The 67266-nt window shown below is 37.9% G+C and overlaps 2 protein-coding genes and 1 long non-coding RNA gene across 5 annotated transcripts; all 3 read right to left on the bottom strand.

Annotated features, from left to right (window-relative positions):
• Nucleotides 1–6611: 6611 nt before the first annotated feature.
• Nucleotides 6612–11642, bottom strand: LOC126594510 (uncharacterized). Its single transcript, XR_007613310.1, has 3 exons — nucleotides 11304–11642; nucleotides 10604–11081; nucleotides 6612–7119 (listed from the first exon to the last, which is right to left on the bottom strand). It is a non-coding gene; the product is annotated as an uncharacterized LOC126594510 (long non-coding RNA).
• Nucleotides 11643–33613: 21971 nt separating this feature from the next.
• Nucleotides 33614–40476, bottom strand: LOC126593387 (uncharacterized). Of its 3 annotated transcripts, XM_050259439.1 has the most exons (8): nucleotides 40163–40475; nucleotides 39600–39960; nucleotides 38406–38925; nucleotides 37862–37954; nucleotides 37335–37568; nucleotides 36073–36175; nucleotides 34876–35105; nucleotides 33614–34173 (listed from the first exon to the last, which is right to left on the bottom strand). In XM_050259439.1, the coding sequence occupies exons 3-8, from the start codon at nucleotides 38729–38731 to the stop codon at nucleotides 33951–33953; spliced, it is 1209 nt and encodes a 402-aa protein (XP_050115396.1). In that variant the 5' UTR covers nucleotides 38732–38925; nucleotides 39600–39960; nucleotides 40163–40475; the 3' UTR covers nucleotides 33614–33950. The 3 variants fall into 3 exon arrangements, with proteins under 3 accessions (XP_050115396.1, XP_050115395.1, XP_050115397.1); XM_050259438.1 differs by lacking the exon at nucleotides 39600–39960; XM_050259440.1 differs by lacking the exons at nucleotides 37862–37954; nucleotides 39600–39960 and having other exon boundaries at nucleotides 40163–40476.
• Nucleotides 40477–46678: 6202 nt separating this feature from the next.
• LOC126593749 (CDPK-related kinase 7-like) lies at nucleotides 46679–53110 on the bottom strand. Its single transcript, XM_050259864.1, has 11 exons — nucleotides 52082–53110; nucleotides 51182–51309; nucleotides 50133–50174; nucleotides 49903–50011; nucleotides 49326–49404; nucleotides 48943–49239; nucleotides 48387–48499; nucleotides 47780–47887; nucleotides 47637–47699; nucleotides 47353–47520; nucleotides 46679–47262 (listed from the first exon to the last, which is right to left on the bottom strand). The coding sequence occupies exons 1-11, from the start codon at nucleotides 52568–52570 to the stop codon at nucleotides 47125–47127; spliced, it is 1734 nt and encodes a 577-aa protein (XP_050115821.1). The 5' UTR covers nucleotides 52571–53110; the 3' UTR covers nucleotides 46679–47124.
• Between the last annotated feature and the right edge of the window lie 14156 nt (nucleotides 53111–67266).

Here is a 67266-nt window from a genome sequence, read left to right as displayed (position 1 = left end):
AAATAATGTTTAATTATGATGTTCGTTTTTTTTTTTTTTTAGAAATAGCAACGAAATTCAAGCTTGAAATGGTTAGGTGTTGAAGTGTTGAGACTGGAACCTGAAGTGTGGAAGCCTTGAATTGTTGAAGTTTGAACTTTTTTTGGAATGTTTATTTTACGATTTTAATGGGTAATTGTGGATGTGGATTGTTGAAGTTTATTTTAGACTTGAAGTTTGAACTTTTTTAAAATTTGGAATGTTTATTTTAGACTTGAAATTTGAAATTTTATGTAGTGTAGCTTTGAAGTTTGAAGTTTTACAAAATCTCTATAGTAAAAATAAAAATAAGTTCAGGTTTGTTAAAAGACAACTTTTAGTTAATAATAATAATAATAATAATAATAATAGAACCGAATCCAAACCGAACAGAAATTAAACCAAACCCAAAAAATCAAATCGAACCGATTGAAACCAAGCCCACCCCTACTCTGAGTCTTGACTTCGACACGATGCCTTCTCTCTCTCTCTCTCTCTCTCTCTCTCTCATTCTATTTTTTTTTTCCTATAACTTCTATTTTACAAAATTTGTTTCATATTTTGTATAAATTCCATTTTTTTCTATAACTTCCTAAACTATTATACAACATTAAAAAGCCTCATTGCCGTCCGGTGGGACAATTTTTCCAATCCCAATGCATGCAGTCTAATGACCCTATCATGCCTGGAAACGCATGATCTTCAACTTTGCGAATGAGCTGATTCAGATATTCTTGATTTGGCTCACGGAGGTACTCGTCTTTGTAAACCTGAACAATTGTGTCACAAAATTGTTTAAGAGTATCAAGGCATGTAGACTCAGACATACCATGGGTTTCATCTATCAAATCAACTAGGGAGCCATAGGCCATCATTCGGAGTACAACAATAACCTTCTGATGAGGTGAGAAACTAGGACGGCCTGCTCTATCCCGCTTCTGTCGAAAGTATGGATGTTGGACATCATGAAGTAAACGCTCGAAGACATGACGCCTCATTCGAAAGCGACGTCTAAAATCCTCTTCTATGTACACCGAGTTAGGGTTGAAGTAGTTGTTCATCAGATTGGCATGCGTCATTGCTTTGTTTCATGGTTTGTAAGAGCGACCAGCAATGGAGCCACCCTATTGAGGTTGTTCCTCAGTTGGCTGACACACCATGGTTGTAGCCATGGCTGCTGCTCTGTTTTGTTTGTTACACCTTACTTGAACTTTTTCATCAGACTCCTCATCTTCTTGTCTCATTTGCGCCCATTTTTCTTCCAATTTGGAATTGGATGTGGACCCCAGTTGGAATCCGAAGAGGATCCAACGTTGGAATTCATTGCAAACTTGAATTGAAATAGATTGAATTCAAAATTGTGTGAATTATAGCCCAATATCCACCTTATTTATAGCAAAAATAAAAAATAAAAAAAATAAAATCCAACGGCTAGTTGATGTCATGCTGACATCACTTAGCCGTTGGATTTAAATTTAAGTGGTAGTTTTTAAATAATAAATTATGTTTGGCCTTATGGCCCTTTGGCCCTCGATTGGAGACGGTTTTTTGTGACAGGGCTAAAACAAGCCATATGGCCCTTTGGCCCTCGGTTGGAGACGGAGGTAAATATGACCTTATATTGTTCATTAAAATATTATTATCTTGGAGGGCTAGAAGGCTAAAACGAGCCCTCTGGCCAGCCCTTAGTTGGACATGGCCTTAGAGAGGTGTTGCAAGCCCAAGAAAAGAGCTTTTAGGGCTTGCGGTACACATGTAATGGTGGATGATTAATTTATAATCCTATTGGCTTATCAAATTGTTCTATATATAAGCTTAAGGCATCTTTAGTCCTAATAAAGAATTCACAAATTGATAAACAAAAATTAGAGAGAAGGAATTTAGGTTTTCCAATTTAGAGAAATTGAGAAACAAACACCACCCACACCTTTTGACGCATACCATCGGGAGGAGAACTTCCTAGTAGATCGTTGTCATCTTGCTTCACAACGAAGATTCATTTGTGTGGATACTAGTAGAGGGCTAACACTTGGGAACCTCAAAAACAACGAATTCGTTCGCATATGAAATCTAAAAGTTGAAATTCTAAACTATTCTAAGCTTATGCATGTATTCTTAATTCATTTTGCATGAACACAAGCACGTCAATGGATCATGATCATATGAATTAATTAAATATGATTAAACAGAATCCACTGTTATTATGTTCAACTAATCATGCATGTTAATATGATTATTTATGCTTGCGTCACCCACCATGGGCCCGCATATGTGCACTAAAATAGTCCACAACCCAACATTCTATTATTCATATAAAAGAATTTCTAACTAATTACACGAAAGCTATAAAATAACTTTGAACTAATGAAGAAAAATATAAACAATTACGATTGAGAATTTTCCCTTAATGATTTTATCAAGATTAATTTTGATGGAGAGTACAGGTGAAGCTGGGTTTACGAAGTTCATCGTGGAAGGTGATTCCAAGACATTAGTTGACATTTTTAACCATAAAGCTCAAGTTCCTTGCCGAGTCTAATGCATAAGCAAGAGGACGTATGTTGAACTTTCTTTTGGATCTATGTTACTTTGCGCATCTCTCTCCTATGAGAAAGTGAAGGTAAAAGAGTCTCACATTAGTGAAAGGAGAAATCTTGCAAGGGTTTATAACAGGTTGTGCTACCCCCACATTGCCAATTGAATTATGGTGGAACCTCAACTTTCTTCATGGTATCAGAGCAGATTTGCCCACGTGTGAAGCCTAACGGCTACACATGCTCGTGAAAGGAGAAATCTTGCAAGGTTTTATAAGAGGTTGTCCTACACCCATATTGCCAATTGGTTTATGGTGGAACTTCAACTTTCTTCATGGTATTAGAGCAGATTGGCTAACGTGTCGATAGGAGCATATTTATGCGACTTAGTTAGCTTGTTTTCTTGCACTTTCATAGTTAGTTTCTGTTTATTATAGTGATTTAAGCTATGTTCGTGTGCTTGTAGGTCCAAATGACAAAGTTGGCAAGAAAGTGCAATTTTGAGCATTTTGGAGTAGTTTTGGGCCAAGAATGGATAGCACATTCATAGAGCAAGGTGGATGGATGTTTTTGAAGTTCAAGAGGCTAGGAATGTGCTAAAAAGATGAAGAAAATGAATTCATGACAAAGAAGATAAGGATTCAGCTAAAAAGAAGGACCATTATCCAAAACCTTATCCAACCTTATCTTATTCAAATTAACCTTATCTCCAGCTGCAAAAGGAGTCCTTATCCTATTCTAAATCCTTCCCATCTGAATTTAGGAGTCCTAATCCATCTAAACACATTAATTCTTTTCCTCCTTGGAATCTGATTAGAAGTATCCTTATTCCTTGATGATTTGGAGTCCTAATTCTCTTCCTACTCACCCTAGCCGTGCCTTACATTCTCCCTATAAATATAAAGTGCCGCAGTACTTAGAAATTACCCACCTTCCATCACAAATTCGTCCCATACATCCCTCATACACATTCATCTCATTGTGTCGCAGCTTTGCAAGGAGATAGGAGAGGAGACCCCTGGAGCCGTGCTTGCCATTCAAGACGTTGGATTGTTGGAGCGTTTCTAGATGTATTCTATCCGTTGTTTTGATGTTTAAATTTAATTGTCTTTGTTTAATTGCAAACATGAGGAGCTAAACTTGTTTTAGCTAGGAGGAAATTCAAAGCCATGAACATATTTGCAATATGAATTGATTACTTCCAGTTGTGATTTCATGAATCGTGAATGCAATTTACTTAACTGTTTGATTCATAACTTATTCTTGTTTGTTGATTAAGGGTGCACACTTAGTTTACATGTTGGGATTTAATGCTAGAATATAAGGGAATTTCACCTAATAGTTATGAACTTATATTCACAAGTAGTGGAGGTTGCTAGTCACAATCGTGTTAAGTGAATTCCTAGTAGGAGTATCATGTTGTCATAGTTACGAATGCCTTGTCAATGCTTATGATTTTCACAAAGCTTAATGATCTTTGATTGTATATCTATTATGTTGTTCATGTAGGGAACTATTGAAGAATAATTTGGTTGCTGATGTGTTGTCCATCCAATTCAATGACTTAAGGAAAATATGAGGGTTAATTAGTGCTGTTCACGGTTAATCTGGAGCGTTGAGGTTCATGGTTTATTGGAAAAGCAGCTGAAAATCGATTTGTATGCAGGTGTGCCGTGTGTGGAGAAGAACCCTCTAGCTAGCCAATCACGCATATTTTCTCCCAAATTCGTGCTAAATTTGCTTAAGTTTTTAATTTACTTGTCTTTACTTTAAATTCGTCAAAAACCCAATCCCCTTTACTTTGCTGTGTCAAGTTAGTTAGAATTTGTCCAATTTGTGTTTTTAAGTGTTTTGAGTCTGACTAGTCCTAATTTTCGTCCAATTCACCCTCTAGTGTCTAGTTTGAGTTTATTTAATTGTTTTGTGCTGTTTTGAGTCCTTTTAGTTTGTTTTGAGTTCTTTGAGTCTATTCAAGTGTTTTCAAGCCTAGTTAAGTGTTTTTGAGTCTTATTTGAGTAGATTAGTATCCCTCTTAATCCCCGGCCTAGAACGATCCCTACTTATCCATACTACAATTATCAAAAAGAGGGTTTAATTTGTGTGTTAGAATATTTCACATCACGTGTGAACCTCAACTTTCTCCACGTCACTCAATTTGTGTTGTCCACGTATTTGGCTTGAAAATTCGCCACACGTGAGGAGGTGTGAGAATGTGAGGTAAAATAGTCTCACATTAGTGAAATGAAAAACCTTACAAGGGCTTATAAGAAGTTGGACTACTCCCCATATTGTCAATTGATTTTATAGTGAAACCTCAACTTCCTTCAAATACATTACTTAATACCACACGTATTTTCCCATGAGTTGTAAACATTTGTTGTCACCTTATAAAAGGGATGGATTTCAAAATAAGACGATCCCAATTGAACAATTTTGAAAGCAACTACCAAATGGTATATTATATGATGAAGATGTGTCACCAAACATGTCAAGACAAATAATGCATTTGGTGTACACACGCGTGAATCCTAATTATTTACTAAATATGAATGCTTATGAATAGTTTACGCGTGCATGATGCGTGTGCGACTGAACCTAACAGCTTGGCGCCAAAGCAGGAAATAAGGAGATGGATGGATTGATGCTGATAGAGAAAGCAATGATTGACTAATGGGCATATGAATAAGGGATTTGGATCCCATCCTAATTCTCACATCCTATCCGTTTATCGTATATTGCGCGGTTAGAAATCATATTGAATTTTTTATATTTAAAATTAAACACAAACAATATCTAACGAAAACTAGCTGCACGATGTCCGATGAACGGACAAAGATCTCTAGAATCCTCACAAAAAGAATATGAAGAGGATCCTCCTCCATGAATGTGTGAGCGAGCAAACATATTTACATATCGTAAAGAGCAAGTGGGACAAGAGCACATGCTGCCAAGTGAGGGGAGGCGTATAATTGTAGAAACAAAGAGAGGGAAGCACATGACCAGGCGTGATTTGAACTCAACTGAACTGAAGTGCATTGATTAATGCTTTCCTAAATTTGTTCTGCTTGCTGCTGCTTAGTTCAAATCCTCTGACGTTATTTTGTGTATGGTTTCTCTTTGATTTCTTTCATTGATTGACTTGTTTAAGTTCATAATAAATAATAATAGAGTTAAGAAGGAATAAGCTTGCCACTTAATACTACGATATAATGATATTCCTCTTGGTTTGTAAGTGAGAGATTTTAGGTTCGATTTTTCATCGAAGACGAATTTGAACCACATTATTACTAGCCCATTATGAGGCTAAGCTCACTCTCCCGCCCCTTTAATGTAGATAATATCATATTTTCAAAAAATAAGAAAGATTAAGCTTATGAACACGTATCAATTAATAATAGATGTCATAGAAAAACCACACACAAAATAAGTACATAAGATTTGAACTCGCTGCTGCTTCTGGAGTCTTTCCTCTATCCTCTCATTATTTATTTATTTTTATATTTTTGTCAAAATATATTTATTTATTTTGGTCTGTAAGATTACTGAATTTTACCCATGCATAATTCACACGACCGTGTCCGTGTTCTGTATTATTGGTATCTATCTTAAAATCTTCGAAATTATTTGCCATTCATTCTGACACTTTCTTATCTCTCATATTGTGATATGTAAAAAAAAAAACTGTTATTAGCATTTCAAAAATATCATTTTACACTCCTTACAAGTGTTATTTTCCTTCTAATTATAGAAAGCTTGAAGTATGAAATAAGATTTTTGGAATGCCAATAACAATTCCCTGTAAAAATACTACCATCTATTTGTACCATCATTTATATCATCACTCTAATAGAGATGAAACCCATATATATTAGTAGGCCCTACCTCTATTTGAAAGATGGTACAAATAAATAGTAAGTATAATACTACTCAAGGAATATTAAATGGTAAAAACATGGCCGGATGCAAATCAAACCAATAATGAGTTGTAAATCAGAGCACGCAATGAACAAATGAGCTAACATAATATAAAAGTTTATTAAACAGAATTGCCAAGAAAGCTTCATGAACCGAATAAGCTACTTCTTGACTAAGTTGTTTCTTAAACTAATTACAAGCTATATTTTGTAGTGATATAAACCTAACAAACCCTAATGCGTAAATACCAAAAATATGTCGCAGTTTGCATAGAGTACATATAATAAAGAGCATTCCACCGTATGCTGTACATTTGGCCTTGCAATATCAAAGCCTCATCCAGTCCATCCATTTCAAATCTACATCACATGAACTGTGATCGCCTACAAATCTTTGAGGTCGTATCCAAACATATTTCAAAATTACAAGATAAGATATACAGAGATAACATCCGTAACGTAGGCATCCTAAAGAATCATATACCTTATCTCTGTTTACTAAAATCCTAGTATAAATGGAACACCTCGAACTGCATTAAACTTTAGAAAAGCATAAAACCTGTAACTCAAGACGTTTGACCTCCTACATACTTGTATCTTGATGTAGGACTATTTGCTAAGGTAGCTTCACGTTCCTGATGACGCCGTTCTCTCTGTAAAGAAGAAAAAGGATACGAGATGAGTGCAACCAACTGACTCAATCCAATCAAAGTGGTTTAATCAAATGGTTGATGACAAAAAAAATATATTTGAAAGTAAAAACTAAGAACGTAACACCTCGCAATTAGAATTTGACAAAAAATTACTTCTCAAGCAAATCCAAAATGACTAATTCAGCTATCGTGATAGAAGGTTCGGATTGGTTATTGAAGATTCCAAAATTGACATGCACAACCTTCACCAATATCGACCAGTTCAAACCGTGGACACAAAAAGCTTTCCCTTTTAATATTTACAACCCCATAAAGTATGCATGTAATCAAGTTTTCACACTGCCGTGAGTATAGTGGTTGGCGAGCATTTTGTTGAACAGTCTGGCTAGTGCAAACAAGACAAAGTACAACAGGTTCGGGAACAAAATGCATAAAGCAATTGACCATTTGCATAGCGTAGCATGAACAGTACATATGGTTTTCAGATTTCATAAAAACGTTGTTTAGATTGACCATTTACATAGACTGGTTTTTAGACATCATCCCAAAACATTAAAAAAGGCCATAAAATATGTGCTGCAACTAGCTGAAACACATTATAAATAAATAAAATTCTTGAATTTATTTTTGTGGCCTGAAATTTTCCTCATATTAGTACTTAGTACCTACAATATAATACAAAAATTCCTAGGTCCCTTAGGCTTTCCTCCCAGCAGAAATAAAAAAAAAGAACTTATCTCTGTTATGCAGATGTTAAATAGTCATTCTTTTATTAATTAGGGTTATCAATAGAAATGGTCCCTGAGATTGTCCACCATCCATTATTTTGGTCCTTCCGTTAAAAACTCTTTGGGCAATTTTCAAAGCTTTGTAACTCAATCGTTTCTTAACCAAATTCGACCCATAATATATCAAAATGAAGATAGGAAAGTGTAGAATAAGATTATACCTATTTGGAAGCTCAATGGTTGCCGGAGATGACCAGAAAATAGCCTGAAAGGCGACTGGTATGCGGGAAAACTGGAAAACTCGCCAGAAACTGGGTAAACTTTAAATGTTCATAAGTTCTTCAATACTCAACAAAGTCGAGTGATTCAAAAACGAAAATCATACTTCTTGACGAGACGAAGAGAATGATACCTTTTTCGAAGGCTAACTCGCCGTGGTTTGGTCGGACAACGGCTCGAAAGTGGCTAACCATTTTCGAGTTAGCCACTTTCGAGCAGTTTTCTGGCCAAACCACAACGAGTTAGCAGTCAAGAAAGATTCCATTCTCTTCGTCTAGTCAAGAAGTATGATTTTTGTTCTAGAATCACAAAATTTCGTTGAGTATTGAAAAAGTTATGAACGTCTCGCCTGTTTGGTATCCTATTTGAAAATTTTATCATTTCTCAAAACATTTCTTAAGAACATTTCTTGAAAACAATTTTCTTTAAGATTCAAAAAGGTGATTGGTTTGCGATTTAAAAATTTTAAATCTTACGACTTCAACTAGACAACGAGATCTAAAAAGAGGGGGTCGCAAGAGAGAGAGAAAGAGGCGAGAGGAGGAAAGAAAATAAGTGATGATTGAAGGAAAGAGAAAGAAGGGAGAGGATCGGAGGAGATAGAGAGGAAGAGGAGTGAGAGAAAGAACTAAGAGAATAAAGATAGCGGATTGGAGGAGAGACAAAAAAGGTAAAAAAAAGAGGAAAGAGAAAGAAGAAAAGAGAGAGAGATAGACTTGGAGTGGGAGGGGAGAAGGGAGAGAAAAGAAATGAGTGAGTTTAAGTTTAAAAACTCTAAAAACTCACTTTTTATGTTTTTAGAGAATAGACTATATTTTTGAGTTAGTCTTGAGTTCAGTTTTTGAAAATAGTTCTACCAAACAAGTTTTTAAGGCCTAAAACTTGAAAATTGTTTTCGAGTTTAAAAAGTTGGATTCAAGTAGAGTACCAAACAGACCCTAGTGAATTCATAGCATTCTTTCTAGGCTCTAACTGAATCTTTTAGTTTTCTACATTCAGGATTGCTTTTTAGATTCTGGAAGAGGGAAAACAATAATAAAGCTCCTTCAGCAATTAAGGGGCCTTCTGTTAACTATTTTGTTTTTAGTTTTGCCTTCTCGATTTGTAATAAGGAGGAAATACAAGAGAGAAGAGAAGGCATGAATAAGGATAGAAGAAGATGGGACTGATGTGGAAGAAAAGAAAAGAATGGTACAGAACATGAAAACCAAAAACCAAACACATGTGCATTTCTCCTGCCTCCTTCCTACCACACTCCCTCTACAACATTCATCCATCCTTACATGTACCTCTCTCTCTCTACACACACACACACACACACACACACACACACACACAATATTCATTCATCCATCTCCATCCTTCCATGTTTTTAACTCTATACATACACAAATATATATATATATATAGTAAAAAAATGAAAAGTAAAAACAAAATGGTCTTAAAAGAGGCATTTATAAAGGTTTAAACCTAATGGAAAAGGGACACTAGACCTATATAAAAAGTTAAAAACAGAAATAGAAAAGCAAATCCGAACCTAATCCTTATAAAAGTAAGGAACTAAGAAACCATTGGTCTTGTCGGAATATGGTTGTTTATTCCCAAGTCCATTCTCATGATGGGGAGCCTATTAATAATTTGTGCTTAGTGGAAAGTTAACGAATATGTTTAATGTTGGAATAAATCATATTTTGGTCAAGTTTTCTGCCACTTTTTTCTCAAGCTCACAAGTACCTAGGATATGTCCAAAATATATCAATGTGATCCCTTTAGTTTTGATTTCGGACAAAGGAAAAAAAGATTATTTGATGGGACTCGTATGCTTCACAAGTCTTAGTTGTGTTACGATTTCCAAAAGTATTTCCATTACTCATTTTTAGAACACACCAGCTACTAAAAATTTAGTTGTCGTTCTAGAAGTTTAATTTCCACACAGAAGAACACCATGGAAATTAATAACTTGCATATCCCAAATTAAAGATGGTCAAGCAAGAACTTGCCAACAAGCATTCCTCTTGGTAAGTGGAAAAGAAAAAAAAAACTGTGTAATCATCCAACTACAATAATTGAGCATTTTATAGTTTTCCCAATTTATTCCACTAATGCCACTAGTAGTTTTTAGAGAGACTTTGTGATGACACCGGAAAGCTTCAATCAACCCAAAAATGATATTTAAGTTTGACAACTTTCACCTCACTGGTACAAAACTAGTAAGATGAGGATATTACTAATGCCGTAAATGAATATAATAGCATCATGTACAAGCAAACATAGTTATATAATCAAGTAAGTCATCGACTGTACTTTAGTTTTAAGTTGCATGCTGCATGTGTATGGCTAACATTGCTGATGATGTTGGGAAGATCCAGTCATCACCTAACCTAAAGAAAGTTCTCTACTAGGTTCAACACCAATTTAATTATTATTTTTTTTTCCTGGAAGACAGTTTGCTTGACAAACAACAAATGAACACTTACCCGCCTTTCCCAGTACGGAAGGAAGCAGATGAAATCATAGACTGGAGTAATGGTTGAAACTAGTACAATGTTCAGTCCAGTAAACACCAAGAGCGCAGTCATTGGCCGAGTTCTATGCGGCATCTTTCTTTAGTATCAAGATATTTTTACCTCTGTAATCAAGACCACAAAGCTCAGAAACTCTTTCCAGAAAGCAATATACACATGCCCGCAAAGACGATATCAGCATGCTCAATTAACGATCATGAGAAAATAAAAACTTGATGTAAAAGCTGCCCCACAGTCATAGGTAATACAGCATTCGTTTCAGGATGATGCCAAACACACTGCAATATGTATGTACCAAATTGGAGAATCCAGCCAACACCGAAAACCGAATAGTACAGCAACATTTATCAACTTGCAGTTGCAGGTGTTAATTAGATTGGCGGTTTTTAGGTTTCAAATCCGAAATCTTATAGCGGAAGAACAGCATTGTCTGTCAAATAAAACCGGAAAGAAAATAAAATATGTTCAAACAGAAACGTGGATCCAATCATTACTTCCATTTCACAAGAAAAAAACATTGAATCTAAGTAAGTTGGATTCCAAATTTCCTACCCCTATCTGGTGTCTATATATCTATATAAAAGCAGTCATGAATTTCTAAATTATGAAATTGTAGGAACATAGGAAGAAGAAGAAAAAGAAAAGATGATACCTTTTGTAAATTTGGAAGGAAATCAAGATTGGTTTTGGGTTGGAAGTTGGAATTTCCTGCCGAGCTGCCCAACTGTGAGACTGAGACCGAGACTGTGGTGGGACTGCGAGAGAGAGAGAGAGAGAGAGAGAGAGAGAGAGAGAGAGAGAGTGGAAGAATTGGAAACTGCTCTTCTTCTCGATTGATGAAAAATGGATTGCTTGCTGGGTTCAGTTTCGTCCAAGATGAGATTGAGTGAGTAAGATTCAAAGAGGCGAACGAGCTGTAGGAGGAGACGCAATTTTTTTCCAGAGAGGTGGTGGAGCTTTGTGGAAGTGTCAAATCTAGAGATTTTTATTTCTTTTTTATTAATGAATATTTTTAATTTGTGTATAATTAAAAATCACATTATTTTTCATTCTAAATTCTACCACTAAAACTACCAACCTTTCACCATCACCACCGAGGTTGAAGGCGAAGTCAGCCCCATTCTAAGTGACTCGATCCCTTATGATTGAATTTTATATCATCAAGAAAGCTCATATTGCGGAGTGAAAATTGTCCCTCTACAGAACCGTCTCAATGTTTGGTTGTATGGATCAACACCTTGCATTCTCAAGAGGTGGTTGTTGGTGACGGTTGGGTGAACTAACTGGGGGAGACAGAGTTAATGCACATCGTCGGGCATGGAGCTTGAGACTGTCGCCTCTCAACAATCATGTCTGAGACGCCTTGGTTCCGCCAAAGGCCATCATTAGTTTAAGCGAGGCATCTGTTGGGCAGAGAAGGCTATGAGATAACAGCCAAAGAGGTGCCACATGGTTGGCCACGTCTAATAATTTAGCTTCACCTGTTGGACTTCAGGCTCGATATTTAAAGCCCTTTTCCTTTCATTTCCCTCTTTTTTCTCTTCTGCACACTGCTTTCAAACCATACACCACTGAGCTTTCCATTTTCTTCAGAAAATCCCAACTTTTCATTTTCAAAATTCTTCCTATTTCCTTTTAGGATTTTGCCTTGTTGCCATGGCCTCACCAAAATTCCAGGCTTTGATGTTCGTGAAGCGCTTGCCTAGCCTTTCTGCCATTTATGGCAGTTCTCGCTTGTGTCTCTGATGCTGCTGTTTATGGCGGACGATGCTGCGTTAGGGAAGTTTGCCGAAGTGCATTGGGAAATGTTAGGTGGTTGTAGCCTAATCTTGAAGTGGGGCCGATGTGTACGACGCCATACTGAAGTCTCCCTTCCTTGATCGCCCAAGCATGCGGATCCACCCATGGTATTTGAGCCTCAGTTTGAGATTTCCCATGTCTGGGTTTGTTAAGGAGGCATTGGGGACTAACTTGCTGCTATTAACCTTACTCTCACCGCGTACCAAGTCCTGAACACGTTTGAGAGATTGAACCGGATCTACGAGACATGTATGAGTCTATCGAAGTTCAGGTCTTTGTACTTTTTTCGTACTTTTTCTAGAGTCATTGAAGTGGGTCCCCTTTCTTCACCTTATTGTACACATAGGCCTCAGACGGGTCCCCATTCCTTTTTGTACACACAGGGCTTAAGCAAGTCCCCCTTCTCCACAACATTTTTTTTTTCCTCCACAGGGCTCAAACCGGCCCCCCTTATTCACCTTATTATACACACCTACCGATTCCGGCACCTCAACCTCCAAACATTTATGGGTCACTTTCATCAGACATTCGTGCCTATCCTTGTCGGGATGGACTATCCACTGCCAGTCCCTGTGAGCCTCAGGAATGATCGGTGGCTCTGTCTATCTAGTGCGTTTTGATGACTCTGACTCTATCGAAATGATCCTTAACGGACATTGACTTGGTGGGAATCACAACAACTCTGGGGCTAGAAATATCCCCCTCCCACTACCGACTACGGTCCGGATATTCAAGTCATATTCTTTATTATGAGTAAGGAAATTTTTGATACGTGAACTGTTCCATTTTCCACCCCATTGGCTTTGGAAAAAGTACCTAGAACTTGCAGAGGTTGACTTAAAAAAATACATAACTCTGAATTAGGTAGACTCATACTCGTCTCATAGATACGATTCAATCTCTTAAACGTGTTAAGAACTTGGTACGCGGTGAGAGTAAGGTTTACGGGGGTAAGTTAATAGTGCATCAGTGTCTCATTCACAAACCCAGACATGGAGAAATCTCAACCCGAGGCTCAAATACCATGGGTGGATCCGCACACTTAGGTGATCACAGAAGGGATACACAGTATGACGTACACATCGATGCCCCACAACTTCAAGATTTGGTTGCAGCTATCCAACACGTCCCGATGTGCTTCAACAAACTTCTCCAACGTAGCATCGTTTGCCATAAACGGCGATATCGAAGGACACAGTCAGGAACTGGCAGAAATAACATGAAGGCTAGGCGAGGGTTTCACGAGTGTCAAAGCATGTGAATTTGGTAAGGCCATGGCAACAAGGCAAGATTATAAAAGGAAATGGGAAGAATTTGGAAACCAAGAAGTTGGAATTTTGGGAATTTCTAAAGAAAATGGAAAGCTTGGTGGTGTAGGGTTTGAAAGCTGGGTGCAGAAGAGAAAATGGGGGAAATGAAATGATAGGGCCCTTAAATATCGGGCTTAAAGCCCAACGGGTGAAGCTAAATGATTAGACATGGCCAGCCACGTGGCACCCTTTTGGCCACGATCGATGGCCCAGATTGCTCATAACCTTCTCTAGCCAACAAACACTTCGCTTAGTGAAACCGAGGCATCTCAGACACGACTGTTGAAAGGCAACAGTCTCGAGCTCTGTGCCTGACGATATGTATTAACTTTTTGTCTCCCCTAGTTAGTTCACCCAATTGTCACTAAAAACCACCTCTTGAGAATGTGAAGTGTAAACCCTTACGACCAAACACTAAGATGGCCTCGCAGAACGACAATTTTCACTCCGCAATACGAGCTTTGCTGACAATATAAAATTCAGTCATAAAGGATCGAGTCACTTAGAATTGGACGACTCCCCCTTTAAGGGCTTGGGAATACCAAATAACTTATCTCATTCCGAGATAGGTAACATGGTCTTAGTAACAATATACCCCATTCGAGGTACTACGAGGGCATACATGGTCTTAGTAACAATATACCACCCTTCGAGGTACTATGGGGGCATAGTTAAGGGTAATTGTGGGACCCCATTTTGGACCATCCTAGAATAGTAGATATTCAAACCCACTTTAGGGCTTTGGCCTAAAGTGAACTTGCCGACTTGTTAGTTTGCCCTCAGAAGGCGCTGCACTTTTTGTGGTTCCCAATACAATCCCATGTGCCTACTTTGGTCGAAGTGGGCATCAAAGGATTCAGCCGCACTCCTAGGGACAAAGCCAGAAATTTAAATAAAATGGGGCACCTTAAAAAATTTGAGCTCATTTTTTGGACAAATAAAGCTAGTTCTTTTACAAATGCTGAAAAAAATAATTACAAAATACCTAATTTTATTACTCTATTATCTAATTTTGTTTTTAATTGTTGACAATTTAATGCTCATTTGTACTAATTAACCAAATACATGCAACTCAACAAGGTTTAGACATTAGTGTGTGAGAAAAATATACAAGATAGAGGGGCATTTAAAAACTAAAAGAGGATTTTCATTATTTTAATATGATTAATTGAATAATCTGCAAAGCCAAAAAAAAAAAGAATGATTAATTGAATTGAATAATTTGTAATGAAAAAAAAAAAGGATAAGAGGGGGCATGTACCCCCATTGGGCCTTACTTCCCTTTGTCCATGTGCACTCCCTTTTTGGCGCCAACCTACCTTGTCCTATTCAAGCTCTTTGCCTTGGAACTTGGGTAATGCAAAGCACATGGGCAACATAACTGGCCACTGTACACTGAGGCAGAAGACGCTGACTGAGGTGGTTGTGTCTAACTGCAGTGACACTTAAGGTGACAGTGTCAAGTGGCTGGGTGACAGGCTCCCCATTTTAAACGCTTCTTCACAGTATCACTAGTCCCCATAATGACTTCTCATCACCTATAAATAGATTTCCCGACTCCTCATAAATGGTTAACAATTTGAACTCAGCCTATACATTTATTGCCCATTTCCACCCAAAAATATATATGATTTAATCGTTGGAGTGGCTACGCCGGGAACCACCCTCCCTAGTGCTTGGTTTCACGATCATTTGTTTATCTTTGTCTTTCCAGATTTAATCATCCCGTCTTGTGCAGAATCGAGTCTAACATAGGGATATCTATGTTTTCTCAGTACTAATTTTAATGTTAAAGACTTGTTATAACTAGTAAGAATTAGTGCTGATGATTAATTGTCATGGGTCTTAATTGGTGACTGATTTATTTATAGGATGCAGAACCTTTTGTCTCTCTTACAGATGAGGAAAAGGTTGAGGTTCTTAAAGCATTCATTCCTTTAAGAAAGTACGTAATATATCTTCATTTGAAAGTTTCTGTTGTTGAAACTAAAATTATTGAGTCTCCATTCTTACAAGGATGAGGCCATCATAACTGAGCAGAACTCAAACATCTTACAAGGATGAGGCCATCATAACTGAGCAGAACTCAAACATACAAAAAATCAAGGAAATGTTGCAATGCCTTGGGCCAGGAGAATGGTTGAATGATGTAGTACTTCATATGTTCTTGTTAATAGCAATAACAAAAATATTATCTTTATTAGATATTTGTTTTTGTGATAGTTGGTTCTCTCTTTTCGATCTCTTTAAGCAATGCCAAGTATACGTCAATGACTTGGCAATCACAAAAACAATTATTTAACGAAGACAAATTTTTTGTTACTACTATTAACAAAAACATATGAAGCACCTCAACATTCAATCATTCTCCTGGTCCAAGGCATTCCAGCATGACGGTTGTCTGTATGTTTAAGTTCCACTCAGTTATGAGGACCTCCTCTTTGTAAGAAGGGAGGCCCAATGGTTTTAGTTTCAACAACAGAAACTTTCAAATGAAGAGATATATATGTTACGTACTCTCTGAAAGGAAAGAATGCTTTAAGAACCTCAGCCTTTTCCACTTCTGTAAGAGATACAAAAGGTTCAATGGATGTAGCCTACAAACAAAAAAACAGCCAATTAAAGCACATGACAATTAACCATCAGCACTCATTACTTATTATAACAAGTTTTTTAACTTTAAAATTAGTAATGAGCAAACTTAAATATCCCTAAATAACCAAAGCTTGTGAAAGATACTTGAAAAGAGGTTGATGCAACATGAAAAAAGTTCACCGCTTTTAGTTTTCTTTTGAGTGTCTGACTCTCTTGCTCATCAACATACTTCTTGTACTTTTCTTTACTCGACCAATCATTATTTTTCTCCTAAAAATTTGACAAAAGGTTCAACGGATACAACCTACAAATAAATGAGCAACAAGTTAAGGCCCATGACAATTAATCTTCACTCATTAATTACTGATTATGAAAAGTTTTTTTAAATCCAAAACCTTCAATTCGGGCGGCTGACTCTTTCTCTTCAACAAACTTATTTTCCTCCAAATCAATCACCTTCTCACCCATATTCATGTACATTAAAATAAGTATCAAATATCTCTCTTTTTTCCACTACTATTAGTATAAAAACATCAAATATTATCAACACAAAAGAAAACATAACATATCACATACTCATTATTTTAAAATAGTTTCAACAAGTTTACTTCTCCTCAATCTTCATCAGAAGATAAACGCTGGCTAACACTACCTCTTGCGTATGAGGCATCATAAAGCTCAACACTATCTTAAACACCAGTGTTCTGCCGAAACACCTTTAAAAACTGAACAAAGACATTGGCATTGAGCTAATCTTCTTAACTTGGAGGGCCAACCTTCTTTTTATATGTCCCTCCTTCAACTTCTTCCCCATCCACTTCCGGTTCATCTTCCACCTAACCAAGCCCTATATGCGGAACTTACCTCATCATTCTTCATTATTGTAAAAGCTTTTTCAAACTTCACTGCAGCATCCAGCATCAAAAGGTGAAATTCTGCCATGACTTGGGAGACGTTTCTTGATGAGCAGCTCTACAGGTGTACGATAAAGACTAAGTAAAGACTATGAAACACTGGAAGAACACTTCAGGCAGGTCATCGATAGTTGATGACGGGGGAGGACACTTTACTTTAAGGCGTGCCCGGCATTACCAGCGCTAGTTGGGACCAATGTCAAGAATATTGATAGTGACGGAAATATCGATATGCAAATTTGTGGAAATATCGACGGATATATCGAATACCGATATCGATATCAGTTGCTTTCGAATGGAAATGATGGAAATTTAAAATGAAACTTTAGAATTGTCAAACATTGGTTTGGACGAAATATAAGAGTTTGTCTGATATTTGACAAATGTGTCAGAAATATTGATGATATATGTCAATTTTAGCCTAAACTTAGAAGTTTCTCTGTTATGAGGTGAAGTTTAGACTTTGTTGATGCACAAAACCGGAGGGGTCTTGGAACAACGTAAATCCGACCGTGAATCTGCAAGAAAGTAAAGAACACAAGATGTATCGTGGTTCACCCCAATGTTTAGGCTACATTCACACTGATATTGTATTTCTCTGTTTGTGAGAGGATGAGAGGGTGAGAGCTTCTAAGGGTGAGAGAGCTCTTTCCCATGGCCTCCCCTAATGAAGAGAGCGAGGAGTCATTTTATAGAATAAGGGCTCCTCACTTATTACATATTTGCCCCTTCATTTATTACATAATTACATTTGAGTTCTCCGAGTATTTATACGAGGTCTAAATACAGAGGCCCTAAGTATAGTACAAACAGACTTCACTCCCCATTTCTATATCTTTCTCTAGTTTGTTGAATATTACTATAGAAATATCAACCGTATTGAAGAAAGTTTAAACACTTGTTGGGACATGCAACACCATAAGACCCTTACGCTCAGCTTTCTCTCTTTTTAACTTACTTTGACTGATCGTTTAATATTTCATTAAAAGATGAAATAATGTGTCAATGGTGAGGTGGGGGTTCCGGCAACTCTCAAAAGTTTCTTTTCTTTTAATGGACCACATGATCATATATGTAATGGGATGAAAATAAATGAGAATGTAAAATGAATATATATGTTTATATAAACATATAAGTCAACTAGTGTTATAATTAATAAAAAAAAAAAGAAGCAAATGTGTAGTCCAAGGTAGAAATGGTAGATACTTACCGATGAGCTTCCATGTAGTATTATTATGGCGGTACGTACCTTAGCCGGTGTTAGATATAGCCATGTGTCATAATTGTATTGGAGGTATTTGAAGTTAGTTATAGGTGTGTTGTATTTATTAGACAAAATGTGGTCATAAATGCCAAGGTAGAAATAACAAACTGAATTCTTTTCCCTCTCTACTTTCTCTCTCTAGCTCTTTGTATTCGACACTTTTCTTTCTCAGTTTCTTTGATATAGTTGCATTGTTAGCATGGTATCATCGCTGGCAATGGCTAACGCCATCGCTTGATGATCTCGGTGCTTCCGTGTGTCTTTGTTTTTGCTTCAGTGGTGTTCGCTTGTTCACCGGACGTCGATTGTTGGTCGCTGTTGTGTTCTTTAATGGTCTCTAGTGAATCTTGGTTACTAAAACCCTAGAATTTGGGGACTTTTTGACTATGTTGGTAGAAGTCGGTTGTTTTTCCTCTCGCTCGTCGGTGTTGTTGTTAATGGTCTATTGTGAAGGTATTTGTTGAATTTCTTACATTCTTGTTGTGAATCGTGTGGTGAATTCTGTTGATTCTTGTTGATATTCTCACTGATCGTCGATGTTTGCGTTGGAGATTTTTGTTATTTGTTGCTAAATTGTTGTGGCACAATTCGTACAAAGAGGTTGGTTATTGAGGGTTTTTCTTGATTAATTCCGATTGAAGCAAAGATTGTTGTTTGTTGATTAAGCATAGTGACCACTGCACAATTAGCTCTTACACAATCTCCTATTTCTTCCCTTATACCAAGTGTTGGAAATATTGTCACAGTCAAGTTAGATGATTCTAACTATATCACATGGAACTTCCAACTTGAATTATTGTTAGAAGGTAATGGTATTATGGGATTTTTGATGGCTCTATTCCTTATCCTGAGAAATATACTGCTGCTGAAAATAATGATGGCACTATAATTAACTGTTCTCTCATAATTGATGCCTACAAAGTTTGGAAGATTCATGATAAAGTTTTGATGACTCTTATCACTGTTACCTTGTCTCCTGCTGCCCTATCTTGAGTCATTGGTTGTCAAAGTTCCAAGGAGAAGTGGATTAATTTGAAAGAGAGATTCTCTAGTATGACTAGATCAAACATTGTCCAGATGAAAATTGATTTGTAGAATATTAAACAGGGGCTGAATCTATTGATCTTTATCTTTAGCGAATCAAAGATTGTAAAGACCAATTTGCTGCAGTGGGTGTAGTTATGCCCGATGAGGATATTGTCATTGTTGCTCTTAGAGGCTTACCAATGGAATACAACACTATTAAGGTTATTATTGGAGGAAGAGAGAATCTAGTGTCACTGAAGGAACTCAGGCTCAGTTGAAGGCAGAAGAAGCAACTTTTGAAGAAGGTCTTAAACAACCTCTAATGGTTGCAATGTATGCTAACACTTCAGATTCTATGTATGAGTTAAGTGGGTCATCTGATACAAAACCTCTCTCGAGCAACTATAATATTGGCTCTTCTTCTTATCCAGTACCTCAAATGACATCAGTTCCTCAAATGCCTACTAAGAGTCACAAGTCTAACATGGCTCCTGCGAATCAACTACCTCAGTTTCCACAGTTTTAGCAAATCTCTTTTCCTGCTCAACATGGTCTTTATGCCTTTATATCTCAAGCAGGATATGGAACTTATAATAACTTCAGGGGGAATAATTTCAAGTACAAAGGTAAAGGAAAGAAGTTTAACTCAAGCTATCAGGGGTCTATTCAAACCAATGTTCAGTCTCAACCAAAGTCTAGTTTTCAGACTACCCAAGCTTATAATCATATGCTAATGTGTCAGATTTGTGATAAAAAGGGACACTCATCACTCCCTTGTTTTCAGCGTGGGTGCCAAATCTGCAATATGATTGGTCACACTACAGCTACATGTTTTGACAGGTCCTCTATGCCCATGTCTCAGCCTATGTACTCTTCATAACAATTTCAGGCTCTTGCTTCTCAAGTCCAACATTCTATTCAACATATGAATCAACAGTATATGTAGCATCAAAACATTACACAACAAGCTACCTCTTATATGGCTTTCACTGCAAGAACCAACTATTCACCTTCTGCACCTCAGCAAGAGTATTGGTTGCTTGACTCTGGAGCCACCAATCACATGACCTATGATCTATCCAATTTACAAGCTCCTACTCCATATCCATCCACTGAAACTGTAACTGGAGCTAATGGTGAAGGTTTACAAATTTCTCATATAGGACAATCTTCTCTTATTACTCATTCTCATAGACTTCAGTTAAAAACAGTGTTCCATGTCCCACAATTGTCTCAACATTTACTTTCCATGCATCAATAATGTAAGGATAATAATCGTCGATGCATTGTTGATGAGTTTTCTGTGTGCATACAGGACAAGGTCACCAACAAGGTTCTCTTTCAAGGACTGAGTAACAATGCTGTTTACCCACTTCTATTGCTCAAACAACCACATATCAAACCTGCAGCTTATCTTGGCCAGAAAGTTAATGCTACACTTTGGCATTGTAGATTGAGTCATCCAAACAATTTTGTAGTGCAATCAGCTCTTAGTAAGGCAACTATTTCTTTTCCTTGTAATTCCTTTCCATAAATATGTACCTCTTGCTTGCAAGGCAAGTTTACCAAATTACCATTTCATTAGCAGCATCTAAGTCAAATGTACCCTTTGAAGTCATTCTCACGGATGTGTGGGGACCTGCTCCTACCATGTCTATAGAAGGTTATAGGTACTATGTGTCTTTTATAGATGAATGTACAAGATATAAATGGATATTTCCAATGATGAATAAAGCTGCAGTTTGTGAACTCTTTATTCAATTTCATGCATTTATTCAAAACTTCTTTTCTGTCAATATCAAAGTCTTACAAAGTGATGGTGGTGGAGAGTTTGTTGGATCTTTGTTTCAAAAGTTTCTTAGAACCAAATGCATATTGCATCAAAAGTCTTGTCCCTATACTCTTAAACAAAATGGATTAATTGAGAGAAAAAATCGACACATAGTTTAAACTGCCCTTACTTTACTTCAAAAAACATCCATTCCTTCACAGTTTTGGTTTCATGCTTGTGCCATAGCCACATTTCTTATTAATCGAATGCCTACACCTGTTTTACATATGCAGTCTCCATTTGAAATGTTATATGTAGTCTCCACCTAAGCTTGATCATTTAAGAGTGTTTGGGTGTGCATGTTATCCTACATTAAAACCCTATAGGCAAAACAAGTTGGAACCAAAAACCACACAGTGCATATTTCTAGGTTATGCAGCTTAGTACAAAGGGTATATTTGCTATGCTATTAGAGATCACAAGATCATTGTCTCTAGGCATGTTGTGTTTGATGAAGAACTTTTCTTAGCTTACCAGTTTCTTCACACAATTCACCACCATTGGAACCATCTCATGTACCTTATCTAAATACCTTTTAGCATCCATCCTTTATTCCCATTTTTTTCCCATAGATTCCATTTCCTTCCTTTACTTCCAATACCACTGAATCTCATCCTGTTACTCAGTTATGCTTTTCAATACCTGGTGATCGTTTCTCTCCTCAAAGCTTACCTACTAAGGTCACAGTTACACAGTCTATGGAGCAATCTGACATGTATTCTGATGTCATTGTCTCCCAAGAAGCAAGTCTTAACTATTATGAAACTTTCAGTCCTGTAGTAAAGCCAACCACAGTGAGACTTATGTTGTCCTTAGCTGCTACAAAAGGTTAGAAATTAAAACAGCTTGATGTCAAGAACACTTTTATTCATGGTTTTCTTGATGAATAGGTGTATATGTCTCAGCCCTAAGGCTTTATTAATTCGGATCATCCTAAGTTTGTGTGTAAGTTGGATAAGTCTCTCTATAGACTTAAACAAGCTCATCGAGCTTGGAATGAACAATTTTCCAGGTTCCTTTTTACCTTAGGCTTTAAACCCTCATATGCTAATCCTTCTTTGTATGTGAAGCATAATGGTCAGTCTATTGTTGTGCTGTTATTGTATGTTGATGATATAATATTCAGTGGTGATTGTGATACTCAAGTTCAAACTGTGATAGATCAGTTAACAAGTGAATTTGATATGAAGGACTTAGGGATTTTACACTATTTCCTTGGTTTTCAGAATGAATATCAGCCTCAAGGTTTACTTGTGCATCAAACTAAGTATATCACTGATTTGCTAACCAAGACCAACATGATGGATAGCAAGCCTTGTATAACTCATTGTCATCCAAATCAGAAGCTACTAAATCATGGTAGTCCTTATTTCCATGATCTTGGTCTCTACATAAGCATTGTTCGGTCAATCAAGTATGTCAATTCATGCACTCACCCCTGGACAATCATTTCATTGCTTATCTACGAGGTCGATGACTCTTGGATTATGTTTTTAACATGGCACTCTGGATATTAAAGCATATACTGATGCAGATTGGGTTGGAGATCCCAATGACAAGAGGTCAACCACAAGTTTTGTAGTATTTCTAGGCAATAATCCTATCTCTTAGAGTTCTAAGAAGCAGCACACAGTCAATCGATCCTCCACAGAGGCTGAGGATCATGTTATGGCTACAACAACTGCAGAGGTGGTTTGGTTACAACAATTACTCAAGGATTTACATCTTCCTTATTCAGAAGTTCCTCTTCTGTATTGTGACAACATCTCTACTATAGCACTAGCAACAAATCCGATTTTGCATTCCAAAGCTAAACATATAGAAATCGATTGTCATTTTGTTCGAGAGCGTGTTCAACAAGGTTCAATTCTATTGCAGTTTGTTGCATCAGCGGAACAACATGCTGATGTCTTTACCAAGGGTTTATGTTATCCTTTGTTTAGCTCACATTGTAATAATCTTATGCTTAGTTCCTTCATGCATAAGCTTGAGGGGGAATGTTAGGATATAGCCATGTGTCATAATTGTGTTGGAGGTATTTGAAGTTAGTTATAGGTGTGTTGTATTTATTAGACAAAATGTGGTCATAAATGCCAAGGCAGAAATAACAAATTGAATTCTTTTCCCTTTCTACTTTCTATCTCTAGCTCTCTGTATTCGACATTCTTCGTTCTCAGTTTCTTCGATATAGTTGCATTATTAGTAACAGGAAATTGATAGAGGTTTGCAGGATGCAATACTTCTGGTTGTGGTTGAAACAAGGCACTTAGAGGCTTCCCGACAATTTGACATAGAACGAGAGGGAGGAGAAGAGATTTTTATGAGACTTTCTGATAAGATCAAAGGAAGGAGCAAGGGAAGGTACATATAACATATGCATGTAATTCATCACCATAAAAGAAGTGTAAAGTTTCTGTGTAGATACCCAACGTTTACAGTGCTACATTAATTCTAAAATTATTTTGGGAATTGGAACTGAAAACTGAAAGAAAAATAAGTAGGAATTTAGTTTATTAAATATATCAAGACTTAAATGATTATTATATATTTTGAAATATCAACAAAATTAAATTTGCAACAAGGATACTCTCATCCCATAACTAACACGCCATGATCCCAATATCCTCTAAACACCAGGATGGGCATGTGTTGGCCGACACCCGAGGATGACGAAGTCATTTTAACATGCATGCAAGTTATGAAGAAAGAACAAACGTAATTAAAATAAGTAAATTTAAATATAATGAAATATGTGAATGTGGGAACGTGTTCAGAGCATACAACTAATCAAGGATACTATAAAAGGAATATTATATAACAATGAGATTTCAAAGAAAGGGGGTCCTATACCGAGAGGACTTGAAGGTACTGATACGGGAACGCCTCAACACCGGGATCGTATGCCTCGATTCTAAGTCCTGAAGGGCGCAAAACAAAAAGTTAAGTGGACCAAAGTTTATAATAATATTACTAATAATAAGAAAACCATTTTCTTTCTAAACATACTAACCCCTTGTTTTGAAAACAAGATAATACTATGTAATAGGTTTTTTGAAAACCCTAGCATGTCATGAAAACGTTCTTACATCAAATCAATAAAGTACTTAAATAGGGGTATCATATTCGCCCGAAGGCATATCCATCACCCAAGGGTGAAGCTGTACGACATTGGGTTATGCCAGTGAAGAAACATGGTAGGTCCCATCACTCAAAGGTGAAGCTGTACAACTCTAGATTACACCAGAGAAGAAATATCTCTACATAACACACCGACACTAGTTGTGGCTAATGAAGCTGTACAACACTAGTTTCGCCTATGAAGTTGGGAGTATGTCATAAATATCTCTCTGCTCATCAACTGTGTCCTATGGCCATAGACAGATACATACTCGTGTTGTGTGTATGTGTTGTATGATAACCCACTAGATAAGCACAGAAAACGTATCTCAAAAACTCATACCAATTGTAGAATACTAAAACCTCATAATCCGAAATCATAAGAAATTTCATAAACGTGATTTCAATAAACATGCCATTTTATAAACCGTAAATAGATAAACCATAAATATTTCGTAAAAGTAATTTAAATAAATCATAAATTCTCCGTAAACCATAAATATTGAAGTCCGTAAAACATATCATAAACGTAATTATTTCATGAAATATGAAATGTATGCAAGCCTAATATTTTATAAAAACATGCAATTTGAGAAGCGGTCCACTCACAGATATTCCGCTACCAGGGAGCTGATCGAACTAGGGAGGACGGGATCACTTCCGACCAACACACTTAAACACAAATATCGACCATCTATTAAAACTCTACTAAAATGATTGAGTATGGGAAAACGAACGGCTGATTCGGATTCGGCATGTCGAAAAACTTAAGAAGGAACCTCAAGTTCCCCCACGAGCCGCAGTACGCGCTGCCATGGGTGGCGGCTCGGGTCACCACGTGCCGAGATAGGATTGCTGAAAAATCCACCATCGCCACCGTGGTCGCCGCCACCGTTTACGACGGCAAAGCACAGTGTCTCTGGCGGAGGCGTGTGCACTCAATGCGCCGACCCATGACAACTCCACACGTAGCGAGTACGCTTGTACTCGCCTTCGTCGAATTTCTGGAATTTTTCCAGATTTTTCCACCAACTTCAAGAGCTTATTCTTAGCTCGATACAAGCCCAAATTGAGTGATTCAAAAGCCAAAATGTAGTTTTGAATGTGGAGAAGAGATTCATACCTTTAGAAGGCCCAACAGAGATTGGAGTTGGCCGGAGAAATGGCTAGAAGGTGGCCAAATGACCACAGTTTTGAACACTTACTTCCCTTGTGTTTTCCAAGTTCCTACTATTGGAAGTATGCCCACAAAGCCACTCATTTGATGTAATAGCTTTTGGAATACTTATTGTGTTAAACTATTATATGTTTAATGAAGGGCAAAGCTTATTGTTAATCACTACTTATTGTATTATGTGTTGAAGTAATAAAGGGAATCCAAGGAATGTAATTAATCTAAGAGAGAAGTGATCTACGTAAGTTAGATTAATGAGACCTTTCTCTTATGTTCATTCCTAAAACGTTCCTAGCCATAGGATTTCCAATTGGGCATGGACAATCTGCTAAGGTTAGTATGTGTTATGTTAACTCAAGCGTGAGTATGACTAGTCTTAAGTCATTTAGTGTAGGACATTGAGACAAACATATAGGTGCTCAAAAGGTAATCGAGTACACTAAACTACGATAAAAAAGAGAGTTCGAACATACATGTCATGTAAGAACTCGTAAGTTGCAATATGCAAAGTAGTCCTTTGACTTGAGGCATCATAAATGTCTAATGGTTAGGTCCTTGATCTTTGATCATATCAAAGGCATTCCATCGAGAATGTCCACGACATTGTTGGGGTCAAGCTATTAGTCATGTAGGCATATGAATGCACAACAAGGGATCTCTAACCATCCATGGTGGAAGGAGAATACTCTGAGATATGATTCGAGAGTCTTTGTCCAAAGCATATGAATATGACTTAGGAAGTTTGTTCCAAATCATATTCAATTGAATCACATAGAGAAGTATCACATTGGATAGTAGACATGAATCAAACTATCACTCAAACAATGTGATTAAGAGTATTGTATTAGAGAATGACCGTATTGCATTGTAATTGTAATTGGATATGTTCTCCAACCACTTCTATTTAGCTTGGGTAGCCATGACCTACTACTAGGTGTCACTCATGGTTTGTAGAAGCCCTGAAGATTAGTAAACACTAATCTTCATCAAAGGGAGAATTGAAATGTAGTTTGAATTCACAATCGATCGTTAAGAGTAACAATCACTCACTGCCTCGCTAATTGGAACCTAATGGATCGTACACCGAGTAAGGATGAAAGTGAAGAAATATAAATGAGATGGATAAGCATTAAATGGTTTAATTGAGAATGGTCAAGATTAATTAATTAGTTAATTAATTATACGAAAGGTTCGTATTGGGCTTGCAAGTTAGTTTCGGGTCTTGGGGCCCAAAAGGGTTTTGGTCCACAAGGCCCATTATATTTAAGTTGTATGACAACTAAAACAAAATGGGCAATTAGCCCAATAACCAAGTCAAAACTGGCCATAGGGTGAGTGGAAGCAAACTTGGGTTAATTGCAAGTTTTCCACTCAAATGTAAGGTGGTATAAAGGCATCTTTATAGCCATTCACTTATTAGGGTTTTCTTGAGGCAAAGAAGAGAAACGTTTTCTCTCTTTTTCTCTATAGAGGCTGGCCACTTAGGGGAAGGATAGCTAGCAGTCTTTCTTCCTCTAAGTCATCCATTTTATCTTCACACCTCATCCTTGGTGTGGAGACACCAAACCTTTGGTGTTCTTAGATATCCTTTCCTCACATCCTCAAGAAGCAAAGGAGTATCAAAAGGAAGAAAATCACAAGGAAGATCTAAGGAGCTAGGAGGTGACTCGAAGGCCCTCCACTTGGGTGAATCCCTTGTGTAAACAAGGATGAGCTTCAAGGGTAATGAATCTCAAAATCCTTTCTTCTCTTTAAACTTGTTAAAGAGTATTGTGGTTCACCATTCACTATACTTTGAAAGTCATGGGTTTTAGAATTGTTTTTTAATGTATGCCTACTTTAAAGTGTTATTAGTTTGCTTATGTGTTCAAATGTTCTCACATGTTCTTAGCTAGGACAAAAATTTTCCTTCACCTACAACACCAAAACCACCCCAAACCTTACTAATTGTGAACCTAGACACAATCTACAATCTAATCGTGAACCTATACACAATCTACAATGATAGGGACCAATTTTGACGCTTACCTTCACCAGAAATGGCAAGAATTCGCCGGAAAAAAAGGGCTGCACAGTGAAGGGGTCGAAATGCACAGTAAGGAAGAAAGAATCCAATGGTGGTACTCCGTCTAAGCTTCATGGTGGTGGTTCATGCCGGAGAAATAAGGTGGTCGTGGTGGTGATTTTTAGTTGTACGAAGAGGAAAGGGTGGAGGGAGTAGGAAACGAGAAGGAGGGTAAGAACTGAGAGGGAAGGAGTGAGAGATAAAGAAAAAGAAGGGAAAAAAGAAAGAAATAAGAGTGGGAGAGAGTCTCAAGACAGAAAGGAACACCCCATAAAATGGTGGTAATCCTGCCACATGTCACCCCATGAGTGGCCCATGATGGAGAAATATCTCAAATTATGAAATTACCAAAATGCCCTTGACGTTCAAAAATTCGTAGAAACTTCGTTTTAGCTCCAAATTTGATTCCGTTTATGCCCACAAGTTCGTATCGACGAATGCTACGTGAATAAATTAAAAGAAAATTTCCTAAATGTCAAATAGCGAAACTCAACGAAAGTCAAAACTTTCTTCATTAGGGGTATTTTCGTAAATTTAACTAATTACAACGTAAAATTTAAGACGGGTTGTTACAATCTACCCTCTTAGGAAAATTTCATCCTCGAAATTTGAAATAACTTGCTATACATAAAAATACAAGAAAATAGGAAGAAAACATATATCAAGAAAAAATCAAGTTAGAGCGGTTGCATAAAAGAGAATGTCATTCCGTCGCAATCGAATTGCAATGATTCTTCTTTCATGCCTCCAAGCTCATACCTTCTTCCTTCCTCAATATAATAGTATAGTATAATACTTATATAAAATATAAAATAAAATAAATACATATGTAACAACATAAGGTCAAAAATTTATACGTATAATCAAGTGATGTCAAAATAGACATATATAACATAGAATTCAAATACTTGTACCGAATTTAAAACCGAAAGTGGAAACGATTCACCTAAACATTTGTAACGTCAAAAATACATATATATTTAATAATAATGTAAGTTAAAAATCCTTATACTGAAAATTAAAACAAAAAATGAAAATGGGTCTCGCCCAATCATTCGAAACGTCATGTACTCTGAGAATGTGTGTGCCTTGAGTCAAATCCTAACCATAAATAATTAGTAACTATTGTCGTAGATGGGCCGACTTACCCACTTGCTTCGTGAATCCAGCAAATAAGCCACCGATTGATAGGAGCATATTTATGCGACTTAGTTAGATTGTTTTCTTGCATTTTCATAATTAGTTTGTGTTTATTATAGTGTTTTAAGCTATTTTCATGTGTTTGTAGGTCCAAATGACAAAGTTGGCAAGAAAGTGCAATATGAAGCATTTTGAAGCAGTTTTGGGCATCAAATGGATAGCTTATGAGTGGAGTAAGATGGATGGACGAATTTGAAGACCAAAGATGTCAAGGAATGTGCTAAAGAGTTGAAGAAATAAATCTAAGACAAAGAAGATAAGGAATCAGCTAAAATGAAGGAACATTATCCAAAACCTTATCCAACCTTATCTCATCCAAACTAACCTTATCTTATCTTATCCTATCCTAATCCTATCCTACCTTAATTCCAGTTGCAAGGGGGACTCCTTATCACATTAGAATACCTAATATCTAATTCTAGAAGCCCTGAAACAATGCAAATAACCTAATCCTTTTTCCCTCTAGAAATCTGACGAATTTAATCCCTTTCTAGAAGCTTTGTGTTGAATTTCCTAGTCCTATTCCTCTAGGATTGTGCAATCCTTCTCCTCCACTACTTTGCGCAAAACCCTAGCCTATAAATACATATTTTCTACCACAATTCAAATCACTACCCTCTACCATATTTTCCTACACCACACACCCACATATTCAGATACAATTGAGAGAATTCTTTGGAGCCCTTCGCCGTGCCTTGTCATTCAACATTGGATTGCTGAAGCGGTCTTAGGTGTTTTCTATCTTTTATTTTCAATGTCTAATTTAAGTTATCTTTGTTTAATTGCGAACATGAGGAACTAATTTCTTTTTAGTAAGAGGTGAATTTGAAGCCATGATTATATGCTTTATATGAATTGATTACATCCAGTTATTGTTTCTTGAGTCTTGAATGTGATTTGCTTATCTGAGTTATTAAAACTTGTTTATGTATGTTGATTGGGGATGCATACTTAGTTTGCGTGCATAAACTTGATGCTAGAGTATAAGGGAGTTTCACCTATCGTTATGAACTTATATTCACAAGTTGTGGAAGTCACTAGTCATGATTGTGTTAAGTAAATCCTTGGCAGGAGTATCATGCTTTTCATAGTTACAAATGCCTCGTCAATGCTTATGGTTTTCAAAGAACTTAATGACCTTTGATATGTTTTTCTATCATGCTTTTCATAGTTAGGGATCTTGAGAAGGATAATTTGGTTGTGATGTGTATCATGTCCAATTCAATGAGTTAAGGAAAATCCGATGGTTAATTTGTATTGTCACGGTTAACTTGGGGTGTTGTCATTCATAGTCTAAGGGAACAATATTGGAAATTGGTTTATATGCATATGTCCTGTGTGGAGAAGGATCTTCTGGCTAAGTTTTCACCATTCAAATCACCTAATTTACTTTGTTTTGCAATCTATTTAATTTAGTTAAATTTCGTCCAAATCAATCCCCTTTCTAATTAATTGTCTTAGATTAGTTAGAAAAGTGTTTAAATCTGTCCAATTTAGTGTTTTGAGTCTTACTAGTCTTAAATTCGTCCAAATAGCTCCCTAGAGTCTGTTTTGAGTCTTTTTAACTTAGTTTTGCTGTTTTGAGTGTTTTCAGTCAGTTTTGAGTCTATAGAGTCTAGTTGAGTGTTTCTAAGTCTAGTTTGGTATTTTTGAGTCATATTTGTGTAGATTAGCAGCCCTAATTAATCACCGGTCTAGAATGATCCCTACTTATATCTTTGCTACAATTGTCAACAATAGGGTTTAATTTGTGTGTCAAATTAATTTTCACATCACTGATATTATAGTCTGCAACCCGTAATGCTGATAACTTATTGTTGTCTTAATAAGCAAGCAAGAAGTTCATAAGGGTGCCAAAATACCATTTTGCCCCTCAATGTGAGAATGTGCCTAGATAGTTCGATTCATGCCTCAATTATGCTCCCGTACTCCCCCAAGGGCACCAATCAAAGCTACTATAGATGCTTCAACATCCACATACACACGAATAATAAAGTCCTGGAGTGAAATAGTTGAAAAATGTGTAGAGGCGAACACATGTCGTGAAACATTCATTTGTGATCACTCTCCTAATCAAGGAATACAAGATTTGAAAACCTCTTAAGGAACCATAACTCTGACCACTTCCTTAGAATGATGGTTTTCGTTTCGAGCCACACACAGAAACTAGTGCCAAACTCACCAGACTCAAAACCAACATTTCTACCTTCACCAATTCCATACTAAAAGACGGCTCAATCTTTAAGACCACTTGGAATTCTTCTTAGTAAGTCTGGTAAGGTTGTGAAAAGGTTATTCTCCTAATGTTCCCAGAAGAATTGATATGAAATTGGGCGCACATTTCATCCAAGTCGATCCATCATGAATTCCTCATTGATTTGGCGAGAAACCATGTCGAGAAGGCTAAAAGAACACTCAAGAGTTTAAGGGTCAAAACAAGTCCCTTAAATTCAAAGTACAAGATATCGATATTGAATATACAACTCCAATGCTTGAATACATGTAAGTACCTAACTTGGTTATGGGGTAGTAGTTTGAAGTTGTCAAACGCTAACTCGACTTGAACAATATTCTAATGAAACTGACGAATGGAAACCTAGACTTTCCCCAAACCCATATTCACAACATCTCGCTAAAACAATAAATCCCGTAATATTCAATCACTAGTGGTGAAGATTCGCTGAATAAGGTGTTGATTAGGCAATTGAAGGACTGGTGATCTTAATTAAAAACTTCAACATCTGAGTGGTTCTCCTGGACAGTCTGACTTATTCAGAAATGATACAAAGAACAATAGAGTGACCCAAGAATGACTAAACATCTTTTAGGACCACGAGGCGATTCTGGAATTACGAACAAAGCTGATGTGGACCAAAATGTCAAAGAGTCAAAGAAATTCCAAGAATACGGGATTCTGCCAAATGGTTCAAGGTATAGTCCTCACGGACTGATAAATAGTATGCTTAGTGAGTTGGTCGACAAACACTGAATCATCGCCATAGGCTCCATGGAGGGGTGTCATTGGATTTTCAAGCCACGATGATAGCCGTTGACTCTAGGTTGTAGATAGGATGGCTCACATCTTGTAGTCCCAACCATCGAAAGGCATAAGCGTTACTCGATCATGCTGCATTAGTGCCCAGCTACACGTTCAGTAAAACATCACCATAAAATTCGAAGTTGATCAATGTCATCAAGAGGTGTAAGAAAAAAGAAATAATGATTGGGTGAGACAACACTTCAATTGTCGGAAATTTCGTTCACACTCATCATCTCAAACAAAACTGGTTTACTTTCTTGCCAAAAATGGGAATAAGATCATGGTTGAAGAATCGTTGACAACCGTCGATAGAAATCGACAAGACCGATGGTATTTCGTAATTCATGACACTCGAGGGATTTTCGATTTCCAATCGTCACAACCTTGGATTTGGTAAGAATATCCTCTACTACGCTCACGTTTCCCAATAAAGGTATGTAATCTAAGCAAGGTTGACATTTGTGGAATTTGGTATAAAGTTGGATGTTGATGTTTAGTAAGTTTGACCTTGTTGTTGGAGTAGACAAGAATGTTATCAATAGGACAATTTTGAATCCGTCGGAAAATGCGTGGAATACTTGATCCGTTAGATTCATAAGCATCGTCGGAACATTCATCAACTTATTAAAAAGCAATGCAATCACTAAGAATTCTTATGTGGGTCCACACGAATTCCCTCAGCGGAAACTACAAGATCGAGAAAACTGATTTGGTCTACCTAATATGAATTTAACACCTAAGAGTATCTCCAAATGATATGTGAAAAAGTCCACATCAGCAATAACGGTGAAAAAAGATATCACTAATGTTTTTCAACCGAAATGCCAATTCTTATGTGGCATGAGATGGAAAGGTAGCAGACGAAGTTGCTTGTCAAATTTGACAGTAGCTTTAAATATATTTTTAGTAATTAATAAATGCTTTTCATAATTTGTATACTTATCTTTTGTTTTAAAATACTAATTACAACTATGAAAAGTAAATAATGTAATAAATAATAGTTTAAATTTGAAATATCGATTGGAAAACAAAATATAAAAAAAGATCAATATGCCACATAAGCTTTCAAATTTAAATTTTACGTTTAAAATTTAACATTTCGACAGTCCAACCCCTTTATTGTCGACCACCACGTTGAATCCATATCAGACGAATTGATATGGCTTAATTTCAAATCTATATCAAAGATTTTGCATATCAGGACTTAGGAGAGCAACTCTCTTACCAAACTATGGAGGTTCCTTCATTCATTTTTCCGGTGAAAACTGAAGCCGAGCTTGCATTAAGCACTTACTTCTGGCTGTGATTACGTACAGGATTAGATCTTGTATCGGAATCGTGTAAGAGATACTGTTCTTTACCCGAAAGTTATATCCAGGTTTTTAACCGGAATATTCTCTAGATTCTTTGGATTGACCGGTTTGTATTGATCACGTGTTTCATGTCTAGGTGAACTCCTTAATCAGACGGCTCTTTAAGGCCCGTTTGGTGGGCAGGATTGGATTGGCAAGAACGGGTTACAAAACCCACGCGTATGATTAAGTTACATAACCCATCATATTTTCCCTTATTTCAGATTCATAGCCAATTCAGTCCATGTTCCAATTGGTCTCACCAAACATCGACTGAACTTCAAGTCCAATTTAATAAATAATCCATCCCATCCTGTCCACCAGACGGGGCCTAAAGTTTAACAGGACTACATGTTTAAGATTTCGATCAGGAACATATCAAATACAAATAAACTGGGTCGAAGTATATAAGAAATAAAAAATTAACCTTCCAGTTAAAACAAATATTTGAAAAACTGCAACTTGTAATTTATGCCACAATTCAATTTTCACTGGGAAGCTCTCGTAGCATGAAACGCGAGCCTCTGCTTGTATTATTATGTGCATTAGAGTATCAGTACGACTGTACGGGCGTTCAAAAATTTTAGGAACCTTTCTGCGGAGCTAAAATGCTAGGTTCCCTCTTCATCCATGGTATAAACTGGTATTTGCCACACCTTGGTGTTCTTCTTTCGGTCATCAGTAAGACTGAGATCTGTATCATCTTCTTTAAATGTGTTGATGAACGTTTTAGCACCCGTCATGATAAGCCTCTCAATCATGAACAGCTGGTAGTTATTCTCAATCACGGGCTCCAAGATGTGGCTATAGTTTGATGAATACGCCAATTTGTATCTGCATATATTTACATGGTCAGAAACGAGGTCAGCAACAACTTTGTATGACAAATTTAACCCCTTGAACATTCTTTCGGAGCCAAAAGGACCTTCAAGTTAATGATAGCACAATCTGAAAAATAGTCAAATCATATAGAAACTGTATACCCCACTGGAGAGTTGAGACTAATAATAAGTAAATAAATTCTCTGAGCTTCCTAGTAAAGTAAGCACATGAAAATTGAGGATTCCATTGCAAATATTGAACAGTAACAGGAGATTAACGTGAAGTTTATTAGACAGAACGAGCATTAGATGACTTCAGAGGTCATAGTGTATGCGTAGATCAAACACATTATTCATTCTGTCATGAATGTTCACAACTCCAGTATCAAATAATTACAAATGTCTTTTGGCTCGACTACTTCAGTATTAGCTAATCCATAAGATCTTTCCAAATGCATTGTAATTACTAAACCTGAATCCTACACATTTTCGGCCAATGGTACTTAGATTTCATACCGAACCCAGCAGTACCCAATGGATTAAGTTAAACCATAACTAGCCAGAACAAATAACTGAAAGTTTGACACAACACAAGCGAGCTCTGAGCTGTCCTTAACACGTTAGCATGACAAATAGTTCGTTTTAGCACAATGAACACAGGTTTTCATCTCTAAAGTAGATGGTGAAAAAAACCTGAACATGCCTGAGGACTTACCTGACTGAGAGAAGTGAAAAAAAACCCGGTGTCCTTTCATTTGAAGCGATATAAAGAGTTCGTCCAGATGGGACCCATTTTTCAATTCTGCGGAGAATAAACTCGGGGTGAGTATCCCTGTCCACATGAGGATGCAGGGTCCTGTTGACGCCAAACCTGTCCTTCCTGGTCTTTATTATATCACCACGACGAACATGCATGGCATCATAATCACCAAGGAGTTCCTTAATCTGTGGAATGATTTGGTCAAAGTCAGTAACAGCACTGACATGCACGGGAAATAATTCAAGGGGAAATAGACGGGCCTAGGGTAATTCTGCAGTATAATTAATGCATAACCTTTTTTCTTAAAAGTCAAAATCCTATCCCAAATTGATTATATGCTACATGTGACAAATTTCCAAACATAAAAGAAAAATTCAAATTCAAACCGAGGTTTCGAGACATCCTGTCCTAGCTAATTACTCGAGGTGTTTGTCATATGAGTTACATGAAAATTCAACATGACATTGGACCCATTTCAGCTATTTAGCCCACCCAGATCTCACAGGCATCTTCGTATGTCATTATCAAATGCCCCCTATACCATTCATATTTACCATGATTCTTGTATGTTTTTTTAACTATGAATTGTATTATCCTGATATTTTGTTCAGTTATCAGCCTTTTACTATTATGAATTATTATGTAACCGGAAAAAAAAAATTATTACGTAATCGTTCGTTGTTGCATATGTTAAGATTTTGAGTGTTACAAAAACTTTCATTCAAGACAATTAACTATTGTTTACATGTAATTCAATTGTATTAATCCATTCCAAGTTCCAAAGCATCCATATAGAAGAAGCTCGGACAGTCAGTGGAGAAGAGTCATAATGAAGAGACCAGATAAAGTTCTGATAAAATTCCACAGACCAAGTTGGTAACGACAAAGTAGGCAGATCAATCCACAATTGAGTAGGCAATCAAATATATGGAGACTTTGGAAACGGAAACTTTGAGGGATGGTTGGCCAACAACATCTCCAGTTTTAGTTATAATAGTGACTGGGAAGCTACTGGGATATGTTTACAGATGACATATATATAACTTAGACTCGTATACAATAAGCAAACAGATGAGAGAGCAATTGTATGGAAGCATTAAACAATAGTCAGATATGGAATTTAAACTTGGTTGGATCCATTATAATACATACCTCATCAGCTGCATTCCTTAGCTTCTTTGCCACCATTGAGGGAAGAAAGGAGTGAGGCAAAATTATAGCACTACTATTTTTTCGATCCTTGCACTCCATAAACCTATATGGCTGCCATTATGAATTCCTCAAACAACTAAAATTGATATTCTAATATTCATGAAACTTAACTAAAGAGACACATCTTGGTTATTTTTTAACTAAAAGAAATACAGTAAGTTCCATCCAACAACCTGAATGGAGACTTTCAAAACTTTCAACCAAGTGAAACCGATATTCAATTGCATATTAACCCAAATCCCGTCTTGGCATTGGAACTCAATTGTTTTTCAGTCAAGGAACTCAGATATTTAATAAAACTAGAGGGATCAAGTAACAACCAGTGTTTTGGATGCCGTTTCTGTGGCGGGGGTCAAGACAAGTTATCAGTAAATTGCCTCAGGCGTTGGGATGTATAGCAGATTGCAGGGTGCAAGGTACTGCAACTTCCAGAGTCTGCAACGGCAGCTGACGTAAAACCCATGGAAAGAAGACAAGGAATCCAATGCCTTTTTTGTTTTCTTTGTGGTACTGTTTTTAAAGCTATATAACACCATGTTCTTAAGTCATCTAGGTTACTTTATGAAACAACCCGTTTCATTTATATGCTTATAGACCAAAATTCTGCAGGCTGGTTTTCAGCAAAATTGTTGCAGTTTTTGTTTATTCCCTTTAGACTCCCCAACAGCTTGTTCTTCCCCACAACTCAGCCCCAAATCAAATTTTCATAACCATGATTTCTTCCCAAAGACACAAACCAGCCTCCTAAAGTCGCATCTCCTGAATTCATTCTCTCTCTAGTTCTCTTTTCTATTTAGCGCTCTCTTTTTAATTATTGATATTACATAAAAAAATTTGAACTAAATAACTTATGTCTCAAGAGGCTTAAGCCTCGCTTTCTGGACCAAAACTGCCTTGCCACACCTTTGAAAAAATTAGTAACATGAGGCTATGGGTATCACAAACCTAACAACTTTAGTTGGGCCATTATGATTCAAAGTGGAGAATATATCTACAAAAATTGAAATTGATCTAGAGCCTATATTTAGGAGTTATAATTTAAACCAATACCAGAATTAATCTTTCTTCCCAAAATATGTTTGTCAACTATTATCTCGACAAGTCGACTGACACCCACACTTGCAACAGAAGTAGAGGTTCATCACCACTGAAGAAGCCAACCTAAAGCTTTTAACAAAAAGGGAAATGAAATAAAATTTTACCATGAGAGAGGGCTTGCAGTTCTGTTTATGATTAAAAGATTTGAGAAACGACTGTTTTCTTTGAGATCAACACGATTAACTCCTTCCACATGAGCGGCTCCTCTAGCTTCCAACTTCATACTTGTTTCCACCACCTGATACCACTTTTTTGAATTGTCTAAAATTACTGGTACAGTGCCCGATATGAGATCCATATCATACAAAGAGTCCATGGAACAAGAGTTTGCTGCCCATCTAACAAATGAAATGAAGCCCCTTCAGATTGTATGCTATATGCGTTCTGATAAACCAAATAAGTACATACAAAAAGGATATTGAGGTAAAGTACATATCTCAACCTACACACCTATAGATGTAATATGTTTTATTTGTAAGAAAATTGCCAACTTTAAGCACGGAAATGGCATATTTTTTGCAACAAGTAGCAGTAATACTATTCCACGGTTAAAAGGCATTCTCTTAGCAGTAAAACTATTCCACAGTTAAAAGGCATTCTCTTGAAACCCAACTAAGAGGTACAAACTTACCTTTCTTCTGAAATTCCATCATTTGAGTGATGAAGGATTGCTTTCTTGTTGTGCATTGGGTTGAGACACATTCTCGAAGGCATTACAAAAGTTCTGCAAACAACAAGTAAATTAATACACAGTGTTGCATAAAATATACCGTGTTGGTACTCTATTAATTAGGTGGTAAATTTCATGGAAACTACTAGTTTAGTGATTATTATGCTTAATCACATATTACAAGGACCACCATAACATCAACATCAACCAGTTCGATGTAACAGAACAATGTAGTTCATAAAAAATAAATCCAAAATTCCCTGCTGCACAAATCAATAACAGCTAAATCTTCCAAAAAAATAAAAAATCTATATGATCTACAAGGTCACAAACTTTCCAGATCTAAAATGCTAACCTAGAAGTTCTCCCCATTTAACTGGTTCTTATGATATCATATATGATCTACAATTCAGTGTCTCCCACAAATCTTCCAGCAACCAAACACATCATAAACCCCAAACCAGAACAAAAAGAAACTCAATAATTTTAGAACCTTAAAATGTACCTCTGAAGGAACATGGCCTCTTCAAGAGCACACCTAAGGCTGGACTCCTGGTGGCCCAATCCTGCACAAGACTCGCAGTGCTTTCCAGGGCAATCAATTCTGTCACCCCAGTAGAGGTACTTCTCATGGCCACTTTGGTGGTTTTGGCTCTTGTACTTGTCTTTGGGCATGCTTTCTAGGATTTTTGGAGAGGATATATAGAACCCACTAGTGGATATGAGAGAAGAAAAGAGGAAGAGGAGTGCAATGGCAGCTATGCAGATGGCAAGGAATATGATTGGGGAACTAGGTCCTGGTTTGGACTTTTGGGTTCTAGGAAATGCCATTGGAATTGACCAATGGCGGAGCCAAGATAGTTAGTTGGGGTGGCTACACCTCCAATCTAAACATAACCTTTCTTCGTTTTTCAAGAATACGGACTCTTGCGTGCAGATATAATCCAAGCTATACAACTCTTCACTGAGAGATAACCAGTAATCAGCTTCCTTTGGTAAAACCAAGGACAACAGAAATTGCTAGCCTGCACAGAGGAAGAGGATTAGCACACAAACTAGCACAGCAATGACATAAGTTTTTGACAACCTTTTAATATTTGGAGAGAGATAGAGCATGAGTGGAGCAATAAGTAAACACATCCTTCGAGAACTCTACATGAAATGAAATAGAGTACTCACAGAAATTGTAAAAAGGATATATCCTGGCCGTTAGTCTATCCTATCACAAAGTACAATAATCCTAGAGCAGCAAGGAAGAGAGAGAGAGAGAGAGAGAGATATATAGATATTTGGTATGTACATAATTCATCATAATTCATTTCATTTCGTGTTTTGCTCCTACACCGACCATATGGACTAGGAAAAGAGGTGTGGATGATTATTTTGGAGTCCAGGCGCATGTATAGTGAGGATACGTATTGAATGTGAATGCAATTAAATGGCTGAGATGAATTTATACTTCAAAAGAGAATGGTAAAATCTAATTTAAAAATTAAAATAAACTTAAGGAGAATGGTATATAATTCATTTCAATTCATTGATATAGTGTCGTACTCGTACTTGTGCTCCCTCATTTCATTTCATTCCATCGTTTGGGCTCTCCCCCATTTAATACCAAGAAGAGCGAAGGGTACAAAAAAAGAAAAAGGAACACCATATCCCGTTCGGCCTAAAATCAATCTCTATTGCTCATACACACCTCAATTCCTCTGAACCTTTGCCGACCAGAAGGTTGATGTCTACTCTGCACTTGTGTGACTGCATCCATCCATAAGTGGACAAGAGAAATTCCAGATATACCAATTTGACCATTTCCATAATACAAACGCAAACTCCGTTTTCTCAACAAAATTGACAAGTCACGTAATACAGCATTCGTTTCAGGATGATGCCAGACACACTGCAATATGTATGTACCAACTTGGGGAAGCCAGCCAACACCGAAAACCGAATAGCACAGCAATATTTATCAACTTGTAGTTGCGGGTGTTCTACTAGATTGGCGTTTTTTAGGTTTTGAATCCAAAATCTTGTAGCGGAAGAGCAAAATTGTCTGTCAACTAAAACCGAAAAGAAAAGAAAATTTGTTCAAAGAGAAACGTGGATCCAATCATTACTTTCACTCCACCAGAAAAAGAAAAAGAAAAATCTAATTTCCTAACCTCCATCTAGTATCCATACATCTATAGAAAAAGCAGTCATGTATTCTAAATTATGAAATTGTAGGAAAATAGGAAGAAGAAGAAGAAGAAAGGATAATACCTTTTGTAAATTGGGAAGGAAACCAAGATTAGTTTTGGGTTGGAAGTTGGAATTGTCTGCCGAGCTCCCCCAACTGTGAGACTGAGACTGAGACTCTGGGGGGACTGCGAGAGAGAGAGAGTGGAAGAATTGGAGATTGCTCTTCTTCTCGATTGATGAAAAATGGATTGCTTGCTGGGTTCAGTTTCGTCCAGGATGAGATTGAGAGAGTAAGATTCAAGGAGGCGAAGCGAGCTGTAGGAGGAGAGGAGACGCAATTTCTTTCCAACAGGTGGTGGAGCATTGTGGAGAAAGATCTAGAGATAATTTTTTTTTTTTTTCCAAATAATAACGGGGGCAAATCACGATTAATAAATATTTTTTCAATTTATGTAATTAAAATCACATTATTTATTTTAAATCCTACCAATATAACTCTCAACCATTCACCACCACCACCACCGTTGTTGCCGCCATTACCATACTCTCACCATTGATGTTGCCATCACCACCTTCTTCGCCGTTGTTGCCACCACCAACCTTACACCACTGGCACCACAATTATGTACCGCCACCCCCATCATTTACACCATGCCTTCCATAATTGCAACCTCTACAACCCCAACCACTGCACCCTAATATTGGCACCACCACCACAGTCACCATTGTCGTTGCTATCACCGCAACTGTTGCCGTCTATTAGTGTCAAAACTTAGATAGAGCATGAGTGGATTCAACACGTATTTGCTCCGAGTGTTGCTTTTAGTCGTAGTGCCAAGAGATGGCTTGAAGAAAAAGAGAATAGGTGTGCCACTGTTGGAGACTGCCAACAAACAATAGTGTGTTTAGAATTATGTTGTGTTTGCGTGTAGATCTAACTTCTTAATCATATGATTGTGTTTCGAATGAGACGCTGGTTCAATTAAGCTCTTTTTATGTATGAGGGAACAAAGACTTGAAATCTAATGCAAAATAAGTGTTTGCCTAAGTTGGAATTGAAAATAAAAGAAGAAATAGAAACTGGAAATTGAATATAATCATTTCATGATGAAATCAAGATTACAAACGCTTACATAAGCGATTCAAAAGTTGATAAGCTAGTCTAAATAACTGCAAAGTAAATAAACTTGAAAACTTAAAGAAAGTAGTAACCTTTAGCAAGACTCGAATCGTGTAAGGTAGAATAATGCTTGAGGAGTCCATCGATATCATTGATGTCAAATTGGATGAATGGGAAAACATTGTCGTAAAGAGGTGATCAGGGTTGGTAGGAATGTTCGTCAACCGAATCATACCACGAGGTGGCAAAGCTATAAAAGTTTTAGATCTCACAGATCGTAGGTAGTGTTCACTTTCAAGAAAGCTTAGATTTGTAGTCGAAGAGCTAAGAGAGTTGATGAAAAGTAGTTGGGTTGATTAAAGAATCACTTGAGCTTTGAATAATCGTATAGATTGAGCTTGAGGGCATGTGGTCCTATTTATAGGCAGCTGGGGAAGAGCAACCTCGGTCGTATAGTTAAGCTAGAGCAATGGTAAATCAATCATTTGATATTGACAACAACTACAATTCTTGTTGGTGTCCTTCTGTTGAGATTTATGGCACATCACACAATTGTTATGACATCAGTGATATGGTATAGCATCCCTCGTTCTTTAAGGAGGCAAGAGACTTTAACTTGAGACCAAGACAACCACTTTTGAGTCATTTTTTGGACAAACCACGACGAGTTAGCCATTGAAAAAAGGTACCATTCTCTTCGTCTCATCGAGAAGTATGATTTTCATTTTTGAATCACTTGATTTCGTTGAGTATTGAAGAAGTTATGAACGTTTAAAGTTTACTCTAGTTTTCCCTCTGACCAGTCAACTTTGAGGCTATTTTCCAACCATCTACGACAACCATTGGGCTTCCAAATAGATATAATCTTATTCTACACTTTCCTATCTTCATTTTGATATATTATGGGTCGAATTTGGTTAAGAAACGATTGAGTTATAAGCTTTGAAAATTGCCCAAACTTCAGGCCAAGAGCTTCGGGACACTTAACAGAGTTTTTAACGGAATGAACAAAATGTTGGATGGTGGACAATCTCAGGGACCACTTCCATTAATTTGAAATCTCAGGGGCCAAAGTGAGGAGTTATGCAAATCTCAGAGACCATTTTGGCTAAAAAGCCTTTTCATAATTTAATTCTCAAATTCCACTCTATTATATAGGCACTTCCCCCCACCTCCAATTGTATACTCAAGCCCTTCCCCCGACGCTTAACATATGCAAGGTTCCATTATTTTATATCCAAGGCATCCCATGAATATATTCACAACTCCACCATTAGTCTTTTTAAAAGCAATTCATAACGAGCTCTTATTTATTATTTTTATGTTATTTAAAAGTGAAAGCAATAATTGCCCTTTAACTTATTTCCTAACAACTTGCCAAGAAAGGCAAAAGGTAAAAGCATAGTTGACACGTCCCGACCCCGATATTCTCTAAATACCCGGATAGGCACGTGCTGGGCAACACTCAAGGGTGATGAAAGTCATTTATTGAATACAAGAGTAATGATTATGAGAAAATAAGCATGAATAATCATTAGAATCTAAAGGTAATAAACAAAGTTTAAGGAAATGTCTAGAGTGCACATAATACGTTCTAATTCAAGATCACAAAAGGAAACATCATTACAAGATATCACACAAGTGAGTGATAAACTGCTACTAGTAGGGGAATGCCTCGTACGTTGTGTCATAGTCCTCGTTTCTAAGACCTAAATGGGGACGCAAAACAAAGGTGAGTGGACCAAGTTCATATATACAATACTAATAAAACAGTTATCAAGATACTAACCCTCACAGTTTATATAAAGAAAACTACTAGCATAATAAGTGATAGGTTTACTGAAAACCCTAGCATGCCAAAAACATCTCAAAAGACATCGCGGAAATCAAAATATTAATTGTCTCACAGATCGTCTCGTAAGCACGGTGTGCTGCCAGTAAGATCACTGAATAAATATAACTCTCGACCCTATGCCAACACCGTGGTCTCTGCGCCTGTAACTAGAGATTACCAACTTCCGGCCCAATGCCTGCTCCATGTCCCTCAGCCCGTAGGTAAGGATTATTTCTCCTGGCCTAACTGCCAACACCAGATCCTCGCCTAGGAGGCATAGTGTCCACTAGGTACGCACAAATAATTACGACTCTTAAATATAACCACTTCATAGTATAAAGTCATCCATCGTTTATACTATAAAGAGGGGTTTTGAAAACATGTTCTAGCATCCTATCGTCATCCATCAGATAGCCTACCAGATCATGGTTTTTATAAAAAATACGATATATTAAAATATAGCTCAATATAGGCCAACAATTAATTCCTTACAAAATAACGAGACGATAATCAACATTTCAATAAACATGCTTAACATAAAATCAATTCATAAACTCGTAAAGCATGCATTTCATTTATGCAAATAAACTATAAAATTATGCAAATTTTAGAAGGGGTCCACTCACAGATACTCCGTAACAGCCGAGTTGTGCGGAAAAGGATTAAGGAAATCCTCACTAGCAACTTCACTAAGCACAAAAATGTACAATTTATCAAATTATGCCCAAACGATAGAATTCCAGGAAATGGAAATGGGTCTTGGGTTTGGATCCGGATTAGGGTTTAGGTTTAGGTTAAATAGGGTTAGGACCTATTGGGTTTTGGGTTTGGATTGTTTAGGAACAAAGGGGGTGGTTTGGGCTTGAGCCCAAACCCACACAACATACATACACACGCGCCAACACACACACATGCATGCACTGAAGGGAAAACTATGAGATTCATGTATGGGATTTCTAAATGACTATCATGCATATCCAAAACAATTTTGATATACGAAAGCAGCGGAAGCATTTATAACATATTATCAAAGCTATAGTCATGCAAATCCCCTTCAAGGTTCATAGGTTTATATAATGCATCAAATAAAATTTTAGAGAAAAAGAACAAAGTGAAGGTTTAGTCTTATACCTCTTGATCTAGACTTGAGACCAAGGATGGACCACCTCCAAGCCCTTTGTTCCTTGAACTCCTTGAGCCTAGCTTCCTTCCTTGCCTCCTCTACTTTGTTACAATGAGTGCTCCTAGGTTTTCTTCAAGTTCCCAAAGTAGGAAACCTCTAAAGATCCTCACCCACTAGTGTAGTGAGAAGGATGAAGGAATAACCAAAAGGGTGAAAGATTGTTAGCTAAATCACCCTCTTTGGTGGCCGGCCTTTGTAGTGATTTTAGAGAGATATTCTTTTGCCTCTTTGTTGTTTTAACCACACAAAAACCCTAATGAACAATATCTTATAAAGTTCCTTATATAGACAAAAGAAAACTTAGTCAACACTTGACTAAATATCTCACCCTTTCCACCTTAAAGTGGCCGGCCTCTTTGTTGTTTGTTTGGGCTTTGGGCTTTTATTATTTCAAGTCATCCAATGCTTGAATAAAAGCCCAATGGGTTTAGGCCCAATGGGCCCAATTAAACCCGAACGTTTCTTAAGCCCAAAACGATCTTTATCGCTTTTATGATTTCTTTAGACTTTCTAAATTAATCACAACAATTAATTAATCCAATTAATTATTTCCATCATCCATTAGTTACTCACTACAATAGTGTATTGGTGAACAATCTTTTAGGTTCTAATTAGCAAGGCAGTGAGGTGATTGGCACCAATCCAATTTAATTCAATCACTTAGTGAATTGAAACTTCATTTCAATTCACCTTTCTTCTTTGATGACTACATTTAATCATCTAGAAGAACTCACAAGCTATGAGTGACATCTAACCATATGTCATAGCTACCCAAGCTAATGTAGAAGTTTATTCGGAGAACCTATTCAGTTGGAATTACAATGTAATTCGATCCTTCTCTAATACAATACTCTCAATCACATCATTAGGGTATGGATATATAATGTCAAACCCCTAATGTGATTATTCCTTCTTATATGATTCAATTGAGTCGTATAGGAATGCTTTCCTTTATTACGCTCGATACTTCGGCCGAAGATTCCCGAATCATATCTTAGAGTATTCTTCCTCTCTTATCGAGGATTAGAGATTCCTTGTTGCGCATACACTTGCCTTCATGACTAAGTGGCTTAACCCCAATTATGCCGTGGACACCCTCGAATGGGGAGACTTTGACATAATCAAAGATTAAGTACTTAACCACAAGACAACGACGATGCCTTAGGTCTAAGGATTACTTACATCTTTCCAACCATTAGAGTTACTTGCTTGACATGTGAGTAGACCTCCATGCAAGTACTCTCGTTCGATTGTGTTCAGTGAACTCATTCCCCTAATGAGCACCTACATACTTGTCTTAGTGTCACAACACAAATGGGATGAGACTTTCCATCCTTCCAATTGAAGCAGACATAGTATGTACCGGTCTACGCATTGTCAGTATCCCTCCGACAATCCAACGACCAGGAACCTTTTTGGACATTTGGTTATGTGAAGAAGGTCTCTGTAGTCTAACATCATTAGATTACTTCTTCAATCGATCCACTGTCCATGGATACACTATTTAGGACATATATCGTTTATTGAGATAGTCCTAATTCGTGTCTTTGCCATTTGATGTATAAGAATCATCCATACATCAATTCATTTGTCCTGAAAGGTTTCTTCCAAAGATTGACTTTCAGGGCATATTTCCAACATGCACAACACACATGCACACATGCACACATGCACACATGCAGTCACACATGCACTCACATATGCACACACAGTACACACACACGCCTACACACATGCACGGCATAACACACACACACCGCACATACACTCAGCCCACACACTCGACCCATGCAAGGCACTACCCGCATGCCAAATAACCAAAAAAGAGAAAGCTGGGCCGGTCCAAATACGGGCTAAGGCCCGTGGGTGGCCTGAACTGGCTTGATGTCCTGCATGGTGTTCGGGGAAGAACGCCGAAGTTCATCGTCGGAACCGGACATGCATGCACAGAGGATGGCAGGGGTTAAAAACCCTTCATTCGAATTCTAATTTCACCAAACCACACCACAGAACACAGAATCAATCAAGTCCATGAGGAATGGAGCTATACCTGAGTTCGAAAAGGAACTCAGAGTTCCTGGGTTCTTCAGTTCAGTCCTTTCCCAGCAACCTATCACACATGCAAGGGTGTCATTGTGATCCTCAAGTCACAAGGATGCAGAAAATGGTAATTTGGGGCTAGATTATTTAAAGGGGAATGCTGGTTGTGGGTGGTGGTTCTCGGTTAGTTAGAGAGAGTGAGGGTGAGTTGCAAAGGTTAGGGGAGAGAGAGAGAGACGTCTGAGAGGGAGGGCTCGAGAAGAGAGAAAAGAGAAGAGAGCTAGGGAGCTGCCATTTGGCAGTTTAGGATAAATGAGGAATTTAGATCAAAGGCTAGGATTAAATGAGATTAAAGACTAAAGTGATAGACCTAAACATGTTTCAGGGAGGAATATAGAAATATAAATAAAAATGTAGGGGTGGGTATAACAATAGTCATGCATTTATTTCTTCCAAAGGGAAATCCCACATTTTGGAGAAATTATTTGACAAAATAATTTGAACAAGATCACAGGAAGATTTTATTAACAAAACTAAATTGACAAAGACCACAAAACTCACTTCAGTTTACAACAGGACAGCTTTGTAATCTGTAAGGGTAATCCTACACACATTCTGTGATCTACCGTCTCTCACTTGTACAACCCTCCTCTAAGCTTCAACGGCACCAATCATGGAGATGAGAATCAAGGAAACAAAAGGCCGCGGATGGGAAAAGAAAAGAAGAACAAATGACATGAGTATGTGCTGCAGACCCTCATAAAATGAACCTCTCGAATTAAGTACACATTTTGTCCCCTAGGGACATTCGAGGTCATCGGGAGTAAGGATGGAGGAATCAAAACTGCATGTAGACCGGTTCTAGTTTAAGCCTTCTGAAATGAGCGCGAAGAAACTCCATGTAGTAGTCTAACAAACCCCAGAAAACTGAGCTTTCCATCAGAGTGTCTTATCCAGTCCTGGAGAACAACATGAACTGGTACTGATGGGCTAAGTCCCAATTCCTGATACAGTTCAATTTGTAGGGAGAATTCAGTTAGCACGAAGATGGTTTTTATATTTTATTATTTAATTGACTGGGAGAGAGCATATACCGAAGCAACTTCCTCTATCATTATTGGTCTATTTCCATCCTTCTCAAACAGCTCGTATGCTCGCCTTGCATGTTCCTCCCAGCTCTCCATCCCTTCCAGCTGATGCACACTTATGGCAGATGCACAAAATTCTTCGAAATCCAGCTTTCTATACCGAATAGAACTGATCTGCATGAAACACATATACGACTGCACACTTAGCTACAATTATTATTTTACTTGACTGGGGAGGCATAGTTTTGATTAAAGAGAAACTAAAGAATATGCACACTTAGCAACGTTACCATGTTGACGTAATCTAGAACCCGCGAATCCTTCATGGCATCAGTGGAGTTCCTTGTTACACCCTGCTGACATACCAATGTTACTTGAAATGACTTCAGAGATGATTAAATAATAGAAAGCCAAGTAAAGAAAAAGTGCTAACCATCTTGAAGTTCTGCATAGTGATGAATCCACTTTTGTTTGGCCCTAACAATGTAAATTGGTTCCGGAGATAAGCCAGCTGCGCTACACTTAATGTCTTTGCAAGAGTCTGTCACAATAGAAAAACTTATTCATTCCATTTGTCATTGCTTTGAGAAGTGTCAGATATTTACACTAATGACATAAGTTGAGATAGATATGAAGCAATTATTTCAAAAAACCAATTCTCAGAGATTTGATTTTTCTTTTAGTTGTTCCTCACTTTCTCTTTTCAAGTCAGCCCTGACAACCGGTATAATGTTTAGGTTGTCACACTTGACTGTTTAGACTAATTCAAAACCTAGAATAGAATAGGGGTTCAAATCAAGAAAAAAGTGCAAGAGCAACTGCCAAACCTAAGAGACACCATGAGAGACACTCAAATAGTATTCATGAAACGAAAATGATGAAAAGGAAGAGGGTAGAAAAAGAAAATAGAACATATTAAGGTGTCAATACTCACTAGTTGTATCACAAATTAATTGCAATATATGAGACATTTCAATTTCAGTCAAGTCCAAGACACACATATAAAAGAGAAAAAGATGAATAAACTTATTACTGCATACCCCTAATGCTGATTTTCGCAAAGTAGATGAGCATATGTAAGCATTAACAAGTTTGTACACTATCATATCCATCGGTATCTTGACCTCGTGATAATTGGCTAACCATGGATGACCTGAAAACAAAAGTTGGTTGTCAGCATCCAAATTTCCAACCAAAATATGAATTTATCACAAAGAATATGACACCCATCACACCGCCCTTGGAATAGATAGACAGTAAGAAGATCTGGCTCTTCTCCATTTAACATTCAAATGGAGATGAGCAGTTGCAATCTACAGAGTCCAAGAATCTCAAGGGTTCTCGCATTCAGGAGGAGCCGAAAGCATGTCACCTTTATGATCAGCGACTGGTGCCCTCCATTTGAACTTCAAAGGGAGAGAACCCTTTTATAAAGAAAAAAGGCCAGAGTTGTCATTTCAGAAAGTGTTTCGCAAAGGAATGACACAAGGTGGAGGAATAATGGATAAAACCAAGTCGTCATCAAAAGTACCCATTTTTAACATAATCCTACAGTTAGCGGTAAAGAAGGGCCGTAGTAATAACTTGGTGACTTACATAGAGCTTGAGCTGCGGTTAATCTCTTACGGTAGTCCTTGTTCAGGAGTCTCTTTACAAAATCTATTGCATCAGACGATAAAGAAGGCCAAGGAGCTTCATCAAAGCTCGGATCAGCCTTTAGTACAGCTCGAAAGATGCCAGACTCGGTCCGTGACCAAAAAGGTCGGCTTCCACACAAAAGGATATAAGCAATTACACCGATACTCCACATGTCTGCTTCTGTCCCATATGACCTATGTAGAACTTCAGGAGCGACGTAGTATGCACTTCCTACAATATCATTCAACCTCTCATCTGCAGAAACTTAAGTATTAGAGCCCAACGGCCTTCAAAATTAACTAGAGTAAGATATATGCTAGGCAGTAGTCCTCAGTCCCAACCTGGTTTTACATAGTCTGAGAGTCCGAAATCAATGGCCTTCAATGGGGACTTCTCATCGCTTGAAGTAAAAAGGAAATTCTGGAGCAGAAAAATATCAAATCAGGTCAAGAAAATAGAGAATAGGGCATAAAATGAGGACAAATATAGCCAAATAATAACTGTTTATCTATCACATTATTTTTCAGAGCAGAAAGGATAGTTCAACAATCAGTACACGTGTGTGCATATATCTGAAAAAGGAGGAAGCCTAACCAGCATATGAACTAAATCGTATTAAAGGAATGGATGCAGTTAGAAAAGAATCATATGGCTTCCAGAGTTGTCAGTGATGCGGGATGTGAGATGTCTCTAAATCGCGTTAATAACAGTCAAGCTATAGATGTTTCGGAATTCTAGATATTTTTCAATGAGCCAACAGTGATTGGTGACATTCAAATGCAAGATTAAAACAGGAAAAGTTATTACTACCAACACTTTTAATTACTAATTACTTTTTAAATTAATTTAAGTATATGCAGCTGCCTGAATAAGGTAGAATGAATGAACTGCTAAATATATCTTTAATGAACGAACTACCTCTGGCTTGAGGTCCCGGTGAACCACGCCTTGGAGATGACAGTAGGCAGTTACACTTAAAATCTGAACCATAACCTCCCTTGCATCATCTTCAGAATATTTTCCACCCCTAGAGAAGAGAATGAAAATTCAGCGAGTTTGAAAGATACAGAACAGGCTAGTGACTTCCCAAGAGTAAGAATTGTGTTCTTTCTTGTGGCACAAAATAAAAAACCTATAAGAGCAGGTACCTTGAAAGTATACTATCCAACAGTTCACCTCCTTTGCACAGCCTGGAACAAATGACATTGAGTAAGCTCTGAAATCTTTAGCCTAAATTGTAGCATCAAATTCCATATTTACATATATGATACTTTACTGTAACAGTATATGATATCCAGCCAAAAACGAAAAATGAATCACCTCATAGATTCAAATTTGACCAAGTAATGAATTTATCCTGCAGACCCATCTCTATGTTTTCAGTGTTTTAAAAAAAATTAGTTTTAAGACTCGCCTAGGAAGTTTCTTGGGTGGGGCTCTGAAGAAAACTGGGCTATAGACTAGCCTAAATGCCTAGGCGACCTGGGCGTTTGATTTTTCTTTTTTTTTTTTTTGAAAAATAAAAACAGCCCAAACCCAAAACGACGTCGTTTTGGGCAGGGTTTTTATAAAATTCATGCTAATTTTATGTTTCTAAATTAGTTTCTATTAGTTTATTATGACTTTATGATGTGAATTAGAGCAATAATTATAATAGTCAAATATTTGATGCTTGGCATGCTTGCTTGATTGTTTTACGAAGTATTGTATAATATAATATTATTATATTAAGTATTATAGTAATTTTAGGTACCGTGAGGCTATCGCCTCACGCCTCGAGGCTATCCATGAAATGCGTTGGCTTTGGCTTTGCCTTTTAAAACATTGATGTTCTTAGAGAGCATATCTAGATTGATCAGACAGATATCTCAGTCATGTCCATATTAAAGTTAGGCTTCAATGCACCCTGATTATATAACAACTAAATCCAATGTTTTTGGTGTCAACAAAGACACGTTAAAGCTAAGTCCAAGCTGTTTTATTGGAGTTCATATGGATGCAAGTTGTCACATGTTCAACAGACAACTTTGGAAGCAAGTATGGATGCAGCAAAAAAGGAGATATTCAGGTAACCGAATCACAATCTTAAGCCAGTGAGTTTATAAAACAAAAAACATAGAGAATAACATAAGCCACATGCATAACGTGAAATGTAGTTTAAATGCACAATCAGAAAGTTATAGCAATCACAACTTACTCCATCACTACATAAACGTTGTCATCATCTTCATAGGCCTCATAGAACTGCACTAGGTTCTTATGTGTTAGAGCTCTTAGGATCTTCACTTCTCTTCTTACATCCTCTATGCCAATTGCCGTGGTCATCTGCAGAAACATCCTTCATTAGAGGCTGTTCGCAGTCTAATGATGTGGAATGAAATGTGTCCTCTTAGGATCCTTACATTGTAAGAACATAATGAAAGCACCAGAGAAATTTATGAAAATTTTTTCCGCGTTGAGATAAAATGTCATTATTTATATCATGTTTGCTACTTTCCTTTACATCAAGCCAAACAATATAATAGTGCAAAGCTGCACTGGCTTCACTAAGATTGAGCACTGATCACACACGTATGCTTATCACCTTCATATAAAGTTAAAAATACCATCTACAACCAGCCACTCATGGAGAGGAAGAATACAGGCATTCAACACAAAACAAAACTTCCTTTAGGACCTTACTGACATGATATATTCTATATCATAGCCAAAGGACTAACTAGTAGAAAACACGCAAAGGTAGAGTGTACAATATCCTCTTGAAAGTAAAATCTAATGAACCTTTTCATCCTCAATAACCTTCCGATATTTCCAGAACAATTCAACACAGTCAAAAGTTAATCAGCGCCCGGAGATGCTAAAGATAGCGACAGAGTTCGCTAAATTTGTAATATAGGATTAGGAGGTATGGCCTAAGAACATTAACAATAGGAAATTAAGGTCATATATTTATATATTGGACAGAAGCAATACAATCAAACTTCTATCAGAAGTTCAGAACTAAGACAATTCAATTACGAAACTGCATTTGAAACAATAACCGAAAACAGAAACGAAGTTGTTCAACAACAAAAGACATAAGACATGAAATTCAGACCTTTGACTTTGGAATAACCTTGACAGCCACATCCTGGCCCTTCAAGCTTCCCTTCTTGGCCTTGGCAGAGCAAGTATACCCGAAATGCCCGCGCCCCACCTCGTCACCAAGCTCATAATGGCTTACGAACTGTTTCGAAAACCCGAAACTCTTGTCCAAGGCAACCTCACACTCACTCCCTTCAGGGATTGAGGCCTCATTGGGCTTCATAGAGCCGTGCCTCCGAGCAAGCAATGCCCGAATGTGCTTCGCCGGAGACGGAGGCGGGAAAGGCCGCTTGAATATGCGCAGAGGCGTGGAGCTGACGCTGGAGTTGGCAGGAGAGTTCTTGAACAGACTTGGCAGTGGACTTGGGCTGTAAAATGGGAAGTTTGAGGATTTTGAGGACTGGGAATTGGGTGCTCCATATGCCTCGTTTTCGCTCGGAATTGTGGGGTCTTGAGATTGGAGTTGTGGGTTTTCTGTGGGTTTTCCATGACACAGTCCCATGGATTATTCAATCCCAGAACTGAATTGGTCAAGAAAAACCCAGAAAGGATGTCAAATTTCCAAGGAATTTTGCAGAGCAAAAGAGAGGTGCCCAAGCAAGAAGATCTAGCAAAAGGGAGATGCCCAAACAAGAAGATCAATCTGAGAAACTTAAAACAAAAGCAATGCAACTTTTTTTGTGATGATAAAAATAATGACTGACAGAGAGGTGAAGGATCAAACAACTCACCTGAAGGAGAAGGAAATTATAGGTGAGGAGGGGAGGGAAGTGATGGTGGGAAGCAAAAGCAAAGGGAGAGAAAACCCAGTAAAAAAAATTGCAAGAAGAAGGAAGGAATGAGATGAGAGGGAAAAAAAGTGGCGGAAAAAAGATGCCTACTTGAGGCAGCAAGAAAAGAAAAGGAAAAAAGAAGACCCAATGCCTCCTTTTTTATGCTTTATGCAAGCTTTTCTGATAATGGTTTCTATGTGTACATAGCTATAGAACTTTCATCCCGTTTAAGTAACTTATATGAAATCAGTTCGCTGTAACGTAGATGGTTTGATTATGCTATGTTATTGAAAAAAGACGCTACGTCGACGGTTTAAGTGCTTCTGGTGGGAAGGAAGTTGCTTACTCTGTTTACAGTGAATTCTTCTTTGTATTCTTTCTTTTCGTTTCTTTTTTGTTTTATTCCCTTTTTTTTTTTTCCTCTCAGCATCTCTCCCTGGTGTCTAATAATAATAATGAATGATAATTATGGAGGGAAGTGGGGTTTGGGTTTGGATTCTTCCAGCCTGTCGTTTTCGATTCCTCGAAACGAAGATGGATATGTTGCCTTGTATGCCTAGACGTTGTGAATTTGAGTTTACGTGTGTGTATTTGAGCTTTGACCGGCTTTTGCTCGCCCTTGAATGGAGAGGTTTTTTTGGATTGGGATCTCTCTCTGGATCCTCAAATCGTGTTTGTTCATTATACATCGTATGATTAATTTTTGTTAGATACTATTTATATTTAATTTTAAATAAAAATATTTAAAATAATTTCTGATCACACGATGTACAATAAACAGACACGATTTGAGAATTCTTGGGATCCTCATTTGTTTTTTTGGTAGGTGAGTGAGAGAGAGAGAGATCAAAGTGGGGTGAGATTAAGTGGTGTTCTTTGTGTTTGAGACGAGATGTTAAAAATGTCATATCGACATATAACAGTAACAAATGATGTACCATTTATTCCAACCGAGATATCAAAGCTGACATAGAAAAGAAGACTAAGTTGACATGGACAAAAATATGTCAAATTTGAATCTGCCTTCAAATATGGCTTTTGAACCACCAACAACCCAACTTTTATTATTTTTGTTAAAAAAAAAAACATAAATGAAGCAATAAATTTTGGTATATCGGGTGGAAGAAAAATATTGACAATATGTCAAATTGCCAAGTCAGTCATCAAATTGAAATTTGATGTTTTGAATTTGACGTCTCATTTTAAGATGCTCTAAGTCTTCACTGACACATTGTCCAGTTGCCGGACTCCAAATTTTTTTCATTTTATTATACATAATGTTTGTACCATACTTAGGCCTCCGTATTTAGATCTCGTATAAATACTCGGGGGACTTAAATGTAATTATGTAATAAATGAAGGGGCAAATATGTAATAAGTGAGAAGCCCTTATTCTATAAAAGGGACTCCTCACCCTCACAATAGGGGGAGGCCAATTCTTAGGCCTTAAGCCTCATCCTCTCAAAGCTCTCACTCTTATATTCAGAGCTCTCTCTCCCTCAGAAATACAATAATCAGTGTGGACATAGCCTAAACATTGGGGTGAACCACGATACATCTTGTGTTATTTACTTTCTTGCAGATTCACGGTCGGATTTACGTTGTTCCAAGATCTCCGATTTTGTGCATCAACACATAAATTTTCCTTTATGAAGGTTTTGCCCCAATAAACCCTAAAAGTTTCTTCTTTCTTTCTTTTGAAATATATACTAAATTTAGGTGAAGAATGATACGACAGCAATATGTGCACATAATTCATGCAACAATAAAAACTGTAACTATCAAAATCGAAGCATACATAATACAACAGAAAAGGTAAGGGAGACATGAGTAGTCTAAGAGAAACCATCAAATCACAAGTTAGCTTCTAAAAAAATATGCTGAAATTGAGTTTCTTGCTGGCAAAATATTATGAACGATGGAGTTGAATTCCACAAGAAATGGAGCACTGGCTCATAGTTTCTTACTATCCTTACTCTTTGTTTATACCATATTTAAGGCCTCGTAATTAGATCTCGTACAAATACTTGGGGTACTTAAATGTAATTATGTGATAAAGGAAAGGGCAAATGTGTAATAAGTGAGGAGTCCTTATTCTATAAAAGGACCCCTCACCCTCACAATTGGGGGAAGCCATTTCAAAGGCCAATTCCTAAGGCTCCTCACCCCCTTAAGCTCACTCTCAGAGCTCTCTCTCTCTCTCAGATAAATACATAATCAGTGTGGACTTAGCCCAAACCTTGGGGTGAACCACGATACATCTTGTGTTATTTACATTACTTGAAGATTTACGATCGGATTTACGTTGTTCTAAGACCTTCGGTTTTGTGCATCAACATTTGGCGCCGTCTGTGGGAAATGACACAAAAAACTATGTCCATTTCTCATTCATTTTTTCATTAAATCTCACCACTATGAATCTGCAAAATCACAAAAACCCGAGAAACCAGTCTCATCTATTTCCCTCGATCTCTGCTCCTAAAAGAGCCCCAAAGATTCTTTTTTTATTTTTTTATTTTTTTTACAGCAGAGTCTTGTTACTTGGGCTACTCCAAGATTGAGCGAAGAAAAATTAAACAATGTGTTGACCCAAAGCTAAAGGATTATCCTGCTAAAGGGGTTGCGAAGCAAGTTCGCAATACTCTGCCGGAAACTTCACCCTCAATAACCGCTCAGGTAGAGTCTTCTACAACCACTCTTTCACGCTCTGGGAAGATTCAGGTTCAAGTTCTTCTGATCCCACAGCAAACGGAAACCACGTGGTGTCTTTCAGTTTGTCACTCCTCGTCCCAACAGTTCCGCCATCCCTGGTGAGGGCATGGCGTTCATCATAATGTCGGATATGACCCTCCCGGTGACCAGCCACGGCCAATACCTCGGTTTGCCCGACACCACCATCAACGGTGATCCCAATAACCACCTTCTCGTTGTCAATCTCAGCGACGAGAGCGCATTCGCCGTCAAATGGGCCATCCAGAACTATCTCCGCCCTGGCGATGCCGTCATCCTCCTCCACGTCCGCCCCACCAACAGGCTCTACGGCGCCGACTGGGTCGCCACCGACGTCTCCATCCCACGACTTCCCAAGTCTCAGGACTCTCAGGGACTCTCTGGAGGAAGTGGAGGACATTCGGACTCGCTGTCTGCCGAAGCCAGTTGAACTACTATTTCTATTGTCTTTCATCGAATTGAATCGAACAGAGAAAGTTTAAGTGGTTGGGGGTAGATCCACCGTCTAAGCCCAGATCTTTCTTTGTGATGGCGCACCCCATGCCTTTCTCACTCTACACTGCCAAAGTTTTAGGCTTTCTTGAGAGAGACAGAGACAGAGAGAGAATCAAACAATCGAAGCAATGGCTGATCCGGAATGAGGACCACCAGAAAAACCCAGACCCAACAATTACAGTTATAACTCCAACCAGTACTACGTGGGAACATTCGAAGCCCAATGGACGTCGTAGCTGATTTCGATGTTTGTGGTGGCCAATATTGTTGTCCTCATTGTCGCCACGATCATCAATAACTGCCCAAAACACAATCTTGGTTTCGATGGAAAATGCGTGGCTAAGTGTCTTGGTCGGCTTTCGTTCCAGCCTCTCAAGGAGAACCCTCTATTTGATCCCTCTTCTAAGACTTGTTTTTAATTCGATTCTAATTCGTATTGATGTGAATTGGGACTGGTTCTAATTCTATGATGTTAGCCCGCATCCCTCTCCAGCTTTCGACCCAGCGCGTCCAAACAAGTCACGTTTGAGAAAAAAAAAAGCCAGTTGAAACTTCTATGAATTGAGTTGAAACTTCTCGTTCCTAAAGACTAAGCTCGATCTGGCCTGTGCCGCCATGGCTTTGTTGCAGGTAAAGCTTGTTCATGCCAATTACTAGGATGAAGAATTATCAAGGCGATTTAACCGACATACTAAGAGCTGGTACAACTACTAACGTTGGAGCTTATCCGTCTGATCATCAACAACCTCACGCCGACACGTGGCATTTCCCATCTGATCATCCCATGATATTTCCATTATCTTCATCAGCCATGAAAGAAGAAGAAGAAGCTAAGGACAACTTTGGCGACCCATTTTTCATTGTACATGCGCGAACGACTAGACATATCAAGCTCCAGCCTTTTCAGTAGCCCTAGTTGTACAGCTCGTGTGGAGGACGGTGTCACAACCATTACTTTTGGTGGCAGTGGCGGTCATCATGTACTTAATCTTGGGCATCACAACCATTAAAGTGGTGGTGTTGTGGTTGATGGTGATCCAATAAAGAGCCCTTGCAACATATTCTCATAGATGCTACAGATCTCTCCAAGTGCAAAGGTAGCCATGTCGCCGTGTGATTTGCCGGTGATCGGTGGAGCAGTGTCATCGTCTCTTAGGGGGATAAAAACCTCACTAGATTCTGCTGCCATGGTTGCAAGTGACATGATTATTAATGGGAACAACTCATCAGTAGCAAAAGGTTGCTTGCTTGAGAACACCGGGATGCAGATCTCATCTTCACGGAATCCGAGGATCAAGCGAAGGGTGGTAGCCATGTGAAATCATTTTCTGAGAAAAGAAAAAAATGACCTTGGGTGCACATGCAAAGCAGAGACTGAGACTGAGAGAGTGCGGTGCAAAAGAAGAAAGCAGAAAATGAAAAGAAAAAGTAAAGCAAGTCTGCAAAAGCAATAAACAAGTCTGCTAGAGAGGATGTAGGTGGAGAGACAGATGCGTAGTGGGAAACAGAAACAAAAGCGAGAAAGCAAAAGAGAAAGCAAAAGCAAGGAATAAACATCCCATCATAATGATGTGATTTGCTTTTCTTGTTTTTATATGATGTGATGTATTTTTCTTATCTTTTAGAGACATCTATATAAACCCCATTAGAGGGTAATAATTAAAAAAAAAAAAAAAGGCAAAGCCCAAAATAAATGGGCTGGAATGTTGTGTAGAGGGCGAAGGCCCATAAGCCCAAAATAGCTCCAACCAAGCGATCAAAAGTACGCTCAGTACTTCAAAATTATTCGGCAACCCGCCGCTATTACCACCAACCAGGTGATGAAATGTACAACCCGGACTCTAATATCATTTGGCAACTAGCCATTCATGCCACCAACCAGGTGATGAAATGTACAACCTGTACTTTAATACCATTTGGCAACTAGCCATTCATGCCACCAACCAGGTGATGAAATGTACAACCCGTACTCTCCTTCATGCCACCAACCAGGTGAACAAAAGTATGCCAGTACTTCATATTATACATGAGCATTACTCATGTCAATCATACATAAACATTACTCATGTCAATCATACATAAACATTCATGAGCGTCACTCATATCAATCATACATAAACATTCATGAGCATCACTCATGTCAACATTCATGAGCACCACTCATGTCAACATCCATGAGCATCACTCATGTCAATCAAACATTCATGAGCATCACTCATGTCAATCAGCTTCAAAAGCTTCATTTACAGAGCTATAGCTTCAAAAGCTTTATTTACAAAAGCTCTAGCTTCAAAAGCTTCATTTACAGAGCTCCAGCTTCAAAGCCTCACTCATAAAGCTTCACTTATAAAGCTTCAGTGCAAGGCATACAAATATTGCCTCCGAACAACCGCCACTTCGGCCCATACATGGATTCAATTTGAAGTCTCTAGCCAACAGACTCTATTGACCGAATACTTAGGGGACTACATTATGTACCATAAATTGGGCCTTATGAACAATACTTGGGGGACTTAGCCCATTATTCATGTACTGAGAAGCGAGCCTTTATTCTATAAAAGGGACTCCCTTACCACCATTAGAGAGCATCAACTCTAGCCCATATTTATGTATTGAGGAGCGAACCCTTATTCTATAAAAGGGACTCCCTCACCACCATTAGAGAGCATCAACTCTAGCCCATATTTATGTATTGATGAGCAAGCCCTTATTCTATAAAAGGGACTGCCTCACCATCATTAGAGAGCATCGCCGCCTACTGAGCAACCGCCTCCCCTCGAGCATCAACTCTAGCCCATCATTTATGTATTGAGGAGTGATCCCTTATACTATAAAAGGGACTCCCTCACCTTCAAACACCACAAGCCGAGCCAACCAAGGCAACATAAGCCACAAACAGAACGGCCTCGCAACATGTGCTACTTCTAGTTGAACATCATTTCAGATTAGGCATCGCCTCATATCGAGCATCAATTCTAGACGACATCTAGTTACTTCGGCCCACACATGGACTGAATTTCAAGTCTCCAGCCAAAAGACTCTCTTAACTGAAGACTTAGGGGACTACTGTTTATACCATATTTAGGGCCTCGTAAATGTAATTATGTGATAAAGGAAAGGGCAAATGTGTAATAAGTGAGGAGTCCTTATTCTATAAAAGTACCCATCACCCTCACAATTGGGGGAAGCCATTTCAGAGGCCAATTCCTAAGGCTCCTCACCCCCTCAAGCTCACTCTCAGAGCTCTCTCTCTCTCTCAGATAAATACATAATCAGTGTGGACGTAGCCCAAACCTTGGGGTGAACCACGATACATCTTGTGTTATTTACATTACTTGCAGATTCACGGTCGGATCTACGTTGTTCCAAGACCTCCGGTTTTGTGCATCAACACTCTTGATTCTTTGTTAGCCATACTTCTGCTTGTTGCATAACATCAAACAAATAGTTCCTATGGGTTTAGATGATGATTTTAAAAGCACTAAAGAATTTCAAAATTATGAAATTTAGATAACGGGATTTACATTTCTAGATATAATGAGTTTTGTTGGAACCAAATAGTACCCACTTGTTGCAAGGTGTTTGGTAGTTTCACGAGAGTGATGAAGAATGCAAGGAGTTTTTTAAATCTTCTGAGTTTGTAGCGTATTTGAGCTTCCCTTCTTTGTCATAGAGTGCCCTATTTATAGGCATCTTCATGATTCTTTGTATTGAATCAATTTATTTGTCGGGCATTGATTTATGGAATTTGTCTCCAAGAATTATCTTGACTAAAGCTTGGTTTGAACTTGATTGGATATTAACTTGGTAAATTAATCAAATTATTTAATTGACATGATTTATATTTTGATTTAATTAAAGTCAACCAAATCAAATAATTTGGTAAACCAAATCAAATAACTTGGTAAATTAATCGTATGTGGATTAAATTAGATCAAGGAATTTGATTTTGTTGTAAACATTCCTAGTTTAAGTGTGATAGTGTAAATCCTAGATTAGATTTGATTCTAGTTATCCTTTCCTATTGTATCTTGTATTCCTTGGGGAAGAAGGAATATCTTCTCTCATTTTACTACTATAAATAAAGGCACAATGTAGGAGGGATAACAACGCACACATTCCTCTACAATTCTACAAACACATCTCTCTCTTTTCTCCTTGCCGCCGGCCATCCTAAACTTGTCAGATAAAATAGACCACAACATGTTATTAGCACGCTCCTACTGCTACGCTTAGGAATCTGACGTAAAAGAAATTTTCTTCATCAAACCAGTTCATCCATATCATCACGCAATCAGGTTCTTTCAAAACAACAATTTTTATCTCGATATTTTTGCAGCCATGATAGCATGAACATTCACCATGATGCATGACCCAACTTTACGTTTTACGAATTTTAGATTCTACATAAATTGTGTATGCCTCATAATCATAATTGTTGAATTATGCGAATTTGATATTGGTTATGAATTGCATCAAATATATTTGTATATGTATCAAATTGAATTCCATTGACATATTATTGTTTTGAATATGCATATAATTGAATTGAATTGAAAAACAAATTAAAAGAAAAAAGAGGTGAAACCTTGGGTTCTTTCGAACCCGTGACCACCATCATGAAGATGGGTTCCTCATGGAGCCAGAAGCTTCAACCCATTCAAACCTATAAAACTTGACACCTTTCATGGTGTCCCCGTCCACATCGACAACGGCATGGCCTGCAGCCACTGCCTTGAACCTTTGGTTCATGTCGCTAAGGACCAGAAGTCGTCCCACGTTGGAAATTGAACCGACATTCACTTGAATTTCATCAGAATTTTGTGGAAAATCCGATTCAAATTTTCTAGGGTTTGGTTGGTATAACGTTGAGATTATATCATCTCCGTTCACCACTATGGTCGTCAACGACCACCATGACTCAACCCGAGTCACTAACGAACCCCAGACCGCTGCCAGGAGTGACAGGTCCGGCGTTCTTCTCTGGCGAAATGCACCCAGCACACGCTGGGGTGTTTTGGTTCCAAAACCCGAGCCCTTCTTGGGCTCCCTTTCTTAGCCTGCTTCCAATTTCCATTATTGGGTTTTGGAGTTTCGCCGGCCCAAACAGTCTCTCCTAGCCAGTGAGAAAGAAAAAAAAATGAAAATTTTTGGGCTCGCTTTTAGGGGTCAGCTTTTTAGCGGCCAGTGTTTTTTTTAGGGCGTGCCTTTCGTAGCCCCCTTGTTTTCTCCTCTCCCTGTGGGCCAGCAACCCCCTCCTCCTCGAGACACCCTAGCCCAATTTTGGGCCTTGCTCGCATGACACCATGTTATTAAGCCACCATGTGGGCTTATATTTTTCTTTTGGGCCCCGAGCTTTATTTGCCTAACTATTTTAGGCCAAATGGGTTTTATATTTTTTTTACCCACACTTTAATTTGGCTCAAAGTCCAAATAATTAAATTCAATTAAATTTTTAGACCTACAAATTGTATTTTGCATATTCTTGTTGCATATTTTTTGTATATATTTATGTTTGCCTGTAGGAATATATGAATCTAAAGTTCATAATTATTTTGAAACTTGAAGTTTCTTATATATATGCCTTTTTTGAAAACCTGAAGGTTTTCATTTAAAAACATCACCCATGAAAACCCGTAGCTTTTCATGCAAGATTAAACCAAAACATGTCTATTAGAACCTGCATGTTCTACTCCTATGTGAATGGATTAAATTTTTTTTTTCTCCATTACACTAACCACATCTTGTCCATCTATTTTGTGATAGGAAGATGTCGAATTTGAACAAACTCGATTTCACCACTTTAGAGGTCTTTAGAAGGAACTACCTTAAGTGGATCCAAGATGTGAAGCTCCACCTTACTATAAAGAACTTACGTCCTGCCATTGAAGAAGTAACGGACGAGCCTATTGGCGAAGCTGAAAAAGCCACTACTATGATCTTCATTCGAAGACATATCTATAACGCTTTGCAAACTGAGTATCTTGCTGAGGAGGATCCACGTACACTATGGGTCACTTTGGCTAATCGTTTTGATCACCAAAAGAACATATTCTTGCCTGAAGCAAGACATGACTGCCAGCACTTGCGCTTCCAAGACTTTAAGTCCGTGAATGAATATAATTATGAAGTTTGTCAAATTCGATCACTTCTCAAGTTTTGCAATGAAACTTTGACTTAAGAGGATCTCTCGGAGAAGACATATTCAACCTTCTCTGCTTCTAATATTATCCTGTAGCAACAATATAGAGCTTAGAATTTCACTAAGTTCTCGGATTTGATATCTGTTTTACTTTTCGCTGAAAAGCAAAACCAATTATTGATGAAGAATCATCAAGCTCGACCAACTAGGGGGATTGCAGTGCCTGAAGCACATTATAACACCAACTAATGCCCAAAATGGCAAAAGAGGCGTGGTAAGGGTGGCCAGAAGCTATCCCACCAAGGTCAACAGAGTCAAGGCCCATCCAAGGGAGGAAACAAAGCCCAGAAGCGCTAAAACCTTGCTCCCAAGGCCTCGAACTTCAAGAATAAGGGCAAAGCACTTGAAACCATGGATGCGGATATGTGCTATCACTGTGGTTCAAAGGACCATTGGTTTTGTGTTTGCCGAGCTCCCAAGAAGGTTGTAGATGAATATCATTCTCATCATAAGAAGTTTGAATCAAACTTCATGCAAGTGGCCCAATCGGAGACTACAAAGATAGAGGTTTCTGATTTCAGGAGGATACCGGCCCTATGGAAGATTAGAATCTTAGACATAGACTTATTTTTAGTTGAAATAAGACAATTGGGGCCGAATTCCACCTAGTGGATGAAACCTCCTTGTTTTTGGTTGATTTTTGAACAAGTTTCCTTTATGTTTGGATTATTTGTTGGTGATTTGTTTTTGGATATTAAGTTTTAATTAATTACCATCCTTGAATAAATGAAATTATTTTGAATTGATATTTGTTTTTCAAAACTTTTATGCAAGTGACTGCTTCAAATTAATTTTTCATTCTAGGTATGACTAGTAGGAAAGTTAGTTGTCTGGCAGATAGTGTAACCATACACATAGTTTTGCATGAACACCTCTGACAACCCTCTCAGGCCCATCCAACCTGATAAAAGGATATGGTAAGGCCCGTATAATGTTGTCAAATGGTATAATCTTGACCATTTCTGAGGTACTCTATTCTCCACGTTCCAGAAGAATGTTGTTAAGTTTCAAGGACATTAGAGATAACAATTACCACGCTGAAACCCACATAGAAAACGGAGTTAAATGTATATGCATAACTTCCTACGAATATGGCCAGAAACGTATTCTAGAGAAAATGGAGCATATCTTAAGTGGTCTGTATACTATGACCATACGCCCCATTGAATGCCACTATGTGGCCGGGCCTACTACTGGGACCGCGCATGAAATTACACTTTGGCATGATCATTTGGGACATCCTGGACGAATAACAATGCGCCGTATCCTCAAATCTTCACACGGACATCCATTAACCCGAAGTTTAGGTTTGATCCAAGGAATCGCATGTCAAACATGTTCTATGGGAAAGCTTATTACTAAGCCTTCTTATGACAAGATTCGTTCGAATCCTCCCATTTTTCTACAATGGATTAAGGAGGACATTTGTGGATCGATTCACCTTCATTGCGGACCATTTAGATACTTTATGGTTTTGGTTGACACTTTCACACGTTGGTCACACGTGTGCTTGTTGTCCACAAGAAACGCTGCATTCTCCAAACTGTTGGCTCACATTATCAAGCTTAGGGCTCACCACCCTGATTATCCAATCCAATCTATTCGATTGGATAATGCTGGAGAATTCACATCTAAAACTTTTGATGACTATTGCATGTTGGTTGGGGTTGAAGTTGAACATCCTGTACCCAATGTTCACACCCAAAATGGTCTGGCAGAGGTTTTCATTAAGCGCTTACAAATGATTGCTTGAGCGTTGGTCATACGTACAAAGCTCCCGATCGTTGCTTGGGGCCATGCAATATTGCACACATCAAAGTTGGTCTGCATGAGGCCTGTTGCGACATAACCATTTAGTGCCCTTCAGTTGGTTACTGGATACGAACCCGACATATCGCATCTGCGCATTTTTGGTTGTACGGTATATATGCCGATCTCGCCGCCCTTACATACAAAAAGGGGCCTTAGCAAATGATGGAAATCTATGTCGGATATGATTCTCCTTCGATTATTTGTTACTTAGAACCTTTGACAGGCAATCTATTTACCGCTCGTTTCACGGATTGTCACTTTTATGAAATAGTTTTCCCGTCGTTAGGGGGAGATAAGAACGTCAACATTGTTGAAGAACGACGTGAATGATTGTGGACGACTCATATTTTGTCTCATTTAGATCCCCGCACTACTCAATCTGAAACTGAAGTACAATGCATATTAGATCTCCAAAGCATGCCAGATGCTTTCACCGATCTAGCGCGTGTGACAAAATCATACATTCCAGCTACGAATACGCCTGCAAAGATGAATGTACCAAATGTATGACGAACTACCCTCCTGGAAGCCCTAGACGCCAATCTTGGTGATCCACGTACATTAGCGACTAGCCAACCATCTGCCCCTACATAAAAGCGTGGCAAACCCTTTAGTTCAAATGATTCACACCCTCGGAAGAGGAAAACCATGACACAAGGTCCTGAAGAGCCTACCGTGAATCCAACTATCACTTACTCATTCTATCTAACTCATGAGGAAATTCTAGATTATGGAAGCGTCATTGAAGAGACGAATCCTCCTCCCGAGAATCGTAGATGATGTGTGGCGTAGAAATGAGATGATGGTCGACGATGTATTAGCATTTGCAGTCGCTACTGAGATCATGTTGAGTGATGACATTGAATCGTGTTTTGTTAATGAATGTCGACGTATAACTGATTGGTCAAACTGGAAACAAGCAATCCAAGATTAACTCAATTCGCTTACGAAACGTAAGTTGTTTGGACCTGTAGCTCCTACTTCTCCACATGTGAAGTCCGTTGGCTACAAGTAGGTTTTCGTTTGGAAGCTTAATGAGAAGAACAAAATTGTGTGTTACGAAGCTCATCTTGTTGCATAAGGCTTGTCATAACACCCCGAGATTGACTATGACGAAACTTATTCACCCGTTATGGATGTGATTACTTTTCGCTACCTTATCAGTTTGGTAGTTTCTAAAAAACTAGATATGCAGCTGATGGACTTAGTAACTGCGTATCTCTATGGGGATCTTGATACGAAAATCTATATGAAAGTTCCTGAAAGACTTACATTGACTGGTTTAAATATTTCCAAACCCCGAAACATACTCTCAATTCGGCTGAGGGGTTCACTCTACAGTTTGAAACAATTCGGAAGAATGTGGTATAACCGTCTGAGTGAGTATTTGACTAGTCAGGGATATGTAAACAATGAACTATGCCCTTGTGTGTTCATTAAGAAGTCACATTTTGGATTTGCGATTGTTGCAGTACATGTCGATGACGTGAACCTCATTAGAACTTCTGAAGAGCTCGAGAGAACTATCTCACACTTAAAGTCGGAATTTGAGATGAAAGATCTAGGTAAGACTTGATACTATCTCAGTCTCGAGATAGAGCATTTTTCAGATGGAATCCTAGTACATCAATAGAACTACACCCAGAAGGTGTTGCTCCGCTTTAATAAGGATAAAGCGAAGCCTTCAAGTATTCCTATGGTCGTTTGATCGCTTGATACAAAACGAGATCCCTTCCATCTGAAGGAGGATGATGAAGAGATTTTGGAGCTTGAAGTTCCTTATCTAAGTGCGATAGGCGCTTTATTGTACTTAGCTTAATGCACTAGACCCGACATCCTTTCGTTGTTAATCTTTTCGCAAGATATAGTAATGCGCTAACACGTAGACACTGGACTGGCATGAAAGACATCTTTTGTTACCTTAAGGGTATTACGGATTTGGGCTTGTTCTATCCCTACGGATCCTTGAGTGATGATGCACCTTCTGCTCCTCGAGTTAATTCTCGCCTTATTGGTTATGTCGACGCAGGATACTTATCTGATCCGCACAAGGCGCGTTCTCAAACGGGTAATGTCTTTACCTTTGGAGGTACCGCAATATCTTGGAGGTCAACTAAATAGACCTTAGTTGCCATTTCGTCTAACCATGCTAAAATTCTCGCCTTACATGAAGCAACTCAGGGAATGCTTTTGGATGAGAGTAGTTATGGGCCATATTCGAAGCTTCTGCGATCTTTATCCTGCTGTTGATGTCCCGACGATGATCTTTGAATACAACACAGCTTGCATTGAATAGCTCAAGAAAGGTTACATAAAAAGAGACAACAACAATCACATTGCGCCAAAATTTTTCTTTTCATATCAACAATAAGAGTATCAGAAGATTGAAGTCACGCAAATCCGTTCATAACAGAATATGGCCGACTCTTCACCAAATCACTGTTGAAGACGACGTTTCAGAAACTTGTTAATTGGTATGTGTAAACTTTATGAGTTGTAACTTTGCTATTTCTCTTTGGAATTGTGTCAAACTCAGGGGGGTATCCTATAGATACTTGCTTGATCTTAATGTACTCTTTTTCCTTATGATTAGGAGCATTTTTCCCATTGGGTTTATTGCTACCCAACTAGGTTTTAACGAGGCACCCACCTTGGGCTGGTCATATCCATGATGACGTCCCGTAGTCGTTTCTTTTGACTTTGCATTTCTTACACATTTTTCCTTAGACTATGGATTTTGTCCCTCCTCGGTTTTTTGCCATAGCCTTTGGGTTTTTTAGTGAGACTTATTACTTATGCAAGTTCCTACCTTATTGAGAATAAGTGTTGTTCCTTAGAATCAATGCTGATGAGTCGACTTCCTCAACTTCTGCATGATGTTAAATCTACCTTGAGTATTTACACACTTAAGGGGGAGTGTTGTAAACATTCCTAGTTTAAGTGTGATTGTGTAAATCCTAGATTAGATTTTATTCTAGTTATCCTTTCCTATTGTATCTTGTATTCCTTGGGGAAGAAGGAATATCTTTTCTCCTTTTACTACTATAAATAAAGGCACAATGTAGGAGGGATAAACACACACACATTCCTTTACAATTATACAAACACATCTCTCTCTCTTCTCCTTGTCGCCGCCATCCTAAACTTGTCAGATAAAATAGACCACAACATATTTGTTATTAACCA

Source organism: Malus sylvestris, chromosome 12 (genome assembly GCF_916048215.2).
Source record: "Malus sylvestris chromosome 12, drMalSylv7.2, whole genome shotgun sequence".
Lineage (NCBI taxonomy): Eukaryota > Viridiplantae > Streptophyta > Magnoliopsida > Rosales > Rosaceae > Malus > Malus sylvestris.
The sequence above is the reverse complement of the archived record's forward strand: the minus strand, read 5'-3'. Positions and strand labels throughout refer to the sequence as shown.

Excerpts from the sequence above, each read along its gene's own strand:
- LOC126593387 (XM_050259439.1), bottom strand. The coding sequence starts at position 38,731 with ATGGCATTTCCTAGAACCCAAAAGTCCAAACCAGGACCTAGTTCCCCA. Across the intron at positions 37,569-37,861 it reads GATGGAATTTCAGAAGAAAG|ATGGGCAGCAAACTCTTGTT; the intron begins GTAAGTTTGTAC and ends TTCATTTGTTAG. Across the intron at positions 36,176-37,334 it reads ACTGCAAGCCCTCTCTCATG|GTTTATGGAGTGCAAGGATC; the intron begins GTAAAATTTTAT and ends GCAGCCATATAG.
- LOC126593749 (XM_050259864.1), bottom strand. The coding sequence starts at position 52,570 with ATGGGACTGTGTCATGGAAAACCCACAGAAAACCCACAACTCCAATCT. Across the intron at positions 48,500-48,942 it reads AACCGCAGCTCAAGCTCTAT|GTCATCCATGGTTAGCCAAT; the intron begins GTAAGTCACCAA and ends TTTTGTTTTCAG. Across the intron at positions 47,700-47,779 it reads CTATGCAGAACTTCAAGATG|GGTGTAACAAGGAACTCCAC; the intron begins GTTAGCACTTTT and ends GTATGTCAGCAG.